This window comes from Nomascus leucogenys, chromosome 2, assembly GCF_006542625.1.
Source record: "Nomascus leucogenys isolate Asia chromosome 2, Asia_NLE_v1, whole genome shotgun sequence".
NCBI lineage: Eukaryota > Metazoa > Chordata > Mammalia > Primates > Hylobatidae > Nomascus > Nomascus leucogenys.
In genome coordinates this window covers 60,752,357-60,824,445 of record NC_044382.1, presented here as the reverse complement: position 1 = coordinate 60,824,445, position 72,089 = coordinate 60,752,357, and positions in this window count along the sequence as shown.

The following is a 72,089-nucleotide window of genomic DNA, read 5'->3' as shown; positions in this document are numbered from 1 at the left end:
ATTTTCTATTTTCTTTCGTAATGACATTTTAACATTTTGATTTACTTTTTTTATGATTAGTGACGTAGAGCAGTGTGTCCGCTTTGCAGAAATATCTGTTCAGGTCCTTTCTCCACTAATAATTCAAATTATTTATTTATTTTTTGCGATTGAGTTGTAGAACTTCCTTATATATTTTGACTATTAACCCCTTATCAGGTATACAGTCTGCAAAAATTTTCTCCCACTTGATAGCTTATCTCTTTACTCTGTTGTTTGGTTAATTTGATGTAATCCTACTTGTTTATTTTTGGCTTTGTTGTCTGTGCTTTTAATGTCATATCCAAGAAATCTCTGGGAAAGCCAATGGCAAGAAACTTTTCCTTTATGTTTTCTTTTAGAAGCTTTATATTTTTAGGTCTTATATTTAAGCTTTTAATCTATTTTGAATTGATTTTTATGTATGGTGTAAGATAGGAGTCCAATTTTATGCTTTGGCATGTGGTTATTCAGTTCCCCAGCACAATTTTTTGAAGATGTTATTCTTTTCCAATTGTTTATTTTTGGCATCATGATTAGACATCAATTGACCATAAATGTGTGGACTTATTTCTGTGCTCTTCATTCTGTTCTGTTGGTCTGTATGCTTGTCTTTATGCCAGTATCACAATGTTTTCATTACTGTAGCGTTGTAATATATTTTGAAACTAGGACATATGATGCTTCCAGCTTTGTTTTTCTTGTTCAAAATTCCTTTGGCTTTTCAGAGTTTCCATATGAATACTAGGACTATTTTTGTATTCATTTAAAAATGCCAGTCAGATTTTGATAGAGTTTGCATTCAATATGTAGATAACTTTGAGCACTATGACGTTTTTAAAACTACTGTTTTTTTCAGTTCATGAACATATGATATCTTTCCATTTATTTGTGTTTGCTTTAATTTTTTACATCAGTGTTTTGTGGTTTTTAATCTTCAAGTCTTTCACTTCTTCTTCTTCTTCTTTTTTTTTTTTTTTTTTTGGGGAATCTCGCTTTGTTGCCCAGGCTGTAGTGCAATAGCGCAATCTTGGCTCACTGCAACCTCCATCTTCCAGGTTTAAGCAGTTCTCCTGCCTCAGTCTCCCAAGTAGCTGGGATTACAGGCATGCACCACCTCGCCCACTTAATTTTTGTCTTTTTAGTAGAGACAGGTTTCACCATGTTGGCCAGGCTGGTCTCGAACTCCTGATTTCAGGTGATCCACCTGCCTTGGCCTCCAAAGTGCTGGGATTAAAGGCATGAGCCACTGCACCTGGCCCTTTTCATGTCCTTGGTTAAATTTATTCCAAAGTATTTTATTCTTCTTGATGGTACTGTAAATGATATTTTCTTAATTTCCTTTGCAGATAGTTCATTGATAGTGTGTAGAAATGTAACTAATTTTTGTATGTTGATTTTTTTTTATCCTGCAACTTTTCTAAATTCTTTTATTTTTTCCAACATTTTTTTGCGTGTTATGTCTTCAGGGTTTTCTACATATAAGGAAATGTCATATGAAGAGGTTATATTACTTCTTCCTTTCTGATTTAGGTGCCCCTTAATAATTTTTATTATCTTATTGTGCTGGCTAGCACTTCCAGTACTATGTTGACCAGAAATGGTGAGAATGCTCATCCTTGCCTTATTTCAGAACTTAAAGGAAGAACTTTCAGTTTTTCACCACTGAGTATATTATTAGCTGTGGGCCTTTGATATATGGCCTTTATTACGTTGAGGGAAGTTCCTTCTATACCTAAGTTTTTGAGAATTTTTGTGGTGAAAAGGTGTTGAATTTTGTCAAATGCTTTTTCTGCATTTATTGAGATGCTCATGTGATTTTTATCTTTCATTTTCTTAATGTAGAGTATCATTTTGGTTGATTTGCATCCAGGGATAGATCCCACTTGATCATGGTATATGACATTTTTAATGTACCTGTTCAATTTGCTTTGCTAATATTTTGTTGAGAATTTTTGCATCTACATTCATCAAGGATATTGGTCTGTAGTTTCCTTTTCATGTGTTGTCTTTGTCTGATTTTGATATCAGGGTGATGCTGGCCTCATAAAATGAGTCTGAAAGTTTTCTCCCTTCAGACCAGGTGTGGTGACTCACACCTGTAATCCTATCACTTTGGGAGGCCACAGTGGGTGGATCACGTGAGGTCAGGAGTTCTAGACCAGCCTGACCAACATGGTGAAAACCTGTCTCTACTAAAAATACAAAAATTAGCTGGGCATTGTGGTGCATGCCTGTAGTCCCAGCTTCTTGGGAGGCTGAGACAGGAGAATCGCTTGAACCCAGAGGCAGAGGTTGTAGTGAGCTGAGATGGTGCCACCACGGCATTCCAGCCTGGGTGACAGAGCAAGACTCTGTCTCAAAAAAAAAAAAAAAAAAGTATTCCCTCTTTTATTTTTTTTTTTGAAGAGTTAAAAAAAAAGTTGGCATAATTTTTCTTTAAATGTTTGGCAGTATTTACCCATGAATTAGTCTAGTACTGGGCTTTTCTTTGATGGGAGTTTTTTGATTACTGATTTGATCTCTTTTTTTTGTTATTGGTCTGATCAGGCTTTTGACTTCTTTATTTAATTTTGATAGGTTGTATTTCTAGGAATGTACCCATTTCTTCTAGGTTGTCTTATTTATTGGCAATTATGATCTTCCTTCTGCTGACTTTGGGCTTAGTTTGTCTTTTTTTCCTAGTTTTTTGAGGTGTAAAGTTAGTTTATTTGAGATCGTTTTTCTTGTTTTTTTTTACAGGCCTTTATTCCTATAATAGTCCCTCTTAGTACTGTGTTTGTTGTATCACATACATTTTGATAAGTTACGTTTTGTTTTTCTTTGTGCCAATATATTTTCCAGTATATCTTTTGAATTCTTCCTTGACAGATTGGTTGTTTAAGAATATGTTGTTAGTTTTTACATATTTGCAAATTTTCCATTTTTAGTTCCATTATTAATTCTAGTTTCATTTTAGTGTGGTCAGAACATATACTTGTTATAATTTAATATGTTTTTAAATCTGTTAAGACTGGTTTGTGACCTAATGTGTGGTCTATCCTGGAGAATATTTGTGTGGCTTCAGAAGAATGTGTATTCTACTGCTGTTGGGTATAATGTTCTGTATTTATCTTCTAGGTCCATTTGGTCTGCAGTATTGTTAAAGTCCTCTATTTACTTATTGACCTCCTGTTTGGATAGTCTATTTATTACTAAAAGTAGAATACCAAAAATCCTCTGCTATTATTGTGTTGCAGTCTACTTCTCCCTTTAGTTCTATCAATGTTTTCTTCATGTATTTGTATGTTCTGATGTTGGGTGCATATATATTCATAATTGTTCTATTTTCCTGTGAATTTGTCTTTTTATTGCTATATACTGACCTTTAGTTTTTTATTTAAAGTCTCTTCTGTCGTATATAAGCATGCTCTCTTTTGGTTACCATTTTCATGGATTATCGTTTTTCATTCTTTCACTTTCAGTGTGCATGTGTCCTTAAATAGAAAGTGACTTTCCTATAGAAAGCAGATATTTGGATTTTTAACATTATTCATTCAGCCATTCTGTGTCTTTTGTTTGGGGTGATTAAAGCATTTACACTAAAAATAATGATTGATAGTGAAGGAGTTATGGTTACTATTTTGTTAATTGCTTTCTATTTGTCTTGTAGTTCTTTAGTTACTCCTTTTCTCTCTTGCTCTCTTCTTTTGTGCTTCAATGATTTTTTGAAATAATGACATGCTCTTTTTAATATTTCTTTCTGACTTTATTTCGTGCATCTTCTATAGGTATTTTCTTTGTAGTTACTGTGAGACTTACATAAAGCATGTTACAGTTATAACAATTTATGTTAAGCTGATAAGAATTTAACTTCAATTACATATATGATTACATATTTTTATATTGTGAATTTATCACATTTTATAGTTATAAGTATTTTTTATACTTTTGTCCTTTAACTTCTGTATCATAATTAAAGGTGATTTGTACACCACTGTTACAGTATTATATTAATCTGCATTTGTTTATATGTTTACCTTTATCAGCGAGTTTTATACTTTTATATGCTTTTGTGTTGCTATTTAAAATCCTTTTGTTTCAACTGAAGGACTCCCTTTAGCATTTCTTGTAAGGCAGGTTTATTGGTGATGAACTCCTTCATCTTTTGTTTATATGGAAGTCTTTGTTTTCTTTCATTTATGAAGGGTAGTTTTGTTGGATATGATATTCTTCATTAGTAAGCAGTTTTTTGTTTGTTTGTTCTTGTTGTTCTTTTAGCACTTTGAGTATGTTATCCCATTCCCTTCTGGCCTGTAAGATTTATACAGAGTAATCCACTGGTAGTCTTATGAGTGTTCCCTTGTATGTGATGAGTTGCTTCTCTCTTGCTTCTTTCAAAATTCTATATTTGTCTTTTATTTTTTACAATTTGATTATAGTATGTCCCATTGTGAATTTTTTTGGATTCATTCTAGCTGAACGCTTTTGGGCTTCTTGAATCTTGATGTTCATTTTCTTCCCCAGATATGAGAAGTTTTTAGCTATTATTTCTTTTCCGTTTTTCTTTCTTTCTTTTTTTAGATTTTATTTTATTTTGAGACAGGATCTCACTCTGTTGCCCAGTCAGGAGTGCAGTGGTGCAATCACAGCTCACTGCAGCTTCCACCTTTCAGACTATAAGCACCTGTCACACGCCAAACTAATATTTGTACATTTTGTCGAGATGGGGTTTTGACATTAATCCCCAGGCTGGTTTCAAACTCCTGGGCTCAAGCAATCTGCCTCCCAAAGTGCTGGGATTACAGGCATGACCCACTCGGCCTGGGCCATCCATTATTTCTTTAAATAAGCTTTCTGCCCTCTTCTCTTTTCCTTCCTCTCCTTGGATTCCCACAATATATACTTGGTTTGCTTAACGATGTACTCTAAGTCCCTTAGAGTTTCAATTTTTTATACTTTTTTTTGTTCCTCTGACTGGATTATTTCCAAGTGCTTGCCTTTGAATTAGCTGATTCTTTCTTCTGTTTGATTAAGTCTTCTGTTGAATTCCTGTAGTGAATTTTTCCATATAGTAATTATGTTCTTCAGCTCCAAAATTTGTTTTGTCCTTTTTTAATATTTTCTATCTCTTTGTTAATATTCTCATTTTGTTCATGTATCATTTTCTTGAGCTCATAAAATACTCTATAGTGCTTATTTTGAAATATTTCTCAGGGTATTCACTTATCTCCATTTCTTTGGGATTGATTTCTGGAGATTTGTTTTTTTCTCCTTTGGGCCATGTTTCACTGTTTCTTCAGGTGTTTTGTAACTTTATATTAAAATTCACACATTTGAAAGAAACAGCAACCTCTCCAGTCTTTACAGACTAGCTTTGTGCGGGGAAGACCCTCATCACCCAGCCTGGCTAAAAAATTCTTGGGGCCTCTGAAGCCTTTTGTTTTATAGGAGGATGATATGACTTCTCTGGGCCTGTGTGTGCAATTTCTCAATTAGAGAGGCTTCCTGTTTTTTTTTTTTTTTTTCAGGAACTCATAATTTATTGCTTTCTCTGGTGTCTGTGCAACACTGCAAGTTATTTGATTCTTTAGTTCTGTGGCAGCATGCCTCCTTGCTCTTCCTTATTCTAGTGGCCACCAGATCTCTGAAGTATGCTGGCTCTCTGTCAGCACCCCAAAATCAGGTAAGACAGAAACCAGTTCCTTGGGCAGACCTCAAAAAAGCTGGAATGTTGGATGTATGTGCTACCTTTCTTTTTCCCTTGAGGTAGAAGTTACCAGTCAGGACATTCTGTACCAGCACTGAGATTTGCTGGCTGGAGGGAAGGGCTAACTTGGTTAAAATGAAATTGCTTGCTGGGCATGGTGGCTCACGTCTATAATCCTAGCACTTTGGGAGGCCAAAGCTGGAGGATCACAGAAGATTGGGAGTTTGAGACCAGCTTGGCCAACATGGTGAAACCTCATTTCTTTTAAAAATACAAAAAAGAAAAAAAATTAGCTGGGCATGGTGGTGTGTGCCTGTAATCCCAGCTACATGGGAGTCTGAGGCAAGAGAATCGCTTGAACCCAGGAAGCGGAGGTTGCAGTGAGCTGAGATGGCACTCCAGCCTGGGCGACAGAGGGAGACTCCATCAAAACAAATAAACAAACAAATAAATAAACAAACAAAATTAAAATAAAGTGAAATTGCTCTTCTTATCCATTGAAATAGATTTATTCTTGTCTTTTTGCTTGCCTAGAGTACTTCAGCTTCTTACCTGGATTCTAGAATTCTCACAAAGGTATTTTGGTCTATGTATCATTGCTAAATTGTTATTTCTGTGGGAAACAAGAGCTGAGACTTTCTTTTACACCATCTTATTGACATCCTGTTTTTTTTTTTTTCCAGAGTTCCGTTGATAGCAAAACTCTAGAACTTCAGGAAGAGACTATATGTAAAATAAGATTCCAGCATTTCTTCCAAATTACAGCTTTCTAAAACTTAAAAAAAGAGGGAGAAACAATCGTGACTAGAAGTTTCTTTTTTGCTTGATTTATTTATTTTCAAATCTCCCTTTAAGGAAAAATATGTACACTGACCATAATATTTTTCCAATATGATAACACTGAAAACAATGACAATAAAAAGATAAAATAGGAGTTTCTTACAAATTTCTTACAAAATAATGTATGTATGTTACAAATAACATACATCATTTATTCGAAATGCTAAAAGACTGAGCTTTTTACATGGCAAATTGTCTGAAGAACTGAGGGTTTGCTTTTCAACGCACCTACTTTTAAATTTTAAAGTTATAGATGAGTTACATATAGTTATATACAGTTATATATATATGAGTTATATATAGTTATATATAGATATGAGTTATAGATCACATACTTTTGTGATGATCATATGAGGCATATTTCTTTGATATAAATATTTAAAACATAATCTTATTTTAAAAAGAAAAATTCTAGCCATAGCCATAAATTGTAATTACATAATTAGTCCCTGATGTAATTGATTATTGCTAGGTACACTACCAAACTGAATTGTAACAGTGGATTTATGGTTGATACCTCTAAAATATTTGCATAATACAATTGTGAAAAATGGTGAAATTACAGTTTTTTAAACAATAACTGCTTCAAAGATTTTTTTCAGGTACTCAAAATGCCATGGAACATGAGCCAAACAGACAAAATATGGGCAATTTTCACCCAGCAAAATTGAAAATAAAAGAGGCAAGCATTTTCAGATGACCTATCGTCAATCTGTGTTAACTTCCCATCAAATTCACAGGGGAACAAAAATGCCCTTTTGGTACTCTCCTAGACAAAGAAGCATCACTCTCTGACTTATGGGAAAAAATAAGTGCTCCTGAGAGGTGCTCCAGCCAGAGCTGGCTCTGAAGAGTTTTAAGTCCATAAAAAATGTTTTCTTTAAGTGGCCTTCAGAACCCCAGACTTCACAACATCTCATTAGCTTTTGCTTTCAAGTGTTCTTAATTGATAGAATAAATTTTCTTTGGGAGCTACATTCAAATTTTCTTTTAATGGTTTTGTAAGTGATTATATTAATAATCAAGGAATGAAAATGATTTAAGGAGGTGCCTGTTAAGTTTTTTCATATTTATTTTGTCTTATTTAGAATTTCTCTATATACGTTTACTTTACAAGCTGACTAGAGCCAAGCTAGAATGCCAAAAATGTGATACAATATTATTCATTAATTAAGTCCTATTTTTGGCACTCTTTTACCCATAGTGCTTGCTTAGAACTAAAAATGATGAACACAACATGCAAAGTTCTTGCTTTCTAGGTCTCCCCAATCTGGGTGAGGGGGACAATTAACCAAATAAAGTTTATTTCAGATAGTTGTTCATAGTTTTACTATAATACACTTTCCAGGAAGGCAGGGCTTTTTTCTGTTAAATTCGATAATAGATTCCATATTTCCCAAACACTGCCTGGCAAGTAGTAGACACAGGACAAGTATCTAGCAAATGGGAATGACTGTGATGTGATGGGAAATGACAAGAATGGAGAGGGCTATGCTGACATTGTGGTCATGGGAGTTCACTTCGAGAAAGTCAGATCACATTTTGGCTGAGACCCACAGGATCAGGCCAGTCGTGCGCTGGTCTAGACAGAGAGAACATCCTACAGCATAGAGCTAGTGCAAAGACTTTAAGACAGAGCTGGTCTTGATAAGTTCAAGGAGCAGAAATACCACTGTGTCAGGAACATCATGAGTGATCATTACCTGATAAGGAAAGATATGTAAGCAGAGCCAAAGAGTGAAGTGTACTATCATATAGCAAATGTTTGGTTCTACTTTTATCTTTAGGTTATTGAAGGATTTTATGCAGGGCAGTAAGCAAATATGATTTGCTTTTTTAAAAAAAAATTATTTGGGGAAGCCCAGAGAAGGTTCTTTTTTTATTTCAATAGGTTTTTGGGGAACAAGAGGTGTTTGGTTACATGAATAAGTTCTTTAGCAATGAATTTCTGAAATTTTGGTGCATTCATCACCTGAGCAGTGTACACTGTACCCAGTGTGTAGTCTTTTATCCCTCACACTCCTCCCACCCTTTTCTACAAGTCCCCCAAATCCATTGTATCATCCTTATACCTTTGCTTCCTTATAGCTTAGTTCCCACGTACGAGTGAGAACATACGATGTTTGGTTTTCCATTCCTGAGTTACTTCACTTAGAATAATGGTCTCCAATTTCATTGAGATTTCTGTGAACGCCATTATTTCATTTCTTTTTATGGCTGAGGAGTATTCCACGGTATATATAGACCACATTTTCTTTATCCACTTGTTGATTGATGTGCATTTGGACTAGTTCCATATTTTTGCAATTGCAAATTGTGCTGCTATAAAAATGTGTGTGTAGGTATCTTTTTTGTATAATGATTTCTTTTCCTCTGGGTAGACACCCAGGAGTGAGATTGCTGGATCAAATGGTAGATCCACTTTTAGTTCTTTAAAGAATCTCCACACTGTTTTCCATAGTGGTTGTACTAGTTTACATTCTCACCAACAGTGATTTGTTTTTTAATAACAGCCCTCTGCAGGGAGCAAGATTGGAAACAGGAATTTCTGTGGTAGTCTTGTGAGAGAAGGTAAATTGTAGCAGAATAAAGATGGAAAGAATTCTATTCAGTATAATGGTAGAGGTAATAGCACTTATTAATGATATAAATGTGGATGATGGGAGGAAGCCAACTGCAAGATTACTTCTTTGGGTTTTATACTGATAGAAATTTTATTCCTTTTCTGAATTTATTTAGTGAGCAGGTAACACATTTTACAAAAAGCCTTGTTAACCAAATTACGAGTTTTTGAAAAAGGCAAACAAAAAAATGTATTGCATATGGAATGCTGTATTGCATAAGGAATGTCCTATGTATATTCAGGACTAATTTTTCTAGGAGATAGGATAGATAGCTAATGGATTGAAAGAGAAAATCTACGATTAGAGAGGCTTCAAAACCTGTGAGGAGGGCATGATCAGGCGGAAGATTGGAAGCAGAGAGCTGTGTACCCCTCAAAATAGTACACTCTATACTTTAAGGTGCATGTGGACCGTAAAGCATCATTTACTTGAAATGCTAAAAGACTGAGCTTTTCTACATGGCAACTTGTCTGAGGAACTGAGGGTTTGCTTTTCAACGCACCTACTTTTAAATTTTAGTCTTTCTACTTGGAAATTATCCTATGATATATTCAGTACACCTTGGCCTTCTAATTTGAATATAATTTAAACTTATCCTGAATAGCCAGGTAACTTTAATGTAATAATAACTACCATTTATTGAGTGCTTATTATATGCCAGGCACTGTATGAAACACTTTCACTTGGTCCTCTTTATAGCCCTCTGCATTAATGGCTGTTATTATTCCCACTTTTTAAGATGAGGAAATTGTGGCTCAAGAACTAGGTAACCTAAGTGATGTTATACAGGTAATCAATGACAATACATAGAATAAACAAAAAGTCTTAGTAGTTTTAGAAAATGTATAGAGTTTATTGAGTAAAGCATAAGTGATTACATATCTCTTTCTCTAACAATGAGAACTCAATGATATTATTATCAGTAATGTTCTATACAATGAGCATCTTTTTTCTTCCATTCCAAAAGAAGAGACACTGTAATGGAATTACAGTGCCACTTCACAGACCAGAAGAACCTGATTATGCCAATAAGGACACAGACAAGGAGGTCTTGATTTGGAAAGTAAGGAGTCTCTAGAATCACTCAGCTCAACTGGCATTTTGCAAAGTACTTTTTTTGTGAGGCAAAATTTGTTATAGGGAGCAATAATAAGAATTCATCTTATGCAACAACAAAATAAGTATAATAATAAAAATTAAATTTAATAATAAAAAATTAAAATTAAAACTAAGAGAAGGAGGAAGAGAAAAAAGACAACAATGGAAAGAAGAAATAGAGAAAAAGGAGAAGAAGAAAAGGAACAGGAGGAGGAGGGCAGAAAGGGCAGGAGAAAGAGGAGGAAGAAATCAATGACTAATGAAATCTATGAGGCAACTGTCGTGGTAAATACATTATGTACATCATCTCCTTTCAGGCTCACAATCACCTCATTTTTCACATGAAGTGACTGTACACAGAGGGGTTAGTAATGAGAAGAATCTCACTCAGTGAGTAAATAACATGTCTTGAATCCAGGTCTTTCAGATTCAGAAGGCTGTGCTCTTACTAACATGTAAGGTGTATATATGGAGCAAATGCATATAGAACAAAAAGTGACTTTATAATTAGCTGAATTAGAAAATTTTATAGAAATCCATTGTCTTCATTTTAGAGTTTATTGCATATAAATAAGTATAATGCACTTTACTTTGTGTCCATTTTTACGTAGGGTGTTATTAAAGTAGCCTCCAGTTAAAGACCTCCAGGAGTAAACACATGTGCCTGCACATACACACACAGACTCAGATAGTCATTTAGTTCCTATCAACTATACATTAAGATTTTGACTCCCCAGAGTAGACTAAGCCAAGGGAAAACTGCATAGAGCACATAGCTGACGTCTTTCTGAATGGGCTGCAAAATTCCCTTTAGAGCTTATATTTTTAAAACTTAATTTTAAGTTCTCATTATATGGTTTTTACCCAGGAACCCCATCTGGATTTCAAAGGTGTGTTTTTATATAGAAACATCGTGGAAAAAAAAAGAGTCTTAGATTTAGTTGCCCTAGAATTAGACACTGAGATAAGGGAATGAGTGCAAGTAATTTGTCTTGGGGGTGACCCTGGGAAGCAGATTATGGAAGGAGAGCAGTGAGGTATGGAAGAAACGGGACCAATAAAAACATATTATTGAGCCAGCTACTGCTTTGAACAATCAAGGCTCAATTCCACGGGGAAATTTTGAGAGACAGATCAAAATCCATTTCAGAATTATCCTGACTGAGGTACCAAGGAGTTGGACTATTTGTCCAGCAACTTATATCAGCCATTGATGGAGGGCTAGTGCCCAGGGGCATTAACCTCAGGCCTTGGGCCTGCTCTGCATTTGTGAGATGAGCAAACTCCCACGACTAAAGTCCTCTTGGGAAGAGTCATAGCTGCACATGAGCATGCAAGGGAAAGAGAAGTGCCGAGGAGATACAGGAAAGGACACCAACAGTGTCAGTGACGCATGCATCCTCACCCAAACAGAGGTAGCCCACCATAGGCTCCGGTTTCCAGGAAATGATTCATCTCTCTTCTGTGTGATCACATCCTCTCCTCCCTTCAGAGCATCACAGTTTTCACTAATGCTGTCCCATATTTTTCTGTCTTCTATGAAGCAGCCATGCAATATGAGATTACCTGAGTCAATACTAATTGCTATTTTAATGTGGTTTAATCATCAAATCAAATACTATTGACCAAAAATAAAATATATACTATTATAATTGGCCGGGCGCGGTGGCTCACGCCTGTAATCCTGGCACTTTGGGAGGCTGAGACGGGTGGATTACGAGGTCAGTAGATCGAGACCATCCTGGCTAACACGGTGAAACCCCGTCTCTGCTAAGAATACTAAAAATTAGCCGGGCGTGTTGGCGGGTGCCTGTAGTCCCAGCTACTCGGGAGGCTGAGGCAGGAGAATGGCGTGAACCCGGGAGGCGGAGCTTACCATGAGCCGGGATCGCGTCACTGCACTCCAGCCTGGGTGACGGAGCGAGACTCCGTCTCAAAACAAAAAAAAGTATATATATCTAAATTAAGGCACTGTATAAGGCAGTAAGTACAGTTGATACAAAGATAGATAAGATGATCCTTATCCTCTGAATATCTCCCAATCTTCGCATGTAGAAGATAGATACACAATGAACTAAGATAGAAGACAAAGTCTTGTTTATTTCCAGTGTGAACTTTTCCTGATCAATCCAGCCTAAAGTTATCACCACTATCTCTAAATTCCTATTATGTGATTTTACCCAATTTACCTGACATTAAGTCATGACGGAAGAGTTGTAGTACTATTGGTGAAAATGGTGTTAAGAGAGAGCATTATGGGCTGGGTCTATGCAGTGAAGGAAGTCACAGAAATAGGAATGGCATGTCTTGACTTTGTTTTCATTCAAACTGGAGCACACCCTATCTCCTAATTGTGCAAGTTTGAGTTCATTTTATTCTATAGAAGATACTGGACCATTGAAGCTCACATCATTGAGTAAGGGCCCCCCTTCAATAAGTGTCCAGCGTGTACTGGTGTCTGGGTAAGAGTGATTGATGATCTTAATATATTATTTATTTTGAATACAGAATAATTAGAATGAGTTTTAGAAGACCTACACTGTTCTCTTTTCTAGTGAAAGAAAGAGCAGTTTAGACTGCATTGGGTCAGGAGAGTCTAGGCTTTTATTTCAGTGTAAAGGGAAGGTGGAAATTTAGGGTGGGTTGACCTTATCAAAGATCATTTTGGGTTTTTTATCTATCAAAATAATTCTATTAAAAAATCTCTTTAAGTTGATGAAGTACATAATCATAAATCTACCTTCTAATGTTAAACCAAACTCACATTTCTAGGACAAATCCAGTGTGGTATGAATGTATAATTATTATACATAAATTTTACATTGCTGTGTTCAGTTTGCTAATATTTGTCTAAGATTTTTTTGTTAATATTAATGAGAGATTGGCTTACACTTTTCATTTCTCATACTGTCTTTGTCAGGTTTTGGTGTCTTGGTCAAAAAAAGCATCAATAAATAAGTAGAGAGTCTGTTTTTCTTTTTGCTGCTTTCCAGGAGTATTTATGTATGATTGGAATGATCTAATTTTTGAATGTAAGTAGAGCCTACCTGTACAAATGCCTGGGTCTGTCGTATTCCTTATAGACATATTTATATTACTGATTCAATTTCTGCAAAATTTATGGGACAATTTTCTGCTTTTATGTTTATTTGAGCCATATAGATTTTACCTATTTAAACCTAAGTTTTAAAATTTGTTGGTATACAATTGTTCATAATATTCTTTCAAGTCTTTGCTACAGTAGAATGCCTGCTCATTATTCTTTTTCATATTCTTAATGTTCTTTAAGTATGCTTTCTCACACTTTTCTTTATCAGTCATGAGAGGTTTGTTTTTCAAATAACCAATGTTTTCGTATCATTATTATATCTTTTAAAATGTATATTCTAGTAATTTCTACTCATATATGTTTTTTATGATTTTTTCTTTGGGATTAATCTGTTTTCTCTGTTTTTTCTAAATTCTCCAGTTGAAACCTTCATGTTCAGCCTCCCTTATTGTCTAATGAGTAATTTTGCCTGTATTATGTTCTTTTTTATTGACAATTTAACTGCATCTTACTTTTAAATATAATAATTTTATTTATTTTAATCATTATAATTTTTATCATTTATATCAACTATTTTTATTAGACCTATTAGTCATTTAGAATTGTGTTTATAACCTCTAAAACGTTTAGAATTTCTCCATGTATACACATATGCACATAGAAAAAAATCTTTACATCTTTATATTCATGAATATTAATTATATTCTTGCTGTTGGCTTCTAATTTAATACTTTTGTTGTTTAAAGGGATCTGTGTGATACTGCTGTTTTGAAATTTGTTTAGAGATTTAATTTGACCATAAATATTCTAAAACAAATATTTCATATTTCCTTTATTTGAAAATATATTTGGAAATTATTGCCTATAATATTCCATATATATCCACTAGATTTACTCCCTTAGCTTTATATTACTTGAATCTCTAGGAGAGTTATTAATTTTCTTGTGCATTAGGTATACACAATAAATAAAAATATAAATTAGAAGAATGTTATTTGTTTCTAGTAATGGTTTTTGTGTTATTTTGTCTATATATAAAGTCAAGCATTTTGATTTTAAATTTTCTATTATGTGATTTTGCTGTTTGTTTTAATGCTTTCCTCCCTCCTGTCCTTTTGCTTTCAATTTTCTCTTTATATTTTCTTATAATTTGAATAGAATTTTATTCAAAAACATAGGCATTTGTTTACTTTGATGTAGTAGGTTAGTCTTTATTTTAATAACTTGGTGCAAAAGTACCAAGTTAAAACAGTACGAAATACTAAGTTTTTGCACCAACCTAATAATACTGGATTTTAGCCAATTTCAATATATACTGAAGGTATATATCTCTTCAATTTTATGTTGTGGTTTTCATTTTTTCTTATAAGTTTTAAGAAATCTTTTATATAGTGTTCTTTTGGGTAAATTGCTTGATTTTCTTTTTCCTTATTCAACTCTCCCTTCATCTTACCTCCCAGGAGTGCCTTGGAAGTGACACATTGCATTTCTCTTGCATTAGTAGATAATATAACATACTTATTTTTAGTTATAAATTCTAACTTTGATTCATTTCTTTACTCTTTTTTAAATAAAAGAATTTAGATATGTTAACTCTGATCATTTATTTGTTGACTTAGATGTGATCCAGCATTTTAGTTTATCTTTCTTTTTCTTAACACTTACCACAATACACTTACTATTATAATTTAATACTATCATTGGTTATTCATATTCTCTCTGTTGTGTTTACAAATTTATTTGCTCACTCATTTTTGAATCTCAGCTCTTTCTCTTGGAATAATGTTTCTTTTTCCTAAAGTTTATTTTAAAATATCTTCCTTTGCAAGGATCTGTTGGAGGTAAACTCTGAGTTTCTCTCTCTCTCTGTGTGTGTGTGATTATGAACCTCACTAGATCACTGTGATTCTTAAATCATAGTTTCCCTCTATATGATACTGCTCCGTGCAACTTTCAATCCAATGTCTTTAAAAAACGATCAACTGTCTTTTTCTTTAGTGGATTTCCTGTTATTTACCTTGCTTAAGAGTAAATATTACCTTAAAATCTGAAGTTGTCTTTTATCAGTTTGAGGAAATTCTCAATAATATTTTTTTCACTATTGCTTCTTACATTATCTTGAGTTCCAACTTCTAGAATTTGGAATGACAACTTCTCATTGTCTTATCTGTCTCAGATTTTCTTTCAGATATCCCATCTCTTTGCCTCTTTGTGGTTTATTCTGGGTATTTTCCATAATTCTGTCTTCTAGTCAATGGAATTTCCCTGTTCTGCTATGCAGAATTTCCACTCAGTATGTGTCTTTACGATATATGTCATATGTATGTTTGTATATGAATCATAAAGTATATTTTTTCAATTTGAATGATTCATTGAATGATTCATCTTTATTGTCTCTTATCCACTCTCATATTTTTAATGTATAATTTTTGTTCCTTAAATATATTCTGCATATAACTGTTATTTCTGGACTGTTGCTCATGGATCCTTCTATCTACCTTATTTTATTATTTTAATTCTAATATTTATTAGAACTTTATTGGTAGGTGGTTCTTGAGTTTTAGATAATTAGTGTATGCTTCCAGTGATTATTTGAGTTCCCTCTGCCAGATATCTGGGAGTATTATCAACCTAAATCCTTTAAACTAAATTTTTGACTTGAATTTGGGTCTGAAGGCAAATGATAGCCAGTGAACTTTATGTGTTTTTTATTTATAACTTCTCTCTGGATCTGGATTTATAAATGAACACTGATGGATAAATATTGATCAACTCTGAAACTTCAAGAGTGAAAGACAGTGGAGAGGAGGGTGAGTGTCTGCAGTTCAGAAAGTTTTCCTTTTTTTGTTTTGTTTTGTTTTTTTGAGTCCGAGTCTCGCCCTGTCTCCAGGCTGGAGTGCAGTGGCACCATCTCGGTTCACTGCAACCTCCGTCTCCCGTGTTCAAGTGATTCTCCTGCCTCAGCCTCCTGAGTAGCTGGGACTACAGGTGCCCGCCACCATGCCTGGCTAATTTTTGTATTTTTAATAGAAACGGGGTTTCACCATGTTGGCCAGGATGGTCTTGATCTCTTGACCTTGTGATCTGCCCACCTCAGCCTCCCAAAGTGCTGGGATTACAGGTATGAGCCACCGCACCAGGCCTGGAAAGTTTTCAAAGGCCATAAAGAGCTTAGACTGCATCTGATGTTTTTGGTGCTATGGCTTTGTTTAGTAATCTTTTCTGCTTAGTGCCAGGAAGTGCTTTTAAGTCAACTCATAGTACAAGCAAGAAGATATGCAACAAGCAATGGGTCATAAAGAAATTTAAGTTAACAATGCAAACATGGAATTATGTTTTACTTCCACAATTATCCACACTGAGCTTCTATTTTCTGTTCTCTTATTTTACAATATTAGTGTTTTTTGTTTTTGTTTTTTTTTTTTTGATGGAGTCCCACTCTGTCACCCAGGTTGGAGTGCAGTGGTGCGATCTCAGCTCACTGCAACCTCCACTTCTTGGGTTGAAGCGATTATTCTGCCTCAGCCTCCCAAGTAGCTGGGATTACAGGTGTGCGCCACAACACTGTGCTAATTTTTTTCGTGTTTTTAGTAGTGACGGGATTTCACCATGTTCGCTAGACTGGTCTCAAACTCCTGACTTCAAGTAATCCGCCTGCCTCGGCCTCCCAAAGTGCTGGGATGATGGGCGTGAGCCACCATGCCTGGCCACAACAGGACTAGTTTTGATATTTTATTTTTGACTACTATATGAGATTATTCTCCTCTTAGAAATTTCTCTCTTGAGAAGGAAAGTGACCCTGGATTTTACCCTCAGGCTACCCTAACCACAAAAGCAAGATTTGATAATGCATTGCTTTTGTTTCTGAACTCGTGATTTAAATTATACTCCCACTAATTATCTTTTCTTTTCTTTTTTTTTTTTTTTTTTTGAGACAGAGTCTCGCTCTGTCACCCAGGCTGGAGTGCAGTGGCGCCATCTTGGCTCACTGCAAGCTCCGCCTCCCGGGTTCACGACATTCTCCTGCCTCAGCCTCTCCGAGTAGCTGGGACTACAGGCGCCCGCCACCACGCCTGGCTAATTTTTTGTATTTTTAGTAGAGACGGGGTTTCACTGTGGTCTCGATCTCCTGACCTCGTGATCCGTCCGCCTCGGCCTCCCAAAGTGCTGGGATTACAAGCGTGAGCCACTGCGCCCAGCCTACTCCCACTAATTATCTTATGCAACACCCACTACTATAGCCTTAATAATTGCCACATAATGAACTTAAAGAATACTGGGGAGGCTGATACTATATTTTTCCTTGTTAATTAGGCTTGTTGCTTTGTTTTGCATTAGTTTTCAGAGCAATTGTAGAAAAGAGAACATCCATAACAACTTTCGTACTGAATCAGTGTGTGCATACTGCTGATATTCTGGAAACACTTTCACCCATCTTATTAATTTATACTTAGGGAATAGGCAATTTTCACATTTTATTTGGAGATGATAAACCATAATGGATCTAAACATGTGAAGATACATATTTAATGCACTTTAATGCCTTTATGGGCTCACTGTTAAAATGTACAGCCCTAAATAAATCTATGTAGGAATGCTTACGCTATCACTGCTACATTCCCTACAGAGCTATGAATATGTTCTAGTCAAAGCTCCACGACTCCAACTTGTTGAAATATTTCTATCTCTGCAAGTTTTGCTTGGTATTAGGATTCCATTGGTCAATGAGTTTAAGGCGCTATCATGTATTATGAATACAAAGTTAAAGGCCAGCCTTGATTTTGCTTCCAACAAAACATTTAAGGCTGGTACTTTGTAGACAATAACTTGGGAAACTGATGTAATTACTATTGTGGATATTGTCTGCTTGTTTTTATTATTAATGATGTTGAATGTCTCCTCTCGCCATGGATATCAGCTTTTAATTGTACAAAATCCGTGCCATTTTTACTGCTATTCACATTTTATATTTGTTTATTATTTGGTTTTGTTTTATTTTTGGATATGGAGGTCTCACTCTTTCACCAAGGCTGGTCTAAAACTCCTGGCTTCAAGTGATCCTCCCGCCTCAGCCTTCCCAGTGGCTGGGATTATAGGCATGAATCACTGCTCCTGCCACACATTTTATATTTGGAGAATATAAATAAACAACTTTGAATAATAATTGGCTAACGTTTTTTAAGACATTATCAGTAAAAAGCCATGCCTTTTATTATTGCCTTATTTCCTTTCATACAACAGAGTTTTAATGTGGGTGTTTTGATAACTCTTTTTTTTACATGAAGAAACAGTCTTCCCAAAGTCTCACATTCAGTGAATACTGGAACTTATATTATAACTCAGATCATTCTCCTCTAGAAATGAGCATGGGTTTGAGATGATGATTTAGGAAGAAAAAAAGAGCAAGTACAACATACACTGTCATGTAGAAACTTGAGATCTCGTTAAGGTTTTATTACTGGCAATAACTGCAACCTTAAGCAAATATCCAGGAAAAGATCTGTGTGCCTATCATTAGTTTTATTTTATGGATTACTGCCCCAGAAGTGTAGAATTAAGAATACTAACTTTAGGAGGTCCTTTTAGAGATTGTTCAGATTAAGCTGCACATTATGCCAATAGTAAAATTATACTTTTGAAAAGAGAAATGATGTCTTCTAAATACATGCTTGTTTTCTTCTTTTGTTTCACATTTATTGGTGATTTTATTTACAACAGAAGGTAAATTGCTTAAGGGTAGACATTGTGCGTGCCTTGTCAGGCACAGAGTGGAGTCTTGACAATGTCTTTCTGTAATATATTAAGTGAATGGAAACTATCTGTAAAACATTTGACCCACCCTGTATATACTAGTTCAATAACTTGTCAATTTAACTGATGCATAACAAAAATCAATGAGAAAATTTATGTGTACACGTTTTAATTATACATGAAGCTTTGAATTTTCTTTTTTATAACTGAAGTTCAGGGATAAAGTGTAAGTAAGGTAAATTCATGCCACTGGGGTTTGTTGTACAGACTATTTTGTCAACTAGGTATTAAGCCTAGTACCCATTAGCTAATTTTCCTGATCGTTTCCCTCCTCCCACATTTCACCCTCTGATAGGCCCCAGTGTGTGTTGTTCCCCTCTATATGTCCATGTGTTCTCATCATTTAGCTCCCACTTATAAGTGAGAATATGTGATATTTGGTTTTCTGTTCTTGTGTTAGTTTGCTAAAGATAATGGCCCCCAGCTTCATCTATGTTCCTGCAAAGGACATGATCTTGTTCTTTTCTATGGCTGCATTATATTCGATGGGCCCCATTTTCTTTATCCAGTCTACCATTGATCGGCATTTCGGTTGATTCCATGTCCTTGCTATTGCTAATAATGATGCAATGAATATATGTGTGCATGTGTCTTTACATTCCCAGCGTGTAGCATACAGCCTGCCACACGAAAGATACTTATGTCAACAGTATTTTCTGAAAGAGTGAATGAATATTTGATTCCAATGTCACCTCTGGGGCTACTATACATAGGAGAGAAAGTTTCTACTAAGAAGATATTCCATTTTAAGGAGGGAAATCCAGGTTTTAATGTAGCTAATAATTTAGTTTGCTAAAATTAGAAATGAGGTAATTTCATAAGAATTTTATGTTACAATTTAGTATCTTGAATTACTGAGTCTGGAGAGCACAGTTGAAATGTAACTTAATTACTGCCATCATCTATTTGAGGGAAATTGTAATGAGGAGGGTGACCAGCTGTTCCCCATGTGCACTGAGTGTAGAACAGGAAGAAAAGGGCTTATATCAAAAGCACAAAAATTAGGCCAGTCTCAGAAAGGGCTTGGAAGATATTGGAGTAAGTTTTTGAGATGTTATAAAAAATCAATTATTCCACCTTTTTTCTTTCTTTTCTTATTTTGAGACAGGGTCAGCTTTATTGCTCAAGCTGGAGGGCAGTGGCACAATCACAGCTCACTGCAGCCTTGAACTCCTGGGCTCAAGGAATCCTCCCACCTCAGCTCCCTGAACAGCTAGGCAGTGCCACCATGACTGGCTAATTTTTCCAAATATTGTTTATTTTTTGTAGAAATGGAATCCTGCTGTGTTGACCGGGCTGGTTTCAAATTCCTGGCCTTAAGCAATACTCCCACCCCAGCCTCCCAGAATGGGATTACAGGCATGAGCCACCACGCCTGGCTTCTACCTATTCTTACTGACTTGTCTTCATGCCGTCAGGTGCTATGTTCAACAGTTTGACTATTCCCTTTCTGATTCCCAGTAGCCCTGGTCTCGCTAGAAATGTGAAAGGCCAAGCTCACAGTCATCATTGTGAATGGTGCCCCTCTTATATTTAATTCTATATGTTCTTGTACCAGCCAGTGAGATGAGAGATAATTAGTTTTATAAGTGAGGCAATTTGCAGCTTGTGAAAAAGTAAAGGACTTGTTTGAATACCATTTAGATTGCATAACCATTTTGGATTTAATTTTCTTAATGTATTTGTACTTCTTATGTTTGATAATATCACCAAGAAATAGATGTAATCTTCAAAATGATGATCATCTCTGAAATGGACAATTAGTTGAATCAAATATCCAAATCTGTAATTGATTACATAAGGAAGAAGCATAATTGTCCCTGGCATTCTCACAGATGTTAAAATGAAAGAACATTGGGTAGGTCTGTTTTTCACTCTTCCAGAACTACATTCTTTGTTTTGTTTAGTTTGGGGTAAAGCTAATCAAGAAAGTGGCTAATTTCTTGATTAGCCAATTCGGGGTAAAGCTAATCAAGAAATTGTGGGCTGCAATTCTACCCAACATACTTTCTCATGCACAATGTTTTTAATTCAATTAATATTTTTGGGTGCCCATTATTTCAGGTGGTGGTAGGGTTGACCAAAATTGAAGGCAAAGTACAGACAATGTTTTAAAAGGAACTTAAGTCTTAGCTCTGGTTACTCACAGATGCCAAGCACCAGAAAACACCACGTGAATGTAAAATATTTCCAACATGTTTTACAAGTGAAAGAAATATCGTGCTGCCTGTACATTTCAAGGAAGAGCTATGCTAGCCTAGAAGACTTTTTAAGGACATAACTCTAAAGCCAGTTCAAATACTTTTCTTTCACTAATTTGCTATATGACTAAACAAGTTACTTAATATTTTTGTACATAATTTTCTCATCATCTGAGTGGGGATAATAACAGGATCTCCTTGTTGGTTTGTGATGATTAAATGTCATGGGTGTATACATGTGTGTATATGTATGCACACAATTAGCAAAATGGTTGGTGAACAAGTTTGTGGGCCAGATTTGGCCTACCACTTGTTTTTGTATAGTCAGGGACTAAGAATAGCTTTTACATGTTTTAAAGATTGAAAAAAATTAAAAAGAAATACAGTACTTTGCAATACATGAAATATTCTATGAAATTTAATGTCCATACACTTAGTGTTCATAAATAACGCAACTGTGCTCATTTGTTAATGCACTGTTTATGACTACTTCACTCTACAAAGGCAGAGTTAAGTAGTTGTGACAGACACTCTATAGGCTGCAAAGACTAAACTATTTATTATGTGGCTCTTCACAGATGAAAAAATGCTGAATTCTGGCTTATAACCTTGGCTGACATGTAGTAATTGCTACAAATTGTTTGTTATTATGCTTATTTAATTATTTTCTAATTTAGAATAATAATTTAGTTTGAACTTGTGCATAGAGACTTCTTTGTTTCAGAGGCTTAATGTAATGAATGAAAGGATAGTCACGTGGTTGTAAAGTACAAACAAGCATATATTTGATTCAGATGTTTGTCTTCTTGTTGTAACTTGGAATTTCATTAAGAATCAATTTATCTTAAACCTCTTGTCTAGGCAGGTGGACCTTTAAAGCTATTTGGGCCAAATAAATTTGGTAACTGATCTAACTAATATAATCATCATATCATAGGTTACAGTTGTAAAATCCTAACTAAAGATCATGGGTTTTATCCACTATACTTCTCTCCTCCCACCCTTACCCCACTATGGAAAATGAATTATCTTTGAAAATACCTAAGTACTGTGAACAAAGAGGAGATAGAATTAATATTCCTGAGACAGACCCAATTATCACCTCTATAGGAATCTGACTCAAACCAACAGATGGATGCCAGGTCAGCATTCACCTTCTCTCTGGTGCAAAATTTCCTCTCCAATGTCTTTCTAATTGCAGCTTCATTTTGGCTCTATGGTCACTCAACACATTTGAGTTGTTGTAGGTGAAAGGCCAGTTATTGAAAATATATTCAATATACCATTATTTCAACCCCTGCCATGAAGTATTTCTTTAGCGAGGTGACTCATTCTTTCTGTTATTATTTATTCATGTGTAGACTTCTTACATAAATTGCTTCACTTACTGCTTTTGGCCTCCCAATTCCAAAGCTGTCTTTTGAGAATCAGTAACGCCTATCTTCTGAGGGAAAGTCTCAGTAAAGCAAGCTGTGATGGCTTTTGTTGCACTCCTTGGCATTAATTATTCATGGTTATTTATTGAATAATTCAACATATATGATAATTTTTAAATTCTCTACCTTGTTACTGAAAAGTGAGGACTTTTTGAGCTATCATTTGATTCATGCCAAATGAAGCCATTATCAGTGACAGCATACAATACGTACAAAGGTGACATTCAGTTTTCAGGTCTTCATTAAATAAAATAAAGCTGATTTGAATACATTCCATGGCCCTCAAGGAGAACAGGAGACTTATTCCTACTTAACCAATACTCTAGGTAAAGGGGACTCAGTATAATGTTTAAGCAAGTCTTGGAGAAAAAACGACATTTTCTTATGTGATAAAGTGTCAATGAAATAATGAATTAAAACATCTTTTCTATACAGTGAATTAGAAATTACACAGAAACATTCTCTACAAAGTGGTCTCTTCTTTCTCCTTTTTTCTTCTTCATTTTCTTCTTAGATTTTAATTGGTAAAAAGCAAAAGCAGCTTCATAATTATTTTTATAATTGTTAATTGTTTCTATGTTTTTATCACTCAGTTTTATGCCATACCTTTGTTCTAACAGTCAAATGTTAACTGACTTTCTGAATGCTATAGATATTTTGTAAATTTGTGACCCCATCATTTAAACAATGTATAAACTAATATTAATCTACAATGTCACTTAAACTATTTAATGTAAAAAAAGAAGTAAAATATTTCTGTCTTTCCTTCAAATACTTCTCCCAGGATTTCCAGGTTTTTTTTTTTTACAGTAAATAATTATCCTTCTAGGTTGGCTTCTGAACAGTTTTTATCAGAACTAAAGTACCTCTTAATAGTATATAATTTCCAAATCTTGTAGCTATGATTGAACCGATAGCCTGTTTCAATATTATATTATCAAGTTGCATATTGATTCTTACTGGGATGGAGCTGGGTAGCTGAATACGAATTAAATTATTTTAATAGCCAAATATGAATTAAAGTAATTTACAAGCAGAGTGTCACATGAATAAGAGATGCTAAATAGGTAATAAAAATGCCAGTATTTATCGAAATTTTTCATTCAAACAGGTCCAAAATTCTTTAACAAGCATGTACATTGTCAAGAAGAGCCAGTTTTAAGAGTTGCTGCAATTTACATTACTGGTAGAGCAAAAAGCTGTAAGTGATGTAAGTTACTTTAACATGAAGTTAAACAAGGGAGGTTTTAACTGGTCGTGTTCTTTGGTCTAACAATTTTGCTTATGGAGTTAAGTGATAAGCTGTTATCACATAAGGAGAGTTAAAGGCAAAAACCATATGATCATCTCAGTAGATGCAAAGAAAGCATTTGATAAAATTTACCATCCCTTCATGGTAAAAACCCTCAATAAACTAGACATAGAAGGAATATACCTCAACATAATGAAGGCCATATATGACAAACCCACAGCCAGCATCACACTGAATGGGAAAAAGTTGAAAGCAATTCCCCTAGAAACTGAACAAGACAAGGATGCCCACTCTCACCATTCTTATTCAACATAGTACTGGAAGTTCTAACCAGAGCAATCAGGCAAGAGAAAGATATAAAATGCATCCACAATGGAATGGAAGGAGTCAAATTACCTGTTTGCTGATTATCTTATCTTATATCTAGAAAATCCTAAAGACTCTACCAAAAAACTATTGAATGTGATCAATGAGTTCAGTACAGCTGCTGGATACAAAATTAATGTACAAAAATCAGTAGCATTCCTATACACCAATAATAATCAAGCTGAGGACCAAATCAAGAAGGTAATCCCATTTACAATAGGTACAAAAAATACCTAGGAATATATTTAACTAAGAAGGTGAAATACCTCTACAAAGAAAATTACAAAACACAGATAAAAGAAATTATGAATAATGCAAGCAAATGAAAAGACATCCCATGCTAATAGATTGGAAGGATTAATATTGTTAAAATGATCTTACCACCCAAAGCAATCTACAGATTCAATACTATCCCTACCAATATACCAATGTTGGTCAGGGAGGGAGCAAAGAAAAAAAAATATATATATATATACCAATGCCATTTTTCACAGAATTAGAAAAACAGTCCTAAAATTCATATGGAACCAAAAAAGAGCCTGGATAGTCAAAGCAATTCTAAGCAAAAAAATAAAAAAAGATGGAGGCATCACATTACCCAGTTGCAGATTATACGTCAATGCTACAGTAACCAAAGCAACATGACACTGGTATAAAAATAGACACATAGATCAAGGGAACAGAATAGAGAACTCAAGAATAAAGCTACGTATTTATAGCCAACTGATTTTTGACAAACTTAACAAAAATATACACTGCGGAAATGATACCCTTCTCAATAAGTGAAAGTTGAAATCCAGAAAATTGGATTGTCATCTGCAGAGGAATGAAACTGGACCCCTATTCCCACCATATATTAGTGCAAAAATCAACTCAAGACCAATTAAAGACCTAAATGTAGGACATGAAACTATACAAATAGTGTAAGAAAATCTAGGGAAAACTGTTGTGGACATTGGTTTAAGCAAAGAATTTATGACTAAGACTGAAAAAGCACAAGTAACAAAAACAAAAATAGACAAATGGGACTTAATTAAACTAAAAACCTTCTGCACTGCAAAAGAAATAACCAACAGAGTGAATAGGCAATCTGCAGAGTAGGAGAAAATATTTGCAAACTATACGTTCAGCAGGGGACTGATATTTATAATTTACAAGAAACTCAAACAACTAAACAACAAAAAATCAAATACCCTATTAAAAAGTAGGCGAAGGACATGAATACATATTTTTCTAAAGAAGGCATGCAATGGCCAACAAGCATATAAGAAATCTTCTTTTTCAGGAATACACAACATACACAAGCATATTGCATGTTTCAGATTGCCAATTAAAAGAAAGCTGGATGTTAAGACAACTGCATGGGAAGACACTATCTCTATGCCTTCAATATTGTTTTGAACACTAATTTGAATACAAATGTAAGCTATGGTTAGACACTTTCTAATATCTTTTTTTATTTTTAGTCAAATTTTGGCTAGGTCTCTAGGCCTTGATATTTCTTCTTTTTTGCTGTCTTCTAAGGCAACATTGAGAAACAGCTAAGTTTATTATTTATATAGTGAATGTAATTTTAAGACGCTGATAAAATTCCCAAAGCCTTGGAGAATTTGTAGAATCAGGTACCCTCAGTTCTTCATAGTTGGTGATAGTAAATGTCATATGAAAATGTATTTTCCTGGAAAATACAAATAGTGCTTATTTTCTTGAAATGTACCATTAGAATAGAAAATGTTACTGTGTCCAATTCTACATCACAAACAACCAAATATAACATTCATTTTCAATTGAAAGATATATGTATCAAGGTAATATTTTTGTAATCTATTAACGAACTACTATTTTTTACCACATAGCTTTTTTTTTTTTTTTTTTTTTTTTTTTTTTTTTTTTTTGAGACAGAATCTAGCTCTGTTGCCCAGGCTGGAGCGCAGTGGTGCGATCTTGGCTCATGGCAAGTTCTGCCTCCCAGGTTCACACCATTCTCCTGCCTCAGCCTCCTGGGTAGCTGGGACTACAGGCGCCCGCAACCACTCCTGGCTAATTTTTTTGTATTTTTAGTAGAGACGGGGTTTCACTGTGTTAGCCAGGATGGTCACAATCTCCTGACCTCTTGATCCGCCCGCCTTTGTCTTCCAAAGTGGTGGGATTACAGGCGTGAGCCACCGTGCCCGGCCAACAGAGACTTTTATATCCCTGGAGAAAAGTGAAACTCTAATTTCCTAATACATATATATATATATATATATATATATATATATCAATTATTAGTAACTAGAAAAATTATAGAGATCACTTTATCCAAAATCGCTAAATAATTCCCACTTTTCAAAGATAGAGTGGGCAATTTCTACTGCCAGGTGTGGCAAATATTTTGTATTCAATTCAATGCTTTACGTTTTCAGATTTCAGGTCAGTTTTATACTTTAGGTAGCTAATAATTCTGATAGTCAGAGGCATATCAATGAAGAATCACTTTTCTGGAACAAAAAGATTTGTTGCAGTTTAAACTTGTAAAGCTTGTCCAGGGTAGTAAATTCCTTAAGATGTATAGTTATAATGAGAAGGATGTATTCTTTTGACTTTTCTTTTTTCCTCTTATTTTTAGTTGACATGTAATGATTGTACATATTTATGAGATACAAAGTGATATTTTGGTACATGTATACAACGCGTAATGATTAATTCAGGGTGATTAGCATATCCATTACCTCAAATATTTATTATTTGTGTTGTGAACATTCAAAATCCTCTCTTCTAGCTTTTTGAAAATATACACTAAATTATTTTAAACCGTATTTATCCTACAGTGCTACAGAACACTACAACTTATTCTCCTCATATAGCTGTAACTTTGTGTCCATTAACCAGTGTCTATCTTCCCCTCCCCACTACACTTCCCAGCCTCTAATAACCACAATTCCATTTCCTACTTCTATGAGATCTTTTTTTCTGACTCCCACATATGTGTAAGAATATGGGGGCTGGGCGAGGTGGCTCAAGCCTGTAATCTCATCACTTTGGGAGGCCAAGGCGGGTGAATCACCTGAGGTCAGGAGCTCGAGACCAGCCTGGTCAACATGGTGAAACCCTGTCTCTACCAAAAATACAAAAATTAGCCAGGTATGGTGGTGGACGCCTGTAATCCCAGCTACTTGGGAGGCTGAGACAGGAGAGTTGCTTGAAGCTGGGAGGCAGAGGTTGCAGTGAGCCGAGATCACGCCACTGCACTGCAGCCTGGGCGACAGAGCCAGACTCCTCAACAGAAAAAAAAAAAAAAAGTGGTATTTATCTTTTTGTCCCTGACATATTTTATTTAACATAATGTTCTCTTGGCTCATTTTTGTTGCCATGAATGATACAATGTCATTCATTTTTTTTTGACTGAATATATTCCGTTATGCATGGTGTGGTGTGAATTTAACAAATTCATTCATCTGCTGATGGATACCTACGTTGATTCAATATTTTGGCTATTGTCAAAATTGCTGCAGTAAAAGGGTGCATGGATATCTTTTTTATATACACATTTCCTTTTTTAAGATAAATACCCAGAAGTGAGATTGCTGAATCATATGGTAGCTCTATTTATAGTTTTTTGATAAACCTCCTTACTGTTTTCCATAATAGCTGTATTAATTTATATTCCCACCAACAGTTATAAAAGTTATCTTTTTCTGCATACTTGCCAGTATTTGTTATTTTTGTTTTTGATGATAGCCATTCTAATGGATGAGATAATATCTCATTGTGGTTTTGATTTATGTTTCCCTAATGATCTGTGACATTGAGTTTTTTTTCATATATTTGTTGGCCATTTGAATATCTTTTTAAAAATTTTTTATTTTTTTATTTTTTTTTGAGACGGAGTTTTCTCTCTTGTTGCCCAGGCTGGACTGCAATGGTGCAATCTCAGCTCACTGTATCCTCTGCCTCCTGGGTTCAAGTGATTCTCCTGCCTCAGCCTCCCAAGCAGCTGGGGTTATAGGCACTCGCCACCACACCTAGCTAATTTTTTGTATTTAGTATAGACGAGGTTTCACCATGTTGGTCAGGCTGGTCTCGAACTCCTGATCTCAGGTGATCACCCACCTCAGCCTCCCAAAGTGCTGGGATTACAGGCGTGAGCCACTGTCTTTTGCCCATTTGAATGTCTTCAGAGAAATGTCTAATCAGATTCTTTGCCCATTTTTAAAATCAGATTTGTTATTGTTGTTGAAACTTTTGAGTTCCTCATATACTCTGGATATGAGTCCCTTGTCAGATGAATAGTTTGTAAATATTTTCTCTCATCTAAGATTGTCTCTTTGCTCTGTTAATTGTTTTCTTTGCTCTGCAGAAACTTTTTGGCTTGATGTAATATCTCGAACTCCTGACCTCAAGTGATCTGCCTGCCTTGGCCTCCCAAAGTGCTGGGATTACGGGTGTGAGCCACCATGTCCAGCCTCAGTAGCTTTTATGTGCCCAGAAATTTATCAATTTCTTTTAGGTTCTTGAATTTGTTAGTGTAGAGTTGTTCATAATAGTCGTCAATGATCCTAGGTACTTCTGTGGTATCAGTTATAATGTGTTCTTCTTTATTTCTGATTGTATTTATTTGAGTATTTTCTTTTTTTTAGTTAGCCTAGTTAAGAGTTTGTCAATTTTGGTTCTAAAAAAACTGTTTCATTTATCTTTTGTATGTTTTTTAGTCTCTATTTTGTTTAGTTATGCTCTGATCTTTATTATTTTTTTCCTCCTACACATTTTGGGTTTGGTTTATGCTTGCTTTTGTAGTTCCTTGAGGTGCGTTGTTAGATTATTTACTTGAAATTTTTGTACTTTTTTGATGTAAAAGTTTATTGCTATAAACTTCCCTCTTAGAACTGCTTTTGATGTATTCCATAGGTTTTGATATGTTGTGTTTCCATTTTCACTTTTTTTGAGAAACTTGACTTTCTTCTTAATTTCTTTGACCGATTGGTCATTCAGAAGCATATTATTTAGTTTCTATGTACAGTTTCTAGAGTTCCTCTTGCCACTGATATCTTGTTTTACCCTATTGTGATCTGAAAAGATGCTTGAAATGATTTTGATTTTTTTTGTGTTTATTGAGATTTGTTTTGTGGCCTAACATACAGTCCGTACCAAAGAATGTTCCACGTGGTGATGAGAATAGTGTGTATTCTGCAGCTATTTGATATAATATTCTATAAATATCTATTAGGTCTATTTGGTTTATAGTTTAAGCCCAATACTTTGTTGATGTTCTGCCTAGATTATCTGTCCAATGCTGACAGTGGGGTGTTAAAACCCCTATTATTGTATTGGGTTTTATCTTTTGTTTATCTCTAAGAATATTTGCTTTATTTATCTGGATGCTCTGGTGCTGGGTGTTGCATATATATTTAGAATCGTTTTATCCTCTGGATGAATTAATCCCTTTATTATTGTATAATGATCTTTTTTGCTTTTTTGTTTTTTAACCTAAAGTCTATTTTGTCTGATGTAAAGTTACTCCTGCATGCTTTTCTTTTCTGTTTGCATTGAATATTTTTTCCATCCTTTCGTTTTCAGTCTCTGTGTGTCTTTTCAATTATCCTAACACGTATCTTTTATCTTCCATTCATTTATGAATTCTTTCACGCAATAACATTTATCGTTTAGTATGATAAATAAAGAAAATGGAAGATTCTTTCTGATGACTCAATTACAGTGTAAGGAGTGATTAAAAATGAATAATATGATTAATATCAAATTGGATATTAAAATTGTATGCTGTGTGTATTGTGAAAAATGCATTCTCATTCCCTTTGGAAATAGGAGATCTACAAGGTGGCCTTGAAGTATTGATATTTTCATTGCAAACAATCAATGTCAAATATGTGACCATCAAGAAGAGTCAAAGCCCTTTGCTATGTAGATATTTTTAGATGAACACAAAACTTAGCAGGTCTCTCTCACCTTTCTTAGTTTTACTTCTCACTTCCCTTAAGGTTGGATGTAACAAAACCAAAAATAAAAGAAACCTGGAAAACAAAACCAATACCCTGTTTGGCTGCCCAAAATATCATTAAAACATTAAAAATGTATTAATAAATACATTATTTGAGAGTATTCTGCATATTGACCCAACCAATTTTTTTTTTAAAGAAAACTATGTCCCGTATGCTGTGTAATCATTGTGGTATAGCCATACACTAAAGAGCTTATATTTAACTAAGGAAGATAGAATTACTTGTTAAATACAAAAGTGTGATAAGTATTATGAGGATACATTAGGTGTGATTTCAGTCTAGAACAGATTTTCTCAGCTGGGGGCAATTTTGCAACCTAGTAGCCATTTGACAATATCTGGAGGCATTTTTTGATTGTTAAAAGTAGGGAAGGGGATGTTACTGGAATCTGGTGGGCAGAGGCCAGTGATGATGCTAAACATTTTACAGTGCACAGGACAGACTTCACAAGAATTTACATGCTCTAAAAGTCAATAGTGCCAATGCTGAGAAACCCTTGTCTAGAATGATGGGAGGGAACAGAGAGAGAATGGAGGTTTTAGAATCACTGTGGCAGCTATTCAGCTGAGCAACTGCCTTTGGGTGACGATATCTTTTAAATATCCCATTGTTAGATGTTTAATTCAATAATCTCATTGTGTACTGTGCCTAAATAAAGCTTTATAAAACTTGGTTGAATAAATAAATTATAAAATAGCAAATGTTAATATGAAACAGATGGTACCCAATCTGCAATCAACTTTCCTACCCTTTTATTCATTGACAGAATAATTGATGTTTCCCAGGTTTGATCCTGGCCCCATGAGCTACAATTGTTACTGTGACTATAAAGTGGAAATAATGATAGCTTCTCTTACAATTGTTGTGAGAATTAAGTGAGAATGTTCAATAAATATAAAGTGTCCTGCACAGTCTCTGAATAAATGGCAGCTATTAATCAGAGAAGATCACATTATGCTCCAAATGATATAAGTCATAGAGCTTTTGTGGCCCCATAAATTACAGAATTATTATATCTTACATGAAGACAGAAATGGAAATGATTACCTCTTTTGATGGAGAGCTGTATTGTGAATTACTTTTTTAAACCTTCAGATAGATGAGTTATATGTGAAAAGCCCTGGAACGCTAAGTGTTTTTACAAGATTTGTTACTGGCAAGAAATGGACAAGCATAAATGAGATCAGTCCAAAAAGATTACCCTGCAAACTTGCTGATGTGCTGTCTGCTAAAGTAGTGACAGGTCATAAAACTACTGAGAGAGAAAGGCAGAGGTATAGGGCACTGGAGAAAAAAGGCTCCATCACTGGATCTTTACACATGCAACTTTTTCAGGATTTATTCTGCTCCACTGCTATGCTTAGCATCATGGTGTCTTTTATGTGTGGTACAGGAAGTTGACCTGAGTTTTGATGAAAGTGAGAGAATTATTGGGGATGACTATGACACTATTACCTGGCCAGTGTCATGTAGTTATTATGAGTACAGGGTTTGAAGTGAGCTGAAATGTCCCAGCTTTGCTGCATTACAACAGTGTAACCTTGAGGAGGTTCAGCCTTCTGATACATTTTCTCTTCTGTACAATGGGAGTATCGATGCTACTGCTTCCTCAGTGGCATTGATTAAATTGGATAATTCATGAGAGGCACTTTGCACAGTGCTTGGGACTGTAATTATCATTATCATCATCATCATTTTCATCAGTGTCATTTTTACTATAATCTCTTAAAAGCTTTCTATTATTAAAATAATTTCTACCACTTAACTTTTAGCTTTTTAAAGGGAAGCCTTAAATTACTTTTCTTATTTATTTTTAATTTTTAAGATAATTTCAACTTTTATTTTAGATTCGGGGGTACATGTGAAGGTCTGTCACATGGGAAGACTGAATGATATTGAGGTTTGAGGTACAAATGATCCCATAGGCAGTCCCTCAGCCCTCACCTTTCTCCCTCCCACCTCCAGCAGTCCCCAGTGTCCATTGCTCCCATTTTTATATCTGTGTGTATTCAGTGATAAATTCCCACTTATAAGTGAGAACATATGGTATTTGGTTTTCTGTTTCTGCATTAATTCACATAGAATAATAGCCTCCAACTGCATCCATATTGCTGCAAATGACATGATTTTGTTCTTTTTAATGACTGCATAGTATTCCATGGTGTATATGTACCATTTTCTTTATCCAGTCCACCATCTATGGGCATTTAGGTTGATTCCATGTCTTTGCTATGGTGAATAGTGCTGGAATGAACATGAGTGCATGTGTCTTTTAGACGGAATGATTTATTTTCTTTTGGGTATATACCCAGTAATGAGATTGCTGGGTCAAATGGTTCTACTTTAAATTCTTTGAGAAATCTCCAAACTGCCTTGCACAAAGGCTGAACTAATTTACATTCCCACTAACTTTGTGTGAGTGACCTCTTCTCTGTGCAGCCTCAGCAGGATATGCTATTTTTTGGCTTTTTAATAATAGCCATTTGGACTGGTGTGAGATGATATCTCATTGTGGTTTTGATTTGCATTTCTCTGATGATTAGTGGTATTGAGTATTTTTTTTCATATGTTTCTGGGCTGCTTGTGTGTCTTTACACATGCAGCTTTTTCAGGATTTATAGTGATACACTGCTGTGCTTAGCATCATGATGTCTTTTATGTGTGGTATAGGAAGTTGACCTGAGAAAATGTCTTTTCATGTCCTTTGCCCATTTTTTAAATGGGGTTGTTTGTTTTTTGCTCATTGATTTATTTAAGTTCCTTATAGATTCTGGACATATTAGATCTTTGTCAGATGTATAGCTTGTAAACATTTTCTCACATTCTGTACATTGTGTGTTTACTCTGTTGATAGTTTCTTTTGCTGTGTAGAAGTTCTTTTGTTTAGTTAGGTCCCATTTGTCATTTTGTTGTTGTTGTTGTTGCAATTGCTTTTGAGGACTTAGTCACTAATTCTTTGCTAAGGCTAATGTTGAGAAGCATGTTTCCTAGGTTTTCTTCCAAGGTATTTATTGTTTGAGGTCCTACATTTAAATTTTTAGTCCATCTTAATTTAATTTTCATATATGGTGAAAGGTAGGGGTCCAGTTTTATTCTTTGGCATATGCCTAGCCAGTTATCCCAGCACCATTTATTGAACACAGAGTCTTTTCCCCATTCTTCATTGTTTATTTTTGCTGACTTGGTTGAAAATCAGATGGTTGTCGGTATGTGGCTTTATTTCTGAGTTCTCCATTCTGTTCCATTCGTCTGTGTGTCTATTTTTGTGCCACTACCATGGTGTTTCAGTTATTGTAGCTTTGTGGTATAGTTTGAAGTTGGGTAATGTGATGACTCTGGCTTATTTATCTTTTCTTTTTTTCTTTTTTTTTAAGGTTGCTTTGGCTATTTGGGCCCATTTTTGGGTTCATATGAATTTTACAATAGTTTTTTCTAATTCTGTAAAATATGAGGTTGGTAGTTTGATAGGAACAGCACTGAATCTATAGATTGCTTTGAGCAGCATGACCACTTGAAAAATGTTGATTCTTCCAATCCATGAAGAGCATGGAAGAATGTTTTTCCATTTGTTTTTGTGTTATATATGATTCGCTGGTACTACAGGAGCACGTCACCATGCCCAGCTAATTTTTATATTTTTAGTAGAGAAGGGGTTTCACTCTATTGGACAGGCTGGTCTCGAACTCCTGACCTCATGATCCACCCGCCTTGGCGTCCCAAAGTGCTGGTATTACAGGCGTGAGCCACTGCACTCAGCCACTTGTGGATTTTTAAATCTAATAATTCTTGAATCTGATCACTAATATCTATAGAATCTCTTCACAATAGTTTGCTTTTTGTTTTCCTATATGCCATTATCTACTTGTTTTCTTTCCTCAATGTACCTGATGATCAAATAATATTCATGATTTCATTAAGCTTTGGAAAAACATCCAAAATACTTCAAATTTGGACATTTGTAGAGTGAGGTGTCTCCTGATTGTGTGAGACTTCTCAAAAAGTAGAAGACAAAAGCAGAAAGCAGCCCACAAAAGGCATAAGCTGACAGTGTATATGGTATCCAAAGAAACTTTCACACAATATGTATTTGATATCTCAACTCTTTAGGTGACAATGGCCTGCAGGCAGCCATTTCCATCTCTCCTACCCATGCTGGGATCCCTAGGTGATTACAATATTTATTTTCATCAGCCTCAGAATACTTTTCAATTCACAAAGGAGCCATTACCTATTGATCAATGTCAGTAAGCTTATTGAAATCTCTTTCTCATCTCTAGCTGTATAAAGGAATAGAAGAGTGATTGGTATGTGAAATGGTAAAGCCAAGATTCAAAAATACTGGTATGGATCCTAAGATAAGCAGGAGGAGTAATGTACAATATTTAGATTGTATCCAAATATTATTTACAAAAATGCAGGATAGAGGCAGCAGGCAGCAACACAACAGGAACATTTACAAGTAAGACTTTGGTTTATTGTAGGCTTGGTATAAATCAACGAGCACAAACACTTGTGAAATCAGATGCTAGAGGAGTGATTGGCTGGTCATCAGATGAGAGAATATGAAGACGCACAATCTTGAAGAAAACTTATGCACAGATATGGAAAAAAAAACACTCAAAACATTTGAATTTTGTAGATTTGATAGCTAATGTTAATAATCAAAGATGTCTAATGACCTCTATTTCATTACAAAAATATCCCATCCATTTACTTCTTCCGATGCACCAGTTATCTAAAGAGAGAGTGGGGGAACACAGAAACCAAGCCAAAATTATTTTTACTTTTATGTAAAGGAAAAAAATCAGAGTTCTCTGAGTATGCATAATTGCTTAAAGTGATGAAAAAAGTGGTGGAGGGGAGTGTGTAATGATTGAGGGTTTTGCTGTATTTGCTATTCTTTCTGCAATTTGTTTGTTGCTTTGATTGTCAGATCTTTATTTCCCAGAGCTGATGAAGAGGCAGTGGATTTAGTTTCCAATGGTTAGTCCAGTCAGAAGAGCAACACCCAGGCCTGACTCTTCTCCTTTGATTAGGACTGTGCAGGGAGCACAACAAGGCATGTGATCCTTTGTGTGTCTCTGTCACCACTGGGTCCAAAATCAAGTTCATTGATTTATCTTCATGGAATAATCACAAAACAAACACTGATTGTCTGTAGATGTCAGGGAATTCTGCCTGTATTATGTTTTATTATGTACTTTCTCATTTAATTCTCAAAACAATCCTGGCAAAAATGAATGCTTTTGAGCCCCAGCTTTCTGATATATAAAATGCAGATTGAAGCAAATGCATTTCTTAAGGACTTACTGCTAAAAATTGAGATAAGACTTGATGTTATGAAAATTTTATTCTAGTAATATTTCTAACATGTGATGATAAATACTGGAGAATACATTTTTAAGCTTTACTTCCAACCATCTTTATAACTGAGAACACATTAGAACCTAGTCTATTTCTTTTCTGCAATCTTAAAGTAAAAAATGATGAATGTAAGGGAATAACACAATATTCCAAAGCGTTTTTTCAGATGGAGCTGAAAGATACCTGAAAATTCAAGTAACTTCTATAGCCACAGGTGTATGCTAAATTAAAAGATTAAAGAAATAGTATAACATTTATCTTTTAAAAAGGAAAAATGATGTCAAAAGTATTAAATGTGAATCAGTATTCAAAGATATATACTAATATAAATTTACCCTTAAGACTAAATTTGTGAGATTTTATATTATTTTTATCAAGTAAACTATGAAATAAATTTTGGTAAACAATATTTTAATATATTACACATACACACAGACATACGTGCACATCAGATGTTGTTATCCAACTCAATGTTAAATTAGTCCCATGAGCTTCACAGTGAGAGGTACTTGGCTCCGTTAAATGGGCGAGGAAATTGGTTCAGAGAGGTTTCCTGAGTTTAGGCAAGGCTTTCAGCCATTCACCTTTTTATTTATTCATGTATTCTTTCCATCAATAACATATTTTTTTGCCTATTATAATGAAGAAGAAGGGGAGGAGAAGAAATAAAAGGAAGTGATCCTAATACATGTAAAATAGTATCTCTTTAAATGGTCACATCAACCGCAAAAAACACTTATATAATCTTGTCTCTCCATTTTGGCTGGTTTTTACCAACTGTGTTACTTTTTATGCAACTAGTTACCCTGTGTAAGGCCCCAGGTTCTTTACCTGTGAAATGGGATTAACGATGGCTCCTTGCGCTCGCTTTCATATGCCCTGTGTCATCAACAGTCAGCTTTACATTCTTCAGGTCCAGCGCAAAGGCACCACACTGGGCTTCAAGGGCTCAGCTTGACGACAAATAAGTAAACACTGGAAATATAAATTGTAAGACGGCACGGTGAGCTTCATGAGAGTTTAAGCCCAGCCCTATTCAAAAGGATAAGGAAGAATTTTCCAGGGGTAAAAGAGCAGGAAAAAGGAATTTTATGTATTTAAAACATCTCATCTAAAGACACAGAGTCAGGAAGAGGGAGAATATATTGATTACACATGAAACATAGTTTAATGAATGTGAAATGATCAGAAAGAAAGCTATGGTCAAATCAATAAATGCCTTGGCTATTTTGGCTAAGGAGGTTTTTTTTTTATTTTCAACTTTTATTTTAGATTCAGGGGGTACACGTGCAGGTTTGTTGCATGGGTATATTGCATGATGCTGAGTTTTGGGGTTTGATTTATTCCATCACCCAGGTATTGAGTATAGTATTCAACTCTTTCTCTCCTTCCTCCCCCTCCCCCACAGGAGTCCTCAGTGTCTATTTTTCTGTATTTATGTCCATGTGTACTTAAATGTTTAGCCCCCACTTATAAGTAAGAACATATGGCATTTGGTTTTCTGTTTCTGCATTAATGCAGCTTAGGATAATGACTTCTAGCTGCATCCACGTTGCTGGACATGATTTTATTCTTTGTTATGGCTGTATAGTATTCCATGGTGTATATGTACCACGTTTTCTTTATCCAGTCCATAGGTAAGGAACTTGTAATCTAACTAGTAGGAACTTTTAATCAACTTGTTTTCAAAGAGATATTAGAAGTCTCAGGTATTTTTTTGCTAAAATTAGTGACTTATCTATAGACATGACTTTTATATTATTATACTTATTGTATTTATTATAATATATTGTAATAAGTAATTATGTATTAAATATTTTATATATAAACAATATATAGAGATGCTATTATATGTCATACTACCTATCTAACTCCTTATTTCAATTCTTTGCAGTCACTGAAGATATTGTGGAGAATCCTCTCAAAACATTTTAATTCTATAAATATTCATTAGTTTTATTGCTGGCTTATTTTTAAACAGTCTTCAATTTATATTTGAACAAAGAATCACACTGTAGATGAAACACTGTTGCTTATGCTTATTTGAATATATAATTTTCTTGTAACAACATTTTCTACCGAATCCTGTTTTCTGAAAGGAAGCTATATACCTGAAGGGGAGCTTTAAAAAGTGAGGTGCAAGATTGGAGACATGTTTCCAATGACAACTGATGGGTCTTATTTTTTGTGTGTGAATAAATGAGAATACATGAAAAAAGAAACCCACACTTAATGTTTCATGTAGAGAAGGCACTCTGCAAATTTGAGGTCTCTATGGGATGTGGATGGGGATATTTTGTTTCCATTAATGTCTCCTGAATAAACATGCAAACACAGACAGGAAATAACAAATGGTACTGAACACTAATGTGTCTTTAAGGACTAATGCAGAATTTCAAGGAAACAATCCAACAGAAGGATGCATGGCATGGAAACACCTCCTGGGAATGGTGGCAGACCCTGACTGCTCTAAGCCATTTAAACTGAACCTGAAAAACCCCAGCAGAATAATTACATGATGGAAAGCAATCCTTATTAAGAAGCTGCCTTATTAGCTTACAAGTGGCCTTCCTCTCCTTCATCTAGTCTAGCATTTCATGGCACTTTTCAGCTGAAAAAACTTTTAAATGCTGTTGACAAATTGATGGAAGAACTTTATGCAAAAGCTGAGTCTGTCTTCGGCAAGCATTTGTAATATTGATTAAAAGCAAATGCTACTTCAGTATGTGTCCCTTAGAAATAGCAAACAATGATTTCAAGTCCTTAACTAAGCTCTATTGCATAAAAATACAAATACAAAAAAAGCAAATTCAATTCTCTTTCGAAAAGAGGCTTTTAATTTGTTTAATAAAATTAAGTTTTTGTTAGTCCTCAAACTATATGCCTATATTCACATATACCAGTGATATTTTAATATTAGATTCATGATATTGTGTATATTTAAGATGAGAATTACAGAAAAGGTAAATGTTCTTCTGTCTTTTTATTATATATGTGTTTAAAATTTATAGAAAGAAACACTACTTTTAGAATTCAGAGTTTCAGCAGAAAATAGGATTCTTCCTAGTTAGTTCATCCATAGAGATTTTAAGGGAACAAAGAGTGGTAAAGAATTCAACACACTAGTCACATCGGGAAGATCAAAAGGCTGAAAGTAGATGAGGAGGAAATTAGGGCACCAGAGTCCAGTGAGAACTGAACTGTGGTGGCCACAGGGTTGTTCAGCAGATGGGGAGTTGTGGAGCAAGAAATGCTGATGCAGAGTTGCAGACAGGGAGTCAGGAATAAGAGCATTGCACTCTCTCTTCTCACTTTTGACTCTCCAAAGAGTGCCTCCTATTTGCTGACTCAATATAGAAGCCAGAAGGTGAGGACTCCCTGATGGTGCAGTCCGTAGCTGCAGGGAACCTCGGGGCAGGGAGTGGGGAAGGATGGATAATGGATAGTGGGAGACATAGTGGCCATAATGGGGATAATTTCACAATGCGTGGGAACTTCAGGACTCAATGTTTTCCTGGACATACAAAGCGAGCTGAAGCCATGTCACCCAAGGCTTGCCCATATATTTCTACTGAGAGATAACTCTGCTAAACACAAGGAGGATTCACCTGTGGTCAAATAGATTAGTGCATCTCCAAGAGTGGGAAAGTACCCTATTGACAAGTTGCTGTATTACCTTGAGACCTCTCGAGCCTTTAGATTTTGGAAATATTGGGTTTAACAAAATCTGATAGAAAGAGATTTCAATTAATGTTTAACAGAATAAATGTTTCATATAAAATATGAAATGCTGAAGTTGTTGGATCAAAGTAGAAGTCCAAGAAAGAGATGTCTTTGGTGGTTGGGAGATAAGCTTTATGCCATCTACAGTATTGTCTATACCTTTCTTATCTGTGAAGCTTATAGTACATTACACTTAGAGTCAGAAGAAATGGAAAATCAAAAGGAAAATTGTCCTCTCTTCCTCCTCTGCTTCAGCTATGGGCATTCCTGCAAATTCATGCTTCAATGCTATGATCTTTATATTATCTCTTAAAAATGCCCTCTTCCCTCTGGTTTCAATTATTATCTCCATTCTCATTATACCCTAATCAGAATCTGCTTTCCCAAATTCTAGTTCAGAATCTCTAGATACAGATTTTTTCAAATGAATATTTCTTTTAGGATATTTTCAGCATCTCGAATTTAGCATTATGTTACCTAGTTATTTAGACTTGATCGAGTTGCTTAACCCCTTTAACTGAATTTCTGTATCTGTGTTATTAGGGAGTTAGGCTAAATATAATTAGTGGGGAAATGTTGCATAAATATTTGGTTATGACCTTTTTATTCTACCAAATGTCAGTGAGTCACTTAAAATCTTCTGGAGGAAGTTTTTACATCCCTCTAAATCCATAACTTCTGCAGAATGACGAATGGATATACAAAGTTGTTGTTTTGCAATGCAGAAACAGGATAGGGGTTCGGTGGTAGACCCAGAGTTGCCTCTTTGGTTCAATGGGTTGCCTCTTTGGCAGAGGATGGGTCATATCCATCAATTTTGAGGCTTTCAGGAGGAGTCACCCAACAGACAATAAACAATCACCTCAACATGTGAAGAGGGATGGTCCTGCCTATATGTGCCACACAGGGTGCATAGAAGGAGGGCTGCCCAGTCCTGCTGACACCGGTGGTCCTTCCGAAGGAGTATCCTTGTCTATGGCCATACCACCATGAATGCTCCCGACCTCATCTGAAGGAGCAGCCTCTGGTGGTCTGGATCACTGCTATTCCTTGCCTCCAAAAGAGAATGCTACCTTCAGCTAGCAAATGGAGAAGACTGCTAAGATTGACCACTCGGAGTCTTCAAAGATGAGTCCCAGTTTTTCAATTGGGACTTAATCAGAATAGCAATCACTACAAACTACAATATTTCCACTTCTTTAAATTTTCTGCTGCTCAAGACATCAAAACGACTATACAGATGTTTCAGAAGCCCACATTAGTGTACAGGCAAAGAAAACCTTGGTCCACTTAAGGATTCTCAGTAGTTTGAGAGAGAAATCAAGGTCCAGCACCCTTATAAGTGATGATTATTAAGACAGAGAAAATGGGAAAGATTCAAATGCATTTTTCAATTTAGATCAATGTATTTACTTATTTAAACATTCCAAATGGTTAAAAAAATCAAAGCTATCGTAGAATTACGGTAGAATCTCTTTCTATATCTAGCCGTCCATCTATCTACCTTCCAACCAAAAGGTCATCACTATTTTTAGTTCCCTTGAATCCTTCCAAAGCATTTGCTATGAGTGCATGCTAAGTATAAATATTTACACATCCCCATTCTTCAGAAAAAAATGGTAGCATATTATACAAACTGTTCTGTACCTTGGCTTTTTTGCTTAACACAATATAATATGTATTATAGGTCCTTCCAATTCAATGCATAGCTTATTCTCAGTTTTTAAAATAGCTCTATAGTATTCCATTACATCAGTGGGTTTCAATGAGGGAGAGCAATTTTGTTTCACATGACACGTTTGACAATGTATGAAGACATTTTTGGTTGTCACAATGGGGAGGGGGGCTGCTAATGGCATCTAGTTTGTAGAAGCCAGGGATGTTGCTAAACATCTTATAAAGCCCAGGACATCCCATCCTCCCCCAAAGAATTATCTGACCCAAAATATCAGTAGTGCTGAGGTTGAAACACCCTATATTATATGAACGTACTTCAGTTTATCCACTCCTTTTGATGGACGTTGAGTTACTTCCCAAACTTTATTACAATACCATAATGAATAATTCTGCTTGTTTTATTTTATGTGATAGAGAATATTTGTAAGAAGGCTAAATGATGGTTAAAAGTTAAGAACATTTGTCATTTTGATACTGACAAATTATATGCATTAGGTTTTTTTTCAGGTTACAATTCTTCCAGCACATTGTGAAGGTTTGTTTCCAACAGCATTGCCAACGTTGTCTGTCATCAAACATTAAGAAATTTACCAATCTGAACATGTTGTATCCAAGTCTGTTTTAAATTCTGTTTTTTTATTATGAATTAGGTAGAGCATCTTTTTTTACTTAAGAACCTAAATGTTCATTTTTCTGTGCAAGCTTGGTTACATAATTTGTCCAATTTTTAGAAAGTCAGTTTATCTTTGTATTGGTCTCTAGCTCTTATATATGAGGAAAATTAGTCTTCTTTCTGTTTAGTGATTTGTAAGTAGTGCTCCAGTGTGTCACCTGCATTTTGACACTGTTTAAAAAATGTATCTTTTTTTTTTTGAGACAGAGTCTCGCTCTGTCGCCCAGGCTGGAGTGCAGTGGCGCGATCATGGCTCACTGCAAGCTCCGCCTCCTGGGTTCACGCCATTCTCCTGTTTCAGCCTCCAGAGTAGCTGGGACTACAGGCGCCCCCCACCGCGCCTGGCTAATTTTTTGTATTTTTTTAGTAGAGACGGGGTTTCACCGTGGTCTCGATCTCCTGACCTCGTGATCCACCGGCCTTGGCCTCCCAAAGTGCTAGGATTACAGGCGTGAGCCACCGCGCCTGGCCAATAAAAAATGTATCTTACATATATATTTTTGACATAAAAGTTTTAAATTTTAATTGACTCATCCTTTCGTAGCTTCTATGTTATGAATCACATTTAGAAAAAGTCTTTCTGCATTGAGATTATAAATTAATTTGGTAACTAAAATTCTCTTTTTATTACCTTTATTATTTTATTATTACCAAGAAATCTTGGATATTTGGAACTGTATGTTGGTATTTGATATAAGGTATAAATCCAAGTTTACTTCTTCCCCCTCCCCGATCTAGCTAAGTAGCTAGTCTCAATAGATGTTTTGAATAGTCCATGTTTTCCCACTGATTTTATATATCTCTTACCACATGTATAATATCCTCATGGTGTCTGGGTTTACTCTATGTATTGTGTCCCATTTATCTGTCCTTTGTTCATGAGCTGGTATCATAATCTCATACTTTTTTATTATTGGACTGAGTTTACCTCTATTGCTTTTTAAAAAGTTTTTTTTCCCTGGTCATCTTGCTTACTCATTTTTATAAGATTTCTAACAGTTTTATTGAGATAGAATTTACATACCTTACAGTTCACCCATTTACAATGTATAATTCGATGATTTGCCATGTAATCACAGGTATATGTGACCAGCACCACAGTTAGTTTTAGAATATCTTCACCACCTTGAAAAGAAACACTGTACCCTTTAGCTATCATCTCCCTATTCACCCATTTCTCCCCAAACTTAAGTAACCAATTTCAATTTCTATAGATTTCCCTATTCTGAACAATCATATGAATGGAATCACACGTATAGTCTTGTGTAACGGGCTTCTTTCACTTAGCATAATATTTTCAAGGTTCATCCATTTTGTAGCATGCATTAGTACTTCATTTTTATGGCTGAATAATATTCTATTAGATGGATATATCACATATCATTTATCCATTAATCCCTTAATACACATTTGGGTTATTTCCTCCTTTTGGCTATTATGAGTAATACTGTAATAAACATTCAAGTTTTTGTATGGTGATATGTCTTCATTTCTCTTGGGGCTATAGCTGGGAGGAGAATTGCTGGATTATATGGTAATTCTATGTTTAATCATTTGAAAAACTGCCAGACAGTTTTCCAAGATTGCTGTATATTTATTTTCCTAAAAGCAGTTTAGGAGGGTTCTAATTTCTCTACATTCTGGCCAACATATTATTATCTGACTTTTGAGTTCTAACAATCCTCATGGGTGTGAAGTGATATCTCATTGTGGTTTTGGTTCATAAGAACTTTAACTCATTTGCTAAATTCAAAATAAATTATTACTACTTCACTGAAGTCATGTAATTTAGAGATAATTGACATATATTTAAAACAAGCAGGCAATTATTATATATGTAAACTTTCATATAGTTCTTATAGATATTTCTCATTAAATTTATCCTCATAGGCTTTATATTTATTTTGTAAATTCAAATATTTAATCCATTACATATTTTAGCTTGTTGTGTTTGCTAGTAGAAAGCTATTATTTGTAACAGTAAAGTTGTATCTTGATAAATTACTGAAGTCTATTGAATATAGTGGTTTCTAACTGATTGTTTAGATTTCCATATGAAAACTTTACTTCCCTCTTTCCAATTTTATACTTCATTTTTCATCTTTTTAAATTAGGTATAATGGTGTCTTTTAGATTAACATATTTTATCATAATAATATTAATATTTGAGAGTTCTTTAAAATAAAATTGTATGTTTAATTGTAGCAAACACCTTTTCATTATTTGAGAAGATAAACAACACTTGGCATGATGTATTATTCTTTTGATGCGTGACTGAATTCTAATTGCTAATATTTTATTTGAGATGTTGGCTTTGCTGACGAGAAATGAGATTTGTTTGTAATTATCTTTTGAGGGCTAACATTGCCAAGTTCAGTATCAATGTTGTTAGACTTGATTAAAAGAAAGAATTAAATTTTATTTCTTTTTATGCTCTGAAGAAGTTTAAAAACATCGGAATTATTTGCTCTTTAATATTTTGGTAGAATTCTCCTGCAAAAGAGCTTGGTGATTTTGGTAGGCAGAGTAATAATCCTTCAAAGATGATTATGTTCTTTTCCATGGAACCTGTTAATATGTTAGGTTACAAGACAGCAAGAGAGAATTAAGGTGGCTGATCTAATTAAGGTTGTTAGTCAATTAACCTTAAAACAAGTTTAACCTGGTTTGCCCATGTGGGTTTAATTGGTTTACCCAGGTGGGCTTAATATAACCAAAGTAAAAGATGGAGGCAGAGAAGGTCAGAGTCAGAGAAAGATTTAAGGATGTTACGTCGCTGGCTTTGAAGATAGAGGAAGGAGACACATGCCAAGGAACGTAGGCAGCTTTTAGAAGCCGGACAAGGCTAAGAAGCAGATTCTCCCTGGAGTTTCCAGAAGGAGCACATTCCTGCTGACACCTTGATTTTGCCCAGTGAGACCTATTTTGGACTTCTGACTTCCAGACTGTAAGAATGAATCTTTGTTGTTTTAAGTTACTAAGTGTGTCTGAGATGCGCACGTGCACACACACACGTATACAAATACGTGTAAATGTGAATATGAATATGAATTCTTACCGAAATTGCCAGTTCTAATCCAGCACCACAGTGTTCATTCTAGCTTTATCATCTTGCTTATTAGTTACTAGTTTGTCTAAACTGGGTCCTATTATTTATAATTTATTTACTTGTTCAGTATTTACTTATTTGTTGAGTATTTTTTTTCATATATTTGTTGGCCATTTGCATATCTCTTCTTTTAAGAAGTGTCTATTTAGGCTTTTTGTTCATTTTTAATTTTTTTTGTTTTCTTGCTGTTCAGTTATTTAAGTTCCTCATTTATTTTGTATATTAACTCCTTATGATATATATGGTTTGAAAATATTTTCTCCCGTTCTGTAGGTTGTCTCTTCACTCTGTTTTTTTCCTTTGCTGTGCAGATACTTTAATTTTTATGCGATCCCATTTGTTTATCTTTGCTTTTGTTGGCTGTGCTTTTGGGGTTACATCCAAGAAATCATTACCCAGACCCATTATCATGAAATTTTTACCCTATGTTTTGTTCTAGTAGTTTCATAGTTCCAGGTCTTACATTTAAGTGTTTAATCCATTTTACGTTGATTTTTGTTTATAGTATGATAATCTAATTTCATTCTTCAGCATGTGGATATCCAGTTTTTCCATCGCCATTTATTGAAGAAACTGTCCTTTCCCCATTGTGTGTTCTTGGCATCTTTGTCAAAAATCAATTGATCATAGTGTGTGAGTTTATTTCTGGGCTTTCTATACTGCTGCATTGGTGTATGTGTCTATTTTTATGCCAGTTCCATGCTGTTTAAATTTTTATAGGTTTATACTAAATTTTGAAATCAGGCAGTGTCATGCCTCCAGATCTGTTATTTTGGTTCAAGATTGCTTTGGCTAGTTAGGGTCTTTTGTGGTTCCGTGCAAATTTTAAGTTGTCTTTATTAGCCTAGTTTATTCACTTGTTTTTGGCTTGAATTCAACCTTATCAAGAGCTCTACTTCCGTTTTGTTTGTTTTTCCCTCTAAATATTGTCAGTTTTAATTTTCCATGTGTCCACTCTGAATTTTTTCATAGGCAGTCTCAGTCTGTTGACATGACAGATATATCTGGTTTTATCATATCCTATTTTTGTTGTTAAACCTATTTTAAACTTTTTATTTTTACTATGAATTGTTTGCTTGCTCTGCGTTTTCTTTACTCTTTTTGTTTATTAGTTTACCTTTATAATTATTTTAAAAATATGCTTAGCTTTCTATTTGTTTAAAAGGTGTCAATGGCTTGGCTTCCTAATACAAAGTTGTGAGATAAAGTACCTTCCCAAGGTTAGTAGTGATGGTGCCATAATTTGAATCATGTTAGATTTGTTCTGTGCAGTTTTTTTTGTTTTGCTTTGAAGCAGCATAGGTTTTAAAGATAGTCTTGATTTGTATTTCAATGATCTTGTAAGTCTTCTCTAATCTCCAACCCGTATCCTGTACTCCAACTTATATAAACAAACTAACTAAATGAATGGATAACTTGAAAAAATGATTGATAAAATGGAGAATTTGGGGGTAGTTAGCTTAACATTAAGAAACATCATGAGATTTTTTTATGCAAAATTTCTTTTTGTTTTGTATTTTTCCCATTTTCTTCTCTTTAAAAACATTTATGTCTGAAATATATTGTGCCTCTTATGAATTTGCTAGTTTTGAAAGGCTTTATCCCACCCTGGATGGAGAAAACTGAGCTGTTGTTTTGTCTTATCTATTTGCCTTCTCTCAATCCTCTGCCTGTATCCATAGAAAAATGGAAATTTTTAAATGCATGATTTGTTGCTAATCCATTTAAAATGAATGCTTTTCTATAGATATAATAGTTACAAATGACAGATCAGAGGCACGCTTGTATCATGTATTGTGTGAAGGAAGAAAAAAAATGCATAGCCTACCTGACAGCCTTTCTTTAAAATGTCTTTGAATGAATTGGTATAAAATAAAATCTGTGCTAGATTTAATCACACAAAGAAAGTGTTCTCAGCTTAACATTTTCTTTCATAAAATGACCAATTCATCCCATTCAGAAACAACACATTTGTCATTTTGCTCAAATGCAATTTACAAAGGAAAAGGTCCTAGGTTTCTCAAGCTAGAAAGAGCAGGCAGGCTGGAAAGACCCAGCTGTTTTAGAATAGGGGCTCTACCAACTGATGGCATGTTTCTTAATGCCATCTCTGGTGCTCAGTTTTAGGATCTATAAAATGGGGATAATGATATGTATCTTCCAGAGGTGAGCAGGTTTAGATAAGTTGGTATATTAAAGTAGCTGGTATAAGTGAACAAGAACAACAAATTCCCTATCTACAATCCTTGTCAAATGAAGCCAGGTGTTAGGACTTCACAGATAATCCAAAGGCTTCCTTGGAGCAGCCCAATTCATTTAAAGACAATCAGGAAGCTTTTACTCAACAAGCTGACCTTTGTTTGGCTGTCACGAATGCTCTGTATCAAAGAAGAAATAAGTCCTATAGGATTATAACACTCCCAAGCTGTAGGCTTTGGTTTATTTTCCAAACTGCATTTTATTTTTCTACCTATCAAGCACATAGAAAAGGGATTTAGCATAGCTTTCTTAGCCAAGTTGCCCAGTATAAACGTTCATATTGGTAAATTTGCTTGCTAGTACACGTAATGCTAATAATAGACTCAGCAATGAAATTAAGCTTGCTTTATTAATTTTTCAGTCTTAAATTTCACTAACAGATTCATTAAAAATTAATTGTCATCTTTATTATGCCAACTCTAATGAAAAGACATACATCATTAGTGATATACTTACAATATAAAGTATGTAAGAACATTTATGAGGGAAAAATCGATAACCTCATTAAACATATTTATATTTGTTCCTACAGTGTCAATTATCCCGTTATTAGCATATTCACATTATGACATAAAACCAATGAATAGCAATTTTTCCTCACTGTAATCTGATCTTGTCTATATTTCTTTTGTGTTTCATATTTTGTTTTATATGCAAAATCTTAATATTAAAAAAGTTTATACTTGAGAAGGAATCAGAGAATTATTTTACATTTGAATTGAACACTTCTAAGAAGTCAAAATCATCCTGAAACTGCCATTTGTATTAAAATGACACATGGATAAATGGTTTAAATTTCTAAATTCTACTTATAGAAAAAAATTAACTAAAATTCGGTCCAATAGCCATATCTGGCAAGTCTTTTATTTAAATTTGGATCTGGCAACTGAATTATACCCTATTATTTCTCCAATATTTGGTATCCTAAAAGACCACTCTGTACTGCTATGTGTGACTTTTAAAATATTTTCAAATGAAATAATTATATTTAAACCACTGGTTCCACAACAAAAGGAACGATAGATTCTTGGAGCCAACAGTATTGCGTTCTATTAAAATTTTAAAAACTTGTTATTTAATAGGCTTAAGTCCGTGTGGTTTATGTGTGTATGTACGTGTGTGTGTATTTCTGTGTATATGTGTGTGTTTCATTTTATAGTTTATTATTGCGACAGTTTTGTATTGAAATTTATTGCCTTTTATAGAAAATATATCATGACATGTAATTGTTTTTAGCAAATGATAAATGAAATTATGCTCAAGTGTTGGAAAGATAAGTTAGTGAACAATAATGCAAGATAGAAAAATCTTATCTAGGTGAATAATCAGTAAATGTGATTGTATTTAGCAAATACTGTAAGAAAGTGTTAGCTTCTGTGATTATGGAACTTAAAATAATCAATGGTTAAGAGAGGGCAAGAAATGAAATGAGGATAAAAAGAAATTGTTGTGAAAAAAATTGATCAATGACTCCACTAAACCTAAGAGTAAAGGAATTTCAAGATCTAATATTTATTATAATTGTTGTGAGGCAGTTTGGAGTTAGGTCAAGGCCCTCCAAACCTTGTGATTTAATTCCATGGTTATAAATAAACCAACAGGAAGCTCACCCACAGCAATGACCCTCCGAAGTTGTAACGGAGTGTAATTATGACCCAGTACTTGGCCTCCTGGGCCACAGTAAATGTGCTATAAGAATGTCAAATTCACACGATACCCTTTGTAAGAGATTTTAGTGGCACAGACTGAAACTTAAACAGACCTATGTGCAAGCAGAGTTCTATAATTCTAAGAAGACGACAAGGGCTGTGAAATTAACAGGCAAAGTTTCACAACCTCTCTTCATTTTCCCCAAGTGTATTACATTAGCAAGGATAGTGGGCTCTGTATTTTGAATTCTAAAACCCTGATTAAATATTTTGCCTTACCTATATTTTTCTAAGCTTTTTTGTCCTCTTCTACCAAAATTCCAGAATAGAATGCTGGGTTTACTAAGAAAAAAATCACGAATTTTTAAGTCATTAAAATTTCTCCTGAGATATTAAAAAAATGTTTAAGGTAGATTAAACCTAGACCAAAAATTAAATCAAATTATATTCTGTGTGCTCAATTTTCTGTAGGGAACCAAAAGCCACTGGAGTGTAAAATTCTAATTAATTATGTGGAGTGCTAATGGATTTTAAATTAAAAATACATGCTGTTTAACACCCCACTCCACACAGTTTTGCAAGTGGATATTACAATGAAACTGTCCTATGAAATCTGAAATGCATGGGAGGTACAATTGTCACTTCTCCAGTTGAACCTAAAAAGAGCTGTACTCTTCATCAATTTGGGAATTCTACAATCTCCTTCTTTGGCCATTCAACTTGAACATTTCCTGTCTACTCCACATACAACCATGATTAACCAGTGATGTAATTTTAACAATCACAAAGTTTTGTTACAGTTTTTCTAATTTTATTTTATTTTGATTTTTGTATTTTTTAAAATTATACTTTAAGTTCTGGGATACATGTGCAGAACGTGCAGGTTTGTTACATAGGTATACACGTGCCATGGTGGTTTGCTGCACCTATCAACCCGTTATCTACATTAGGTATTTCTCCTGATGCTACCCCTCCCCTATCCCTCCACCCCTTGACAGGCCCCAGTGTGTGATGTTCCCCTCCCTGTGTCCATATGTTCTCATTGTTCAACTTCCACTTATGAGTGAGAACATGCAGTGTTTGGTTTTCTGCTCCTGTGTTAGTTTGCTGAGAATGATGGTTTCCAGTTTCATCCATGTCCCTGCAAAGGACATGAACTCATTCTTGTTATGGCTACATAGTATTCCATGCTATGTATGTGCCTCATTTTCTTTATCCAGTCTATCATTGATGGGCATTTGGGTTGGTTCCAAGTCTTTGCTACTGTGAATAGTGCTGCAGTAAACATATGAGTGCATGTGTCTTTATAGTGGAATGATTTATAATCCTTTGGGTATATACTCAGTAATGGGATGGCTGGGTCAAATGGTATTTCTGGTTCTAGATCGTTGTTTTTAAGACTACCTTCTTTTACAGATACAGAAACTGAGACTCAGCATGTTTATTCCAGATGATGTGTCTAATTATCATCAGAGCTGACATTCAAATGCAAGGTTTCCCATCACATGTTAGATATTTAATTCATCACAGCAAGCTCAGTGGAAAGGACACAACACTAAATTCATCTTATTTTATTAATCTTTTGTTTTTTGATTGACAAGTAAAAATTGGATGTATTTATAGTGTACAAAATGATGTTTTGATATGTGTATACATTGTGGAAGGGCTAAATCAAGCTATTTAACATATGCATTACTTCACATATTTATCTTTTTTTGTGGTGAAAGCACTTAAAAATCAACTGTCTTTGCTGTTTTATTTATTTATTTATTTATTTATTTGAGACTGTTGCCCAGGCTGGAGTGCAGTGGTGCAATCTCAGCTCCCTGCAACCTCTGCCTCCTGGATTCAAGTGATTCTCATGCCTCAGTCTCCCGAGTAGCTGGGATTACAGGCGCGTGCCACCACGACTGGCTAAATTTTGTATTTTTTGTAGAGATGGAGTTTCGCCATGTTGGCCAGGCTGGTCTTGAACTCCTGGGCTCAAGCGATCCAGCTGCCTCAGCCTCCCAAAGTGCTGGGATTACAGGCATGAGCCACCGTGCCTGGCTGTTTGCCATTTTAATATATATGTTAATATTCTTATTAACTATAGTCACCATGATGTACCGTAGATATCTTGAACTTATTCATCCTGTCTAACTGAAACATTGTGCCCTTTGATCAAGACTCCCCAGTCTTGGCACCCTCAGCCTTTGGTGGGCACCATTTTACTCTCTGTGTCTTTGAGTTTGGCTTTTCTTGCACGCCACATATAAATGAGATCAACTCCATGCAGTTCTCCAACATCAGCTAGGAACTCTTTACTCTGTATCAGGTCATTGCCAATGTTCTCCCTCATACTGACCCTTTGACATCACGATGCTCTAAGAAAAAGCTGAAACAATCTAGTATCAGAATAACTTCACTCATTCATTCATCCATTTGTTCATTTGAGGAGCATCTACTTTATGCCAGGAGTTGTCTTATGTACAGAAGATTCAGCAGTAAACCAAAGAGAAAAAGTCCCTTTCCCTTATGTAGTATAGAGCTTAGTGGAGGAAGACAATTTTTATAAAAAGGAAAAAAGAAACACATGTAATTATATTGTGCTAAGAATTAAGAGGCAAAAACTAAATTAGGGTTCAAATGATAAGGTAAATTGTGGTTGCTGTTTATACTGGTGGTCAGAAAAATTCACTGACAAAATAACATTTTAACAGATAGTTGTAGGACATAGGAGAGCAAATCATGTAAATATCAGTAGAAGAAAGTTCCAGGCAGAGGACACTACAACAGCAAAGGCCCTGAGGTAGAAGAACCCTCAAAATAAGACATGCAAGCATTCCAGGGATTGAGGCAAAAGGAGAATTTGGGGTGCTTGTGACCAAACTGGCAGAAGTAAACAGTGACCAAGCGAAATGGCCATTGAATAGGACAAGGCAGAATATGGTCTGTTCCTGTGGTATAATCATGGCTAAAGACATACTGAGTATGGGCCACTGAAAGGGTAGGCTGACTCCATTGTCTTAGAAGCGAGGATTACCGGGGGAGGAGGAAAGATGCAGAAGCCAGGAGAGCTCTGAGAAATCTCTTGCTGACTCACATCCCCAATGCCTGCTCTTTTTGAAGAAGTAGTCCCCAGAGCCAATGGCTATCATATAAAAAAAACACAAAAGAAAACATGTGTTGGTGAAGATGTAGAGAAACTGGAACTGCTGTACACTGTTGGTGGGAATAAAAAATGGTACATCCACTATGGAAAACAGTGCAGAGTTTCCTTAAAAAAGATTAAAAATAGAACTGCATGTTCTATTTTTAGGGGATCCAGCAATCCCACTTCTGAGTATACATCCAAAAGAATGGAAATCAGGATCTCAATAAGATGTCTGTACTCCTATGTTCATTGCAATATTACTCACAATAACCAAGAGGTTTAAAACAACCTAAATCTCCATCAGTGGATGAATGGACAAACAGAATGTGATCTATATATACAATGGGATATTATCAGTCATAACAAGAAAGAAATCCATTATATGCTGCAATATGGATGAACCTTGAAGACATTATGCCAAGTGGAAGAGAATAAACCACTAAGCCACAAGACCTGCCACAGCATCTGTGTACAAGAAAGTAGAGAGAAGTAGAGGGGCCATCAGACCTGAGCATAGGGAAACCCTCCAAAGAGCCATTCATTTGAAAACAGGAGCTGAAGGTGGGAAGGGTTTTGCTCAGTCGAATAATAGCTCCATGGTAAAAGCTGAAGAAGTTGGAGCAATCTAACTTCTATAAACTCTCAAAATTGACCAACCCAACCCAGTTTCTTTCCTAAGAGTGCTCCCCATTGAAGAAAAATTTGTGGAAGCAGAAGAAAAACTGAGGAAAAAAAAGGATAACAGAAATGAAGGGACTAAATGGTCATGATAAAAGAGACAATGCTAATAAATCCCAGTAAGCAAGCTACCAAATGTAAATACTACAAGAAAAAAAAAAAAAAAAGGAGAGCTCTGTGGCATTAGAAAATAGAGTCCAGGAGGCCGGGTGTGGTGACTCACCACTGTAATCCCAGCACCTTGGGAGGCTGAGGCGGGCGGATCACGAGGTCAGGAGATCGAGACCATCCTGGCTAACATGGTGAAACCATATCTCTACTAAAAATAAAAAAAAAAAATTAGCCGGGTGCGGTGGTGGGTGGTAGCTACTCCAGAGGCTGAGGCGGGAGAATGGTGTAAACCCGGAAGGCGGAGCTTGCAGTGGGCCAAGGTGGCACCACTGCACTCCAGCCTGGGCGACACAGCGAGACCATCTCAAAAAAAAAAAAAAAAAACAAAAAAAAAAAAACAAAAAAAAAAAACAAAAACAAAAAACCACAGAGTCCAGGAAAATCAATTCCATATAAAAATGAGCTTGATTAAAAACAACAGCAAAAAACCCAAGGTCAAATGTGCAAAATTATGATAAGAAATAACACAATAAAGAGTGTAATATCAGCTCTACAGACAACAAAAACGTCAGAAAAACAAGATCACAACACATATCAAAATGGTAAGATTCTGTTTAAAATGAGCCATTTAACAAGAAGAAAAAGGTACAGAACATTAAAGAGCATAAATCAGAGTAAGAAGAACTCAGAAATGAGTTGATAGATTAGAAAAAAATACATAAAAGAAAAAAGATATTTCAAAAAAGATGAATAAACTAGAAGGAGCACAAAAGAAATCACATAAACTGTTCTCAGTAATTTCATTACTGGTAGTAGCAATATCATTATTTAAAAATAGGTTGATGGGAAATATGAGATAAAGTAAATGAATAATTTTGAGACATTTTATTATTCCCTAAGTCATTGAGTACCAGGTTTCTCAGTGTAGGAGAAAGAAAATACAAATGTATTATAGAAGGGGTTAAGTTCAAACAAACAAACACAAAACCCTTGGTCCTGGATCTGAATTGAAGTCAGTAGGAGCACAGGAGGCATTTTAATAAAAAAGTGTGTGTTCATTAAAGTCTTAGCTCTGTTCACTAAAGTGGCTTGGAAACAATCACCAACTCTGTAATAATGAGCATCCTTAGCAGCCATATAATGGTCTTGAAATGCCATTTCTGCTAAAAGAAGCCAGAGCAAACAGTTTGCAATATGTGACTGAAAAATCGTGATATACCAGATAGCAAAGAAACCATCAAAGACTTGTAGTTTTATATCAAAATGACTGAGGAATCAACTTGATGAGGCTTCTTCTGGCTAAAAATAGACAATTTATGCAAAACAAAAACAAATAATAATTGCAAATAATTGAAAACCACCAAACATCTTTAAATCCATGAGTTTATAATGATCTTTCAAATTAATTGGGTATCTTCACACTTTGATGGATAACCAGATTTGACAAATGCAAAATCAAGCATTTATCTTTCCTGTGTGATTTGCACAATTGGGTAACTAACTACTACATGTGGGAAAGCATCTTGTAAAGTATTCCCAATGATAAGAGAAAGAAAAATGAATATCACCATTTTGCAATGAAATAATGGAGCTAGGCATTGAGCTTCAGTAGCCACTAACATCACAAAAAGCTAGAGAGCCAGATGTCCTGTGCCTCCTGATAAAAGAACCCAACACAGCCTAGGGTTTTGCCAAGGGGATTGGACATGCATCTGATCAGGTCTGTCAATTTTCAAGAGATACAAAGGACTGAGAAACACACTAATCTGTGTAATGAGTACATAATGTATGAAATGCAGACTGTGACAAATTCTATTAGTTAAATACCTTGGGTTCTTCAACAAATAAATTGTCAGGAAAAGAAAAGGAAGGAGTGAAGCCTTTAGAAGATAAGAAATTTAAAAGATAATTTTTAAGTGGTCAAGACTAAGCCATCATAATTATAGATACACAAGCTTGAAAAAATAATAAACATAAATGATTACTGTAAAAGTTAAAATAGCTGAGTTGACTTATGGCAGGAGAAAGGGGGTTGTGATTGGAACAGGTCTCATGGAGCAGCTTGTGCAATGGCTGTCAAAAAGTTCTATTTCTTATACGAGTGGTGATTTCAAAGGTGTTTGTCTTGTAATAACACATCAACTTGCGTATTTGCTTTGTGTGGCCTTCAGTAGCTGTGTTTTATTTCATAAAAAATTTCTTTTAAAAAATAAAAATATAAAAAGCCCAATCTTACAAAGTTATTATAAAATCATGCTGAATTAAAAAACATCTGGTATGTAAGAGGCTCTCAGTGGATGATGGCTATTATTGTTGTCCCTGCTAATGTTAATAAAGGAGTGGAAGAACACTGCTATTAACATGCCTTTGGATAATGGCATCAATATAGCTACTAGTAAAGGAGTAACCTACCCTGGGAATATGCTTGGAACACGCCTGGAAACATATTGCAGCTGTAATGAGCATGATACAAAATTAACCAGTTTGTATCCATGAAGACCAACACATGGATACTTCTCCCAGTATGATATTTTCCCTGGTCTGGGATCAATCCTGTATTGATACGATTGTCTAGGGACCTATGTACCTAGATAAAATTTAATTTTATAAAACTATATCTTTCCAACCACCATGTTTTAAAGCAAAGCCTTGTTATGTTTACAAGTTAAAGATTTTTGAAAAACTGTTTTTAACAATTCTGCAGACTCAATATGCGTAAATTGATTTATGAAAATTATCTATGGATAGATCAGTTGATCTATCATCTATCCCATTGTTTTAAAAATTCACATAAGGGCTGGGCATGGTGGCTTTCACCTGTAATCCCAGCACTTTGGGAGGCCAAGGTGGGTGGATCACCTGAAGTTGGGAGTTCAAGACCAGCTGACCAAGATGGAGAAACTCTATCTCTACTAAAAATACAAAATTAACTGGGTGTGGTGGCACATGCCTGTAATCCCAGCTACTTGGGAGGCTGAGGCAGGTGAATCACTTGAACCCAGCAGACGGAGGTTGCAGTGAGCTGAGATAGCACCATTGCAATCCAGCCTGGGCAACAAGAGCGAAGCTCCATCTCAAAAACAAACAGGCAAAAAATCTCACATAAACCAGTTTATTTAGCATATTGATGATTCCTGTGGCAGCACTAATTTCACTGTGAATCTGAAAGAAGGGGGTAAATATAAAATTCTCTTTCCTGGTGACTCCCACTAAACAATTCCAGCACTAGTTTTGCATGAAACATAAACTTTGGTGAATATATTTTTTAAAATTGTTATAGAGTGAAAATTCCAGAAAGTCATATTGTGTTTAGTTAAAAATAAACTTAGAATGAAAAGCAAAGTTGGTAATTGGAGTTGGGTGGAGATGTGGAAATTCATAATGTAGTATTTATACTTTCACAAGCCTGAAATTTATGGTAAAATAAAAAGCTCTGTTTAAAAAAATGTACAGGTTCTCGTTTCACTTGTTCTCTCACTGCTAGGCTCAAGAAGTTTTGGTTATTTGAAGTGTTTTCACCAAAAACTCCATTAAGATATTTTCTTAGTAGTGGAGTGGTCCTATTCCCACGTCATCCAAACCAGACCCCTGCCAAGAATGAATGGAGATGCTCTTCATGGGTCAGGGCCATGATTACCAACAAAGCTTTTCAAGACAAACTGAGATGGATGGTCTACTACTGGGTAGGAATTCTACTGAATAGTCTCAAAAATGCATCGTCTAAAAGTCAACAAATAAATGACTAAGTATAATGAGCAAATAAACCCCAGGAGCAATGCCAGTTTTTGCTATTTCTGTGTTTACTGACTGCTTGAACTTGTGGGTGAGGCAGTTATTCATGAAGGGAGGGTTGTGTCTGCTTCTTTGGGAGAATACGTTCCAGTCATAGGCTCCCTGGCAACAAGTGCTGCGTGGTTGGGCACGGTGTGCATGGCTAACCCTGTGAGAGTTAAGAAGCTCCCAGGTGCCAGTTGGCTATTGAAGATTATGCAGCTCCCTGCCAAGGCACTGCTCCCATGGCAGTCATGGAAAACCTTTTCCTAATTCAACCATTGTGTCCAGCCAGCTGGCAGGGGTGTGATCACTGGGCTGTGAGTGGGTTGCTGGCAATGAGTGCCATGCCTCAGGAGCCTCTGATGAATGCTTCATACGGTGGGCACACAGTTTTCTCAACCATAATTATTTAGTTTTGATACCAGTGTGAACAAGGCTGATATATTTATATAAGATATAAAACTTGGCTAATCTACTTTCGTGATAACAAACTATTTCACATTTTCAAACTAAATTTTATTTACTAAAGTCATTTTCTAAATTTTTTTCTTTTCCGAATAGTATTAATCACAACTCCAGGTCTAAGTAACTAAGTAATCAAAACTCCAGCCTGAGTAACGATATAATGCAAAGTGATACTTCAATGTATAATGTGCTTTTTGAGTGCTTCGTTGAACATACTTTGTCTTAGTAAAGATTTTACTCAAAATTAATTTTGACCCTATATTATGGTAGATTTTAAGCAAAACATTTGTCTCTGAGTAAATATTCATTTTCGTGTAATTTAAATCAACACCAGCTACTATAAAAATCAGACTTGTACTTCACCAAGAGCTATAGACATATCAATACACATTAACACAGAAATGTAACTTTGAGAAATTTGGTCCTGAGAAATAATAAGAAAAATAGCCAAGTATATGTCACAGCTTTATTTATAACTGTGGTTAACAATCATTTGAGTATGCAATAATTGAGAAAGTAGCAAAATATTTTGGCACGTTCATACCTGAAATATTAGGCATATTTAAGCATATCTAATGAATTTTGAAATATTCATATAACTTTGGTTTTGGATGACTTCTTTTCATCTAGCTTTATTCAATACCATAAATACACATGTATATAACACTGGAAGAAAGCACTGTAAGATATTAATAATTATCTCTGAGTTTGTAGTTGATAGATAATAATGTTTCTATAAATTTTCTTTGTTTTATGTGTTTTCTGAAAAATTATTCATTAATGTTATCACAATCAAATTTAACTATATTAAATAAGATCCATATAAATTATTTATGAATCTATGTAATGCATCTACTGTTGACCCTTGAATAATGTAGGGGTTAGGGATACTGATCCCCTACACAGTTGAAAGTCCACATGTAACTTTTGACTCCACCAAAACTTAACCATTAATAGCCTGCTGTTGACTGGAAGCCTTACCAGTGACTTACATAGTCTGACACATAATTTGTATGTTTTATACATTTATGTACCACATTCTTATAATAATGTAAGCTAAAGGAAAGAAAATGTTAAGAAAATCATTAGGAAGAGCAAATATGTTTACTCTTCCTTAAATGGAAGTGGACCATATAAAGATCTTTATCCTCATCATCTTCACATTGAGTAGCCTGAGGAGGAGGAGTAAGAGGGATTGGTCTTATTGTCTCAGGGGTGGTAGAGAAAGAAGAGGTGGAGGAGGTGGAAGGGGAGGCAGGAGAGCCAGGCACGCTCTGTGTAACTTTACGGAACTACATTGTAATTTCTGTCTGGTGCTTTTGCTTTTCCATTTGTCTAAAAATGTTTCTATATGATACTAATTATTCTTTCACCATTTGCTTTAGTTTCAGTGCCTATATCATAGAAGGGATTATGTTGTAAAGAAGTCAAAAGAAGTCTTGAATAATTGGAACCCTCTGCCTTTATTTTGTGTGCCATATTCACAATCCCTGTCATGGCTCTGTTGTAAATCCTGTGAAGTCATGCACAACATCTGGACATGCTAGCAGGAAATACCAGCAGGAATTTATTGTTTAAGGCTTGATGGCTTTCACGCCTTTTTCTATACCAGCAATGGCATCTTCAGTGATGTAATCCTAGATATTCATGATGTTCTCTCTGTCAGAGTTGCCTTCCATAGGATTGACAATTCTTTACATTACTGTGTATAATGCAGCATAGAGGTCCTTACGGCACTCTGATCTGGAGATTGATTTAGAGATGCTGTGTTTTGGGGCATGTAGACCACTTTGACACCTTCAGTATTGAGCTCATAGGGTTCTGGGCAGTCCCTTACTGGCATGGTACTTTCTGACTTCAGGGACAAAATATTGATGGAACCAATCTAGAGAAAGGGTTCTCATTATCTAGGCCATCTTTTTGCACAACCCAAAGACAGGCAGCTGGTGTTTATCCTTTCCTTTCAAGGTTCAGAGATTACCAGCTTTATAGATAAGAGCAGTCCTGATCATAAACCTGCCTACATTTGTACAAAACAGTAGAGTTAACCTGTCCTTTCTGCCTTAAATCTTGATGCTTGCTTTTTTTTCCCATGCTAATAAATGTCCTTTTTGCCATTTTTTCCCCCAGAATAGGACACTTTCATCTATATTAAATACTTGTTCAGGAAGAGATCCTTTCTCCTCAATGATTGTCTTAATGGTGCCTGGGAACTCATTTGCTGCCTCTTGGTTGGTAGAAGTTCGTTCTCCTGTTATCTTAGTATATCAAAAGCCAAACCTCTTTTTAAAATTATCAAACCATCCTTTGCTGGCATTACATTCTCCAGCTGTAGAGCTTTCACCTTCCTTTTGGATTAAGTTGTCATATAATGTCTTCATTTTTTCTAAATCATATTGGAGTTTATAGGTATGCCTTTCTTATATTAATAGCAATCCTGCATGCACATAAAAGCTGCATTTTCAAAATGAGATAAAAAGGTATTTTTCAAAAAGTGCAAAGTTTTTGCACCTACTGGTGTAGCTGCAGTGACAGCTCTATAAATTTTCTTTCTTTTTTACAATCATTCTTATGTTGAATTCATTAATCTTGAAATGGCAGGCAACTGCAGCTGCAGACTTCAATCTACAGTGCGTATCAAGCAATTCAACCTTTTCTTGTAATGAAATGCCGTTACTTTTCTCTGCTTTTTGGGAGCCACTTCCAGCATCACTACTGACACTCCAAATGCATTCCATGGTGTTATTCAAGGTTTATGGTATTGCAGTAAACATGATGAAAAATACACAAGAACCACAAGAGATTACTTTTTAATCTTTAATTTAATTGTGATAAAATTTAATTTAATAAATTTTAATCTTTAATTTTAATAAATTGTGATACACAATTTATTGCAGAGATGAACTGCACATGTGGAGGTGATTAGCATCACATGACATTTTAAGAAGATACTCACAAACTTGAGCTCACTTCCATGTGCATCCATGTGAAGAGACCACCAAACAGGCTTTGTGTGAACAATAAAGCTTTTAATCACCTGGGTGCAGGTGGGCTGAGTCCAAAAAGAGGGTCAGCAAAGGGAGATGGGGTGGGGCCGTTTTTATAAGATTTGGGTAGGTAAACAAAAATTACAGTCAAAGAGGGTTTGTTCTCTGGCGGGCAGGAGTGGGGGTCACAAGGTGCTCAGTGGGGGAGTTTTTGAGCCAGGATGAGCCAGGAAAAGGACTTTCACAAGGTAATGTCATCACTTAAGACAAGGACCGGCCATTTTCACTTCTTTTGCAGTGGAATATCATCAGTTAAGGCAAGGACCGGCCATTTATACTTTTTTTGTGGTGGAATGTCATCAGTTAAGGTGGGGCAGGGCATATTCACTTCTTTTGTGATTCTTCAGTTACTTCAGGCCATCTGGGCGTATACGTGCAAGTCACAGGGGATGCGATGGCTTGGCTTGGGCTCAGAGGCCTGACATCCTTGCCTTCTTATATTAATAAGAAAAATAAAACAAAATAGTGTTGAAGTGTTGGGGTGGCAAAAATTTTTGGGGGGTGGTATGGAGAGAGAGAATGGGCAATGTTTCTCAGGGCTGCTTCAAGCGGGATTAGGGGCAGCGTGGGAACCTAAAATGGGAGAGATTAAGCTGAAGGGAGATCTTGTGGTAACGGGTGATATTGTGGGGTTGTTAGAAACATTTGTTGTATAGAATGATTGGTGATGGCCTGGATATGGTTTTGGATGAACTGAGAAACTAAACAGAAGATACGAGGTCCAAATAAAAGAAGGAGAAAAATGGGTATTAAAGGACTAAGAATTGGGAGGACCCAGGACATCCAATTAGAGAGTGCCCAAGGGGATTCAGCATAATTACTTGCTTGGTTGGCAAGGTTTTGGGCTCTATCCTTGAGTTTTTTCATGTTGCCATACACCAGGCCAGATTGATTTAGGTAAAAACAACACTCTTCATTTAAGAATATACAGAGTCCTCCTTTTTCAGCAGTGAGTAAGTCAAGGCCTCAGTGGTTTTGGAGGACAACTGCAGCTAAAGAGTCAACTTGGGCCTGGAGGACTGATAAAGTTTGTGATATGTCTGTGATGCTAGCAGAGAAGTCATTGGACAGGCTACGGAAGGTCGTGACAGAGGTTGAAATGCCTGCTCTTCCAGTACCGAGAGCAATAGTGGTGGCAGAAAGTCCTGAACCGACCATCAAGGGAATTAGTGGAATAACTCTTTTATGTCGTGTCGGTGTCATGAGGGGAGCAGGGAGCTCTTCGGTCCCATTTGCAAATTGAATTTTTGAGGTAAGGAAAACTAGTGTGCATGTGCCTGTCCAATTAGCAGGTAGACACATGTAGGTAGAAGATCCACAGAGGAAGAAGAGAGCTTGTGCAAGGCAAAATTGGAGATGTAAAGTAAAAAGGTGAGAAGGAGTGCTGAAAGGGGTGTCTTTTACCCAGACTCCTAGGGATCCAGCTAGGGCGGCAGCTGTCAGAGGTTGTAGTGGGGACTGATGGGGTAACTGCATAGAGGAGGAGGTTCGATTTTCATGGTGTATGAGAAAATGTTGAGTATCTATGAGCAACCTTTCACTGTTATTTTCAGGGCTGGGTATAAGTAAACAAGAAGAGGGCCTGGGAGGAGAGTCTGATGAGCAAGGGGAAGGTAGTCAAGGATGGAGTGAAATACAGGGTGTCTTCCTAAACAATAATTACTGCTAACGTTTTTGAGTTTGTCAGTATTGATAGAGGGCTTGTCTGTAATATGGAGCTGGAAGGCTCCAATTGTTTCAGTGATGTGTGTAGTTGGGCTTCGGAGATGAAGAGTAAAGGAACGTCGAGAAGGTGAAAGATTACCTAGGGGAATTCCAGTGCGTCTTTGCCCAGAGATACATAAAGGAGTGGCCACAGGAATAGTAGTTTGTGTTGTGAGAGGTCCAAATATGGGGGGAGTAGAGTTAATATAAGGAGAAAGGTTTTTTAAATACGTGCGGAGGAGGGCGGCAGCTTGCTGATGTGAGATGTCTAGGGAAGTCTTGCTGGACCTGTCTAGAAAGTAAATGAGTTCTTCAGGAGGGTAAAGGTGAGGGCTGTTAAAGGAAGTTCAGAGGTGTAAGGAGACAGGAGATGTTGCCCAGTCTGTCTGTAAGGCGGGGACAGCTGTGTAGGCACTGGAAGAAAGGGAAATGCAAAGCCAGCAGTTGTTCGCTAAGGAGGGATTAGAAGCGGCTAGGAGAGAATGGGTAAGGTTGGTAGTGTGGTGGAGATAGCTGGGGAGAGGTAAAGGGTGGCATAAGAATGGGAATGAGAATAAGAGTGAGTATAAGAGTAAAGAATAGAACTTCATCAGGGTAGAAGTATTGGAGGGTGCCCTGCCCCCACTCTAAGAGGGAATTAAGAGTGGCGGTTTGGGGATAGCACCAAGAGATATCAGCTGTGATGGCTTGAAGAAACAATGTAAAGCAGCAGTGTAAACAAGAGTAGGGCATTTATAAGTAGTTGAGAATGGAGAATAGGAGTATGACTAGACAGAAAATAGTAGGGATGACAAGTTTTTGGGGCTCGGCCTAAGTGGTGGGGGTGACTTCGTAAAGCCCTGTTGCAAAAAGTAGGGTAAGGACGAACAGACCTAATAGAATGAAGGGATGTATTAGGCTCATAAGGGTTATTACTGTTCTTCAGAAATACGAGTGAGTTTAAGGGAAGTAGGGGAGAGTACTTGTGACTTCCAGGAGGAAGAGGAGGGATTAGGCTGGCTGTCCCATGGACACAGCTTTATTCTGGAACGGTGAACCCAGTGGGGAGGATCCTGCAGGTGGACGGCAATTGGGGTACTATAGATGACTAAGTAGGGTCCGGTCCATTGAGGTTGTAGAGTTTGAGGGGTCAGATTCTTAACAAGAACTGATCGTCCAGCTAGGGTGTCTTCATATGGCTGGGGATCTGGAGTAGGCAAGAGAAGATTAGCAGCCTGGCGAATTTCCTGTCTAGCCTGTTGGAGGACTGGAAGATAGTCGCCTAGAGGGCTGGTGTCTGTGATGAGGTTGGGGCCAAGCAAGAAAGTGCGTCCATATAAAAGTTCAAATGGACTGTACGCTGTAGCATCTCGAGGACAGGCTCTAATTCTGAGAAGGGCAAAAGATAAAAGTACTGTCCAATCCTTTTTAAGTTGGAGGCTGAGCTTGGTGAGGTGTGTCTTTAAAAGACCATTAGTCCGTTCTACCTTTCCTGAAGATTGAGGATGGTAAGGGATATGAAGGTTCCACTGAATACCAAGAGCCTGAGAAACTGCTTGGGTGATTTGTCTAGTAAAGGCTGGTCCATTATCAGACTGTATAGAGGTGGGAAGGCCAAACCGAGGAATTATGTCTGACAGAAGGGAAGAAATGACAGTGGTGGCCTTCTCAGACCCTGTGGGAAAGGCCTCTACCCATCCAGTGAAAGTGTCTACACAGACTAAGAGACATTTTAGTTTTCTGACTGGAGACATGTGAGTAAAGTCAATTTGCCAGTCCTGGGCAGGGGCAAATCCCCGAGCTTGATGTGTAGGAAAGGGAGGAGGCCTGAACAATCCCTGGGGGGTAGTAGAATAGCAGATGGAACACTGAGAAGTGATCTCCTTGAGGATAGATTTCCATGATGGAAAGGAAATGAGAGGTCCTAAGAGACAGGCTAGTGGCTTGTAACCTACATGGAAGAGGTTACGAAATGACGACAGAATAGAATGGGCCTATGAGGCTGGAAGGAGATATTTTCCTTGGTCTAAGAACCATTTGCCTTGTGTGGGAAGAGATTGATAGGTGGAAGTTTCAGCGGGGGAGTAGGTGGGAGTGACCGATGTGAAGGAGAAAAACTGGGCATGAGGGACAGAAGTTGGAGAGCTAGCTGCTTGTCTAGCCACCTTATCAGCATAAGCCTTGCTGTCAGACAGAAGTTGGAAAGCTAGCTGCTTGTCTAGCCACCTTATCAGCATAAGCGTTGCCTAAAGCAATGGGATCTGACGCCTTTTGATGCCCCTTGCAGTGAATGACCCTAGCTTCCTTTGGAAGTAAAGCGGCCTTGAGCAGAGTTTTTATTAAAGGGGCATTAATGATGGAGGACCCTTGTGTAGTGAGGAAACCTCTTTCAGCCCATATGACCGCATGGTGATGCAGAATATGAAAGGCATATTTAGAATCAGTATAGATATTGACGCGTAGTCCTTTTGCAAGAGTGAGGGCTTGAGTTAAGGCAACTAGTTCGGCTTGCTGAGAGGTAGTGGAGGGGGCAGAGCAGTAGCCTCAATGATGGATGTGGAAGATACTATAGCATAGCCTGCCTTTGCTGGTGAGTGGCGATTAGTCCTGGTGGAACTGCCATCAATAAATCAAGCGTGATCAGGATGAGGAACAGGAAAGAAGGAAATGTGGGGAAATGGGGCGAATGTCAGGTGGATCAGAGAGATACAGTCATGGGGGTCAGGTGTGGTATCAGGAATAACGTGGGAGGCTGGATTGAAGTCCGGGCCAGGAACAATGGTAATTGTGGGACTTAACAAAGAGTGAGTACAGCTGAAGGAGCTGGGGAGCAGAAAGTATGTGCGTCAGGTATGAGGAAGAAAATAGATTTTGGAAGTTATGAGAAATGTAGAGAGTGAGTTGAGCATAGTTTGTGATTTTTAGGGCCTCTAAAAGTATTAAAGCAGTGGCAGCCGCTACACACAGACGTGAGGGCTAGGCTAAAACAGTAAGGTTATTTGGACACAAAGGCTACAGGGTGCGGTCCTGGCTCTTGTGTAAGAATTCTGACAGCACTAACCATGCCTAGGAAGGAAAGGAGTTGTTTTATAAGGGATTGAGGTTTGGGAGATTAATTGGACATGATCAGCAGGGAGAGCACATGTGTTTTTATGAGAATTATGCTGAGATAGGTAACAGATGAGGATGAAATTTGGGCTTGATTGAAGTAATGGGGTCTGTCTGTGAAGGCTTGCGGCAGTACAGCCCAGGTAATTTGCTGAGCCTAATGGGATGGGTGTCAGGGTCAGTCTAAGTGAAACTGAAGAGAGGCTGGGATGAAGGGTGCAAAGGAATAGTAAAGAAAGCATGTTTGAGATCCAGAACAGAATAATGGGTTGTAGAGGGAGGTGTTGAGGATAGGAGAGTATACAGGTTTGGCACCACGGGGTGGATAGGCGAAACAATTTGGTTGATAAGGCGCAGATTCTGAACTAACCTGTAAGCCTTGTCTGGTTTTAGGACAGGTAAAATGGGGGAATGGTAAGGAGAGTTTATAGGCTTTAAAAGGCCATGCTGTAGCAGGCGAGTGATAACAGGCTTTAATCTTTTTAAAGCATGCTGTGGGATGGGATATTGGCATTGAGGGGGGTAAGGGTGATTAGGTTTTAATGAGATTGTAAGGGGTGCATGATTGGTCGCCAAGGAGGGAATAGAGGTATCTTATACTTGTGGGTTAAGGTGGGGGGATACGAGAGGAGGATGCGAAGGAGGCTTTGAACTGGGGAAAAGGTGGCAATGAGGTGCGGCTGTAGCCTAGGAATAGTCAGGGAAGCAGCTAATTTGGTTAAAATATCTCGGCCTAATAAGGGAACTGGGCAGGTGGGGATAACTAAAAAAGAGTGCATAAAAGAGTGTTGTCCAAGTTGGCACCAGAGTGGGGGAGTTTTCACGGGTTTTGAAGCTTGGCCGTCAATACCCACAACAGTTACCGGGGCGAGGGAAACAGGCCATTGAAAAGAAGGTAACGTGGAGTGGGTAGCCTCCATATTGATTAAGAAGGGGACAGACTTACCCTCCACTGTGAGAGTTACTTAGAGCATTTGTGATGGTCCTGTAGGCTTCCGAGGTGATCAGGCAGTGTCCGTTTTCAGCTGCTAAGCCGAAAAGATCTGGGAAGGAGTCAGTCAGAGAGCCTTGGGCCAGAGTTCCAGGGGCTCTGGGAGTGGCTGCCAGGTGAGTTGAACAGTCCGATTTCCAGTGGGGTCCCGCACAGATGGGACACGGCTTAGGAGGAATCCCAGGCTGTGGGCATTCCTTGGCCTGGTGGCCAGATTTCTGGCACTTGTAGCAAGCTCCTGGGGAAGGCGGCTCTGGAGGAACTCCTGGCCACTGCGGTTTAGGCGTTTGGAAGTTCTTGTGTGCTGGAGATGTGACTGGGGTTTGTCTCACAGTGGAGGCAAGGAATTGCAACTTTTTTCTATTATTGTGCACCTTGAAGCGAGGTTAATTAAATCCTGTTGTGGGGTTTGAGGGCCGGAATTTAATTTTTGGAGTTTTATTTAATGTCGGGAGCAGATTGGGTAATAAAATGTATATTGAGAATAAGGCAGCCTTTTGACCTTTTAGGGTCTACGGCTGTAAAGCATCTTAGGGTTGCTGCCAAATGAGCTGTGAACTGGGCTGGGTTTTTTATATTTCATGAAAAAGAGTCTAAATGCTAACTGATTTGGGAGAGGTCGGATAAAGAAAAAGGAGCATTAACCCTGACTATGCCTTTAGCTCCAGCCACCTTTTTAAGAGGAAATTGCTGGGCAGGTGGGGGAGGGCTAGTCGCGGAACGAAACTGTAAGCCAGACCAGGTGTGAGGAGGGGAGGTGATAAAAGGATTATAGGGTGGAGGAGAGGAGGCTGAGGAAGAATTGGGACCTAGCTTGGCCTGGCGAGGAGCAGCCTGGGGAGGAGGGGAGAGGTCAGATGGGTCTGTAGAAAAGGAAGATTAGAAAGACTCAGCAATGCTTGGGGTTGGGACTGAGGGGACAGGCAGGAGGGAAAGGAGGAAGATTTGGGACAAGTTGCATTGGGCACAGAGACTAGGAAGGGACCGATGTGTAAAAGAATGCCTGGACATCAGGCAACTCAGACCATTTGCCTATTTTATGACAAGAATTATTTGGATCTTGCAGAATGGAAAAATTTAAAGTGCCATTTTCTGGCTATTTGGAACTACTATCAAGTTTGTATTGGGGTCAAGTGGCATTGCAGAGAAAATAAGGCATTTAGATTTTAGGTCAGGTGTGAGTTGAAGAGGTTTTAAGTTTTTGAGAACACAGGCTAAGGGAGAAGAAGGAGGAATGGAGGGTGGAAGGTTGCCTATAGTGAAGGAGGCAAGTTTAAAGAAAAGGGAGAGTAGAGACACGGAGGGAAGCCGTTCAGGGGTTCTTACCCTCCAGAAAAGGGGGAAAGGGGTCGGGGTACAGAGATACGAGGTCGGGGCACGGAAATAAGGGATCAGAGCGCAGAGATATAAGAGGTTGGGGTGTGGAAATAAGGGATCGGGGTGCAGAGATAAGAGGTTGGGGCACAGAAATAAGGGATTGGGGCACAGAGATATAAGGTGAGATGTTCCTTGGGCTGGTGGGTCTGAGGACCTGAGGTCATAGGTGGATCTTTTTCACAGAGCAAAGAGCAGGAGGACAGGGGATTGATCTCCCAAGGGAGGTCCCCGGATCCGAGTCACAGCACCAAATTTCATGGGCGTCCGTGTGAAGAGACCACCAAACAGGCTTTGTGTGAGCAATAAAGCTTTTAATCACCTGGGTGCAGGCAGGCTGAGTCTGAAAAGAGAGTCAGCGAAGGGAGATAGGGGCGGGGCCATTTTTATAAGATTTGGATAGGTAAAGGAAAATTACAGTCAAAGGGGGTTTGTTCTCTGGTGGGCAGGAGTGGGTGTTGCAAGGTGCTCAGTGGGGGAGGTTTTTGAGCCAGGATGAGCCAGGGAAAGGACTTTCACAAGGTAATATCATCACTTAAGGCAAGGACTGGCGATTTTCACTTCTTTTGTGGTGGAATGTCATCAGTTAAGGCAAGGACTGGCCATTTACACTTCTTTTGTGGTGGAATGTCATCGGTTAAGGTGGAGCAGGGCATATTCACTTCTTTTGTGGTTTTTCAGTTACTTCAGGCCATCTGAGCGTATACGTGCAAGTCATAGGGGATGCGATGGCTTGGCTTGGGCTCAGAGGCCTGACACTCATCACAATAGCAACAGGAGGCGTTGCTAGGAAACACCTCCTAGGAAATTATGACAGTAGACACTATGTACTCCAGTTTTATGAACTTATGGTTTAATGCTATATCTTTACATTTGTCTACTTTTCTCTCGACTGCCAATGTTGTTATGTATAGTCTGTTAAGTGTTGCTGTGCATATGTCTTGTTAAATTTTAACTTTTTTATAGGAGATTTGTATATATTTTATGGTAGCAAACAATAAAATAGACTAGAATCTACATATATTTTGTGCATTCATGACACATATAACTTTTTCTTAATTTTTCAATATTTTTAGGCCATGTAGCTCATCTGAGTTTTTCCAAATTGCCGCAAACGTCCAAAAAATTTTTCTGATATATTTATTGAAAAAAAAATCCATCTATAAGTGGACACATGCAATTCAAACCCATGTTGTTCAAGGGGCAATTGTATATACATACGTATATTCGTGTGTATATGTATGCATATATGTGTTTGTGTATATACATATGTGTGTATGCATATACATGTGTATGCATATGTGTAGATGCATCTCTACACACATATGCATGTATAGCAATATTTATTCCCACTAATTGCAAAGCAGCTCAGGTAATTTGACCTTATTTTTAAATCCTGTCACTTGGTGAAGTGGTTTTCATATTGAGAAAAGCCCATTCTCCATAATAATGGCAATCTTATGCTCATAGCAGTTACCACTAATTTATTTAACACTATGGATTTGAGATAATTTATATCATGTGTTGACAATAAAATTCTTCATATCTCTTTCTTCATGTCTCCAAGAAATAATAAACATAGCGAACTAGCTAAGAGACAGAATAAGGTATTTCTATGTCTCTAGAAAAATGTTTTTCTAGATCATTAATATTGTAAGTTAATGGCTCATCATTTTCATATACTCTCTGTTTTACTGAGCTCTGTGTAAAGTCTTCAAATTAGCATAGACACACTTACATCTCATTTATAAAAGACACCAAATTTAAACTTGATCTCTGACTGTGAGTTTGAGATCTTTGAAGATCAAAATAATAATATAAAATATGCTTTATATATTGTAAATTTATCCATGTTTATGTACATTTGTAAAATAATATAGTGCAAGCTGAAGAAACATACATGTAAAATATTATTTATCCAAGTTTATGCTGTCCATGTTTTTAATAGGCTCAAACTGAACATTTTAGTTTACTTGTTTAATTTAGAAGACATACAAAGTTAGCTTCTTAGGATATTAAATCAAAATTGTGCTTTGATTTATGTTTCTTATTTTGTGCCTATTAGCAAGCGTCTCAGGAAAAAAAGTCCTTTTTAAACAAGGGCCTCAGAGTAATGTTTTGGGAATAGTACTGAAAAGAGAGAAAAAAGCCAACAGTAATTTGAGAAGTCTAGATCATTTTTTCATTCATTTAGCTTTTCCCCCCTATATCTCAGATTTTCTTTTCCTTTACCTATCATGTTTTGTACATACTGGACCAGTGAAATACTACTAATGCATCAAAGCTTACTTCAAAAGCCAACTTATCCGTCAACTCTTCTCTAATCCCTCACCAGCAAAAGGTAATTTTTCATGCTCATGCAGTCTCTTCATATTAGTGCCCCTATGGCACACCACTATATACTTCATTGTGTATTGTGTGTCTGTGTGTACCTGCACAGGTTTTCATATACACTTATTTTCAGTTTGAGGAGAAAGTATAAGCTTTGAGCTCTAATAGATCTTGATTCATATATACATAACCTTGAACTCAGAATATCAGTCTGTATTGGAACTAAAAAGATGAAGCAAGTAGGTTCAAAAATAGTTTGACGCTACTGGAACATAGCAACAGTTAACTATAGTCAGTCTATTATTATTCTATTATATAATTAATAAATATTTAGTTTTTGTATTCTGCAATGTGCCAATAACAGGGTTTATATTAGAAGTTCAAAAACATTTTAAATTTTAATTGGTATACATTTTAATACATAAATGACTGTGTTTAGTGTTGGGAGCTGATTATGCAATATGCCTTGTTTTTAATAAATGTCAAACCATTTAGCAAATGATAAATGCATTATTTCTTAATTTGTTTAGCTTTCTCAGCTTATTATTAACTTTAACCTTTTAATTTGTATGCACATTACATCAGGTAAATAACTACTTACAGCTATTCTAGTATGCTTTGTGCTAACTGATTATTAATCACCTGATATGTACCTGCATATAACTAAGTAGCATTTAGGGATTTCAGTAGTAAACATTTGATATTTTGTTAATAATGTATTTTAGTAGGTTAGGGATAAAATCCAATTATATTTTTTCTTATGATTTGCAACAACCACAAATTCTCATAGAAGTATTTAAGGCTTTTATGATCAAATACTAATTTTTGAGTTTTTCCATATAAATTTGAATTTTGTTTTGCTGGTGTCCATTTTCAAAAGGGTGCTCTTTGTTAAGTCTTATTCACTTGTGGGTGATGCTATCCTAAAATTGGGATGCGTAAGGGAACAAGATGTTTCATGTGATTTTTGTGATGAAATAAGTTCTAGCTTAGAAAAGAAAAAGCAGAGGAGGGAACATTTTAAAAAATCTAGCTTTCACATTTCCTTACATTTATTATGACGTTCTCAATAATTAATTCTTTATCCATCAACTGCTGTTTATAAAGCACCTACTCTATGTCAGGGACTGGATGGAATGAAGGCTGGGGACACACTGTGAAGAGATGAAAGAACTTGTCCTATGCTCTGTTGTTAATCACTGAGATTCTACTTTTGAATACGGGATCCTGTATACTCCATTAAAAACAATTTGTGCATGCAGGAGGGTCATGACATGGTCAGGAGACCGAGACAATCCTGGCCAACACTGTGAAACCCCGTCTCTACTAAAAATACAAAAAAAAAAAAAAAAAAAAAAAAAAAAAATTAGCGGGGCATGGTGGTGGGCGCCTGTAGTCCCAGTTACTTGGGAGGCATAGGCAGGAGAATGGCGTGAACCCGGGAGGCGGAGCTTGCAGTGAGCCGAGATCGCGCCACTGCACTCCAGCCTAGGTGACAGAGCAAGATTCCGTCTAAAAAAAAAAAAATAGTGCTTATGTTTTGACTTCAAAATAACACAGCTTGTAATTGTCAGACTTCAATATTGTAGAAATGAGAAGACCCCACAACTGATTGATGAGATAACCAAGAGATTTAGGATTAAACCTCTATCAGACTTTTTTGAAACTTCTAATTCATGAAAATTAACTATTTAGGAAGTACAAGACATCTCACGACCTCTGAATTTTCTGAAATACTACAGTATATATCCTTTACAATAAAAAGGAACCTCAGAAGGGAAAACACATTCACTTTCACCCCCAGCCTTTTATTTTGTACTCAGGAATAAAGCCCTCCATAAGTAAACTCCATGCAGTGCTGTGTCTGCTAGTGTGTTTCATTAGACTCAATACAGTAAGCACCAAAATGTTGGGAACCGAATAAAGCTGACTTTTGTTTCTGTTGTCCTTCAGTAAGGATAAAAGAAACATGTTTTCTGTGGAAAGAAAAAGAAAGCATTCTTTCTCAAAGTCAAATAGGATAGCCCTTACCAAAAATATTCTGAATTTTCTTTGTGGTTCAAAACAACCTTAATACACTAGATGGTCAATAGGATTAATTGCATGTACAGTTCAAAAATAATGAGAAGGCAATATATTTAAAACTAGTTATCAACTAGTAATAAAGTTAAGCCACATTTAGCCTGAATAATTAACCTGGTAAATGCTCCAATTTTTCCCACATAGCTATCTTCTCTTACGTGCTTGCAACACATTGCATCTTAATGAAATATACAGCTATATACAGTGAATTATAAATTAAATACTTTGCCTATGCTCTGTTCAACTTGGCTGCCTTTATTCTGATTTTAGTCTTGTAAAATATGTAACATTTTATGTACTGAGTATATCTTTCCATAACCAACAAATTACCCAACAAATGTATTCTACTTCTGTCTGTGGAAGCTTTATAGTGAAAAGCATGCAATTTAAATGGATATTAACCTGATGCCTAGATTCAAAAAAAACAATTTTTTTCAGCATTACTAATTGTATATCAGTTCAGCCTTAATCTCTT